The sequence below is a fragment of the Theropithecus gelada genome, chromosome 16, assembly GCF_003255815.1.
Source record: "Theropithecus gelada isolate Dixy chromosome 16, Tgel_1.0, whole genome shotgun sequence".
Taxonomy (NCBI): domain Eukaryota; kingdom Metazoa; phylum Chordata; class Mammalia; order Primates; family Cercopithecidae; genus Theropithecus; species Theropithecus gelada.
In genome coordinates this window covers 63,213,971-63,282,424 of record NC_037684.1, presented here as the reverse complement: position 1 = coordinate 63,282,424, position 68,454 = coordinate 63,213,971, and the positions used below count along the sequence as shown (strand labels likewise).

General features: G+C 48.8%; 3 protein-coding genes and 2 long non-coding RNA genes across 17 annotated transcripts; 2 read left to right on the top strand and 3 right to left on the bottom strand.

The window, feature by feature from the left end:
* Positions 1-2,863: 2,863 nt before the first annotated feature.
* BCL6B (B cell CLL/lymphoma 6B) lies at positions 2,864-9,466 on the bottom strand. 2 transcript variants are annotated; one of them, XM_025361393.1, is made up of 9 exons: positions 9,388-9,466; positions 8,636-8,826; positions 8,184-8,405; positions 7,740-8,087; positions 7,288-7,412; positions 5,863-6,027; positions 5,649-5,779; positions 5,397-5,534; positions 2,865-4,972 (listed from the first exon to the last, which is right to left on the bottom strand). In XM_025361393.1, the coding sequence occupies exons 2-9, from the start codon at positions 8,812-8,814 to the stop codon at positions 4,856-4,858; spliced, it is 1,425 nt and encodes a 474-aa protein (XP_025217178.1). In that variant the 5' UTR covers positions 8,815-8,826; positions 9,388-9,466; the 3' UTR covers positions 2,865-4,855. The 2 variants fall into 2 exon arrangements, with proteins under 2 accessions (XP_025217179.1, XP_025217178.1); XM_025361394.1 differs by lacking the exon at positions 9,388-9,466 and having other exon boundaries at positions 2,864-4,972; positions 8,636-9,009.
* A 5,515-nt stretch (positions 9,467-14,981) lies between these two features.
* Positions 14,982-20,081, bottom strand: C16H17orf49 (chromosome 16 C17orf49 homolog). Of its 11 annotated transcripts, XM_025361403.1 has the most exons (9): positions 19,737-20,081; positions 18,965-19,181; positions 18,758-18,834; positions 17,632-18,361; positions 17,354-17,448; positions 16,627-16,728; positions 15,815-16,005; positions 15,492-15,596; positions 14,982-15,249 (listed from the first exon to the last, which is right to left on the bottom strand). In XM_025361403.1, exons 4-9 carry the CDS (start codon positions 17,650-17,652, stop codon positions 15,185-15,187), a joined length of 579 nt encoding a protein of 192 aa, XP_025217188.1. In that variant the 5' UTR covers positions 17,653-18,361; positions 18,758-18,834; positions 18,965-19,181; positions 19,737-20,081; the 3' UTR covers positions 14,982-15,184. The 11 variants fall into 11 exon arrangements, with proteins under 11 accessions (XP_025217188.1, XP_025217187.1, XP_025217183.1 ...); XM_025361402.1 differs by lacking the exon at positions 18,965-19,181 and having other exon boundaries at positions 19,741-20,081; XM_025361398.1 differs by lacking the exon at positions 18,965-19,181 and having other exon boundaries at positions 17,354-18,361; positions 19,737-19,863.
* Positions 15,139-16,686, top strand: LOC112609061. Its single transcript, XR_003116159.1, has 2 exons — positions 15,139-15,437; positions 16,488-16,686. It is a non-coding gene; the product is annotated as an uncharacterized LOC112609061 (long non-coding RNA).
* A 92-nt stretch (positions 20,082-20,173) lies between the features above and the next one.
* Positions 20,174-46,737, top strand: LOC112609060. 2 transcript variants are annotated; one of them, XR_003116157.1, is made up of 4 exons: positions 20,174-20,302; positions 22,353-22,433; positions 22,603-22,696; positions 46,706-46,737. It is a non-coding gene; the product is annotated as an uncharacterized LOC112609060 (long non-coding RNA). The 2 variants fall into 2 exon arrangements; XR_003116158.1 differs by lacking the exon at positions 46,706-46,737 and adding an exon at positions 29,898-30,580.
* On the bottom strand, positions 21,757-37,500 carry ALOX12 (arachidonate 12-lipoxygenase, 12S type). The gene is made up of 14 exons (XM_025361392.1): positions 35,959-37,500; positions 35,164-35,365; positions 33,912-33,993; positions 33,677-33,799; positions 33,458-33,561; positions 33,048-33,208; positions 32,032-32,175; positions 30,707-30,916; positions 26,770-26,856; positions 26,092-26,261; positions 25,525-25,646; positions 22,645-22,745; positions 22,366-22,536; positions 21,757-22,249 (listed from the first exon to the last, which is right to left on the bottom strand). The coding sequence occupies exons 1-14, from the start codon at positions 36,091-36,093 to the stop codon at positions 22,070-22,072; spliced, it is 1,992 nt and encodes a 663-aa protein (XP_025217177.1). The 5' UTR covers positions 36,094-37,500; the 3' UTR covers positions 21,757-22,069.
* Positions 46,738-68,454: the final 21,717 nt, after the last annotated feature.

The window sequence follows — 68,454 nt, the reverse complement described above, 5'->3', positions numbered from 1 at the left end:
TTGCTAAAAAGATTAACATGGCTAAAAGGGAGCCAGGTGCTATTCCTCAAGAAAAGGGAAGAAAGTCCCTGAAGTCATTTCAGAGGTCTTTGAGGCTGCCCCTCCCATCACAGGCCCAGAGGCCTTGGAGGACAGAGGGTTTCAGGGGAAACCTGCGTGTTCTCCATGGGCTCACTGCCCAGGGCAACCTCAGGACTCTACACCCCACACCCCAGTGTAGCACTCTGTGGCCCCCCCAAGCCTGGTGGTAGCTTAGGTAGCCCCAGGTGTTGCTTTTTTGTGTGTGTTTATGTGTGTGTGTGTGTGTGTTGCTTGTGTTGAAGCTCCAGAAGGTGCAAATCATAGACCTTTACTGCATCCTTGTGGTGCTAATTCTGCAGTCTTGCAGAAAGTAAGAGCTGTGAAGGCTTGGCAGCCTCCACACGGATTTCAAAGGACGTTGTTGAAAGCCTAGGGGCCCGGGCAGAGACTTGTCATGGGGCAGAGCCACCGCAGAGAGCCCCCACCAGAGCAATGCCCAGCAGAAATGTGATGTTGAAGTTGCCTCAGAGAGTGCCTGCCAGGACAGTGCCTATTGGAATTGTGGAAGCGAGGCCACTGCAGAGTCCCCCCCTGGGGTAGTCCTTGGTGGAGCCATAGGAACAAGGCCAATGCAGAGAGTCCCCAGGAGGGCAATGCCTAGTACAGCCATGGAAGCAGGACCACCACCAGGCCCCCAGAACTTTGGAGTCACAGGCAGCAGGCAGTGCCCCACCCCGCTCCCAGGAAACTTCAGGCACCAGACTCCAACCCACCCACCAAAGCTATAGGGGCTGGGTTGTCTGAAGCCTTGGGGAGCCAACTCCCACCCTGTGTTCAGGAGGCTCCGCACGTAGTCAAAAAAGATTATCCTCTACCTTTGAGATGTAATGTTGGCCAGGCGCGGTGGCTCACACTTGTAATCCCAGCACTTTGGGAGGCCGAGGCGGGCAGATCACAAAGTCAGGAGTTCGAGACCAGCCTGGCCAACACAGTGAAACCTCATCACTACTAAAAATACAAAAATGAGTTGGGTGTGGTGGTGGGCACCTGTAATCCTAGCTACTTGGGAGGCTGAGGCAGAAGAATCGCTTGAACCCAGGAGGCAGAAGTTGCAGTGAGCCAAGATTGTACCACTGCACTCCACCCTGGGCGACAGAGCTAGACTCTGTCTCAAAAAAGAAAAAATAGAAAAGGTGTAATGTTGGCCCTGCTGGGTTTCAGACTGTCTTGGGGCCTGTTTCACCCGTTTCTTCTTGCCAATTTCTCCCTTTTGGAATGGGAATGTATACGCTGTGCTTGTTCCCACCATTATATCTTGGAAGTAGATAACTTGTTTCATAACTTGGAAATAGATAACTAGCTCACAGGTGAGTCTTTGATGCTGCAATGAGTGAAGACTTTGGGACTACGGGAATGGAATGAATGTATTTGTATGTGAGAAGCACATGAGAAAATTTTGGGGACCCAGGGACAGAATGCTATGGTTTGCATGTCTCCTCCAAAAATTCATATGGAAACTTTTAGTCCTCAACATGACAGTATTGAGAGCTGAGGCTTTAAAGAGATGATCAGGGGCCGGGCGCGGTGGCTCGCGCCTGTAATCCCAGCACTGTGGGAGGCCGAGGTGGGTGGATCACGAGGTCAGGAGATCGAGACCATCTTGGCTAACACGGTGAAACCCGTCCCTACTAAAAATACAAAAATTAGCTGGGTGTGGTGGCGGGTGCCTGTAATCCCAGCTACTCAGAAGGCTGAGGCAGGAGAATGGTGTGAACCCAGAAGGCGGAGCTTGCAGTGAGCCGAGATCACGCCACTGCACTCCAGCCTGGGAGACAGAGCGAGACTCCATCTCACAACAACAGCAACAACAAAAACAAACAACAACAACAACAACAACAAAGAGATGATTGGATCCTGAGGTCTCTGCCATTCTTGGATTATGGGTTATCATGAGAGGGGAACTGGTGGCTTTATAAGAAAAGGAAGAGAGGCCTGAGCTGGCCAAGTTTGCACACTTGCTACCCCTCAGCTGATACCCTGCGCTGCAGAGAGCCCCCTCCAACCAGAAGAGCATCACCAGATGTGGCCACTTGACCTTGGGCAAAATTTTCAGTGTCTGTAACTGTAAGAAATAAATTCCTTTTCTTTAGAAATTGCCCAGATTCAGGTATTCTATAATAAGCAACAGAAAACGGACTAAGACAACTACAAACTTTCAATGTGGGAGGCAGCTGCAGAGATCGTGGTAACTGACTTTTCCACAGACGAGGAATTTAAGACCCAGAGGGAGGTAACATCAAAATTAGTGATCTCCACACCCAGCACACATACAGGACAGGGGAAAGGGTGGGAGAGATGCATGCACTGGACCCTGGATAGATTCAAGATACCCTTGCTGGGGGAGGGTGGGCTGGCATGTTAGTTCCAACTCAGTCTTCTCAGTGCCACCTCCAGCCCCTGTGGTCCTTAGGGAACCAAAATCCTATCCATTTTCCTTGGTGATGGAGGCATGTCCCGAGCATTAAGATCCCTAGCACAGATGCAAGCCCCAGCCTCTTGATATTATTAGTGGCTTCCTGGTTTCTCCCTGCCGCCTCCACACCTCAGGCAGGAAGTGACTTCAGAGCAGCAGGATGCAGGTGGCTCCGGAGAAACTTCATGAAGTCACTGGTTCCTACACAATGAGCAGGAAGGCAAGGGCAGGGAAAGGGACAACGAGGACCATTTAAAAGGTCTGGTGGGAAGGGACAGCAGAATGGTACAGAATCCCAGATGTTGTCCAGGAGGAAGAGCTCTCTTCCTCGCTCCCCGAGACCCGAAGGCAAGAACCCAGGACACGGCAGGCAGCACAGAGAGGCTTCTTTATTCCAAGGATCTCATCTTGCAAGATCTAACATTTCTATCCCCAGGCATTCTCCACCTGCCCATCCAATCTGCTAAATATAAATCATGGTTCCTTCTTACAGACTCCTCCACCTTCCCTTCTTTCTCCTTTAATTCTGCAATGGGGTCATGGGGAGAAAGAGGGAAGAAGGACAAGAGTAGCTTTCTCACTAGTCCCCAGGTGACAGCCACAAAAACTGACTTATCCTTGAAGTTCTACCCCATAAATTCAAAAGTGCTTCTTACTTTCTACCCTTGTCCCATAATCAAATAGGCCCCAGGGCAACAAGGGGCAGAACTACAAATCAAGGCTTCAGGACATCTTCTAACATTTCAGAGCCTCCACCCAGCCAAGAGGCAACCCCATTCCTAACTTTCTACCTACCCGGCCTACACCAGAAACTGCACCCCTCAACCAACCTCTTAATCCTACTTGAAACTTGGTCAACTAGAACAGGCCGTTGGCCTATCAGCTAGCCAATCTTTTCTGTAATACCAGCAATAATCCCAACCAAACTACAGCAAACCCAGAATAGAACTCAGCCCCTTTTCTTTTCCTATGGAAGGTTCTAACGCATTCACTGGTTCCAGACAGGAATGCAGTGATGGGAAGACCAGGTCACAGACCCAGCTTTTATAAGGTAAGGTTACCAAGCACCATCACTTCCAGAGGCAGAGAAGGTTCTGGCATCTGGACACTTGCCAGAAGATATCCAAAACCTATTAAAGAAGGGCTCAACTCAATAGAGAGAACCCCAAGTAACATTCAAACCCAGATGCCTCTGTAGTAAAGGATGGCTTAACACTCTTTACCATCTAATCAAGCCAAAGAGTTTCATGATTCTTCCCTAGGTCATAACATTCACAGAGACTGGGCAGAGTCAGAAAAAGTCACATCATCTCTGATAAGGAATGTCTGATCTCTCCCCCATGGAGCGATGAACTCAGTGCTAAGAACAGGCCCCCGCGGGAGGACGATGGACTCAACTGGAGCCATTATAGATGAATACAGTAGAGCCAAATCCAAGTGACCAGATGAATGGGTCATTTTAGATTCTGGACCATGTTGCAGAAAAAGCTGCCAGCCTCCACTTGGAGTGATACAGAATCTAGATACAGAATCCCCTGCACCCACAGCTTCCAGGAGGCATTTATTATTACCTCCATTTTGGGCTCCATATAATGGTTCCTATCACCCTTGAAGAACAGAGAAATGTCTGCATCCATTGCTAGACTGCTAGAGAACCTACAACATCCAGAATACCAGAGAGGGTTTCTGACCCAATTCCACAATCCCGGATGTTCCCAGAGCTGCCCTAGAACAAATAAAGGTTCCAGACCTAGAATTACAGGGGCAGGACACAGAGAACCCCTTTTTCCATTTTAAACAAACTAACAAGCAAACAAGAACAAGTCTAAGGATAAAAGTTATGACAGAATTAATATAAAATACCCAAGCCAAAGGAGAGAGCCCAGGCTAGTAATCTCTGCCAGCAGAGCTGTGATCTCACCTTCTGTGTTTCTGGTCACTTTCAATCACACTTGTGGAAGAGGGGAGTGGGAAATGCAATTGAATGAAGGCCCTGGTGCCACCCAAAGGCCTCAATAAATTATATTTACAGATAAACTGAATGCAATGGGGGCCACAGGTGGAGGGCTATTCCCTTGGGGAGACCAGGACTCCAATCTCTCCCCTTTCCCAGCCCCTAGCTAGCTCTCTCCTCAGAAACAATCTGGCTTGTGGGGAAGAGGTTTTGACCAGCAAAACAGAGGCAGATCTAGCCGGGATCTGCCACCCCCTGCTCTCCCCAGCGAGAAATTAAGATGGTGGCAATTTCTGATACCGAAGTGGCCTTGCACACCCCTATGCCCAAGCCTGATAGGGAAGCAAGGCCTGGGCCTGCAGCTTTCCCACCCACAGGAAGCAAGTGGGGTCTGGGCCTGCGCTCAGCTAGGGCCCCCCCAGAATGTGGTAGTGCACTTTGGTGTTGGTAGCAGCTCCGTGTTTCTGGCGCAGATGCAGCCGCAGTTGACTCTTGTGCCGGAAATGCAGGCCACAGGGGTCGCACTGTGGAAGGACAGCTGGGTCAGGTCCTGCCTCATCCACAATCACCTTTTAGGTGTTGAGCCGGGGCAGAGGGGAGGGCCTGTCCAGCTCGCCCAAGAGGGAACTGTCCAGCGGAAGATCAGCTCTTTGACTCTCACATCCTCCCAAATCCTCAGGGTGGCTGACGGGATAGACCCTGCCTTATTTAGCAAAGGTTTTCCCGCTTGTAGCTCCTCTCTGAGAAAACAGCGCTCAGCCCAGAGGCATCACTTCTATACCTGCCCATCCCTACTCCCAGCCTCCATCCCTTATTTGCTTGGACTCTTCCGGCCACCACTCATTTCTAAGAGATCCAGGGACAGCCAGGCCTGCACCTCTCAGAGCCCACCCCTCGGCAAAGCAGAGGTAATTCTAAGGCACTGGGCAGGCCAGGTTGGGTACCCACGTGGTAAGGCTTCTCTCCGGTGTGGATGCGAACGTGGCTCTTGAGGGTCTGCAGGTGGCGGAAGCGGGTTCCGCAGGTAGGGCAAGGATAGGGCTTCTCCCCCGTGTGGATCAGCACGTGCGCCCGCAGATGTGCCACCTGGGAGGGAGGAGACTTCAAGTCCTGTCTCTGAGAGGGACAGATCCCTCCCTATTGGCCCACCCCACCTCTTGCGGGTTTGCCTTGGAAGCCACTTGGAGGCTGGCTCCGTACCTGTACAAAGCGTGAGCCGCACGTCTCACACTTATAGGGCTTCTCTCCTGAATGGATGCGGCTGTGTGTTTTCAGGTTTGCTGGCCGGTTAAAACGGGCTCCGCAGATTGAGCAGTGGTAAGGCTTTTCCCCTGGAGGCAGGGAAGATGGGGGGTCAGGGACTCTGCCCTAGGACAGCTGTGGGCTGGACGGCCAGGGCCCTCTCCTCCCCTACCTGTGTGCACTGTGCGGTGACTGGCCAGGTTGCCCTTGTAGCGGAATGAAGACCGGCACAGCTGACACTTATAGGGCTTGTCTTCATCCCCAGGAACCAAGGGGTCCAGCCCCGATGAGCACCCAGCCACAGCCTCACAGTTCTGGCAGCTGAAAAATTCACTTCCTGGGAAGGGGAGTGGGTAACGGCAACCATAGTTACTAATGAGGGCTACCTAGGTACTACTGAAACCTCAAACCACGCAGTAGCGGGCTTTCTTTTTCCCAATTTATTGTTAAGACTTCTGGGGCTGGTTCGCCTTGCTCAAGGCCAAGTAAGGAGATAGTAAGATGAGCCAGATCTGACTCCACATCCGTCTGACTTGAGTACTCAGCTAATCTCCTCTTCAATAGTAGTGGTGGTGGCCAGGCGCGGAGGCTCACGCCTGTCATCCCAGCACTTTGGGAGTCCGTGGCGGTCGGATCACAAGGTCAAGAGATGGAGACCATCCTGGCCAACATGGTGAAACCCGTCTCTACTAAAAATACAAAAATTAGCCGGGCATGGTGGCGCACGCCTGTAGTCCCAGCTGCTCGGGAAGCTGAGGCAGGAGAATCGCTTGAACCTGGGACATGGAGGTTGCAGTGAGCCAAGATCACGGCACTGCGCTCCAACCTGGCGATAGAGTGAGACTCCATCTCAAAAAAAAAAAAAAAAAAAAAAGCAGTGGTAGGTGGAGGCCCCTGCTAGTGGGAGGAGTTTTCAGTTTCTCCTCCTTTTTTTCTTTTGTTTTTGTTTTTTTTTGTTTTTTGAGATAGGGTCTCGCTGTGTTGCCTATGTTCGAGTACAGTGGTGTGATATCGGCTCACTGCAGTCTCCACCTCCCAGGTTCAAGCGATCCTTCCACTTTAGCCTCCTGAGTAGCTGGGACTACAGGTGCGCACCACCATGCCTGGCTAATTTTTATTTTTATTTTTTGTAGAGACCAGGTCTGACTATGTTGCCCAGGCTGGCCTTGAGCTCCTGGGTTCAAGTGATCCTCCTGCGTTGGCCTCCCAAACTGCTGGCATTACAGGCATGAGCCACCGTGCCTGGCTAAAATCTCCTCACCGGCACCACTCTGAATGACAGCCTGCCAGAGAGGCCCTGACAAGCTTTGGGCTGATCATTCAGCTCCGAAAGAGGATAGGCCAGAAATTCTCAAACTTTGCTGCTCATTGGAAGCACTTGGAGAGCTTTAGAAAAATACTGATGACTCGTTCCCAGGTCCAGATATTTCAGTCTATGGAGTGTGACCTGGGCGGTGAGAGTTTAAAAGCTTCCTAGGTGATTCTAATTTGTAATAAAGTTTGGGAACCATTGGAATAGGCCTTTCTAGGGGGCTTTTTTGGCACAAACTTGCCTGGAGCAGTCATGGGAGAAAAGCCAGGAAAGAGGGTCTCTTACCCGGTAGTGGTCGAGCCCGCTCAGAGGGTGATCCAGAGGTGTCTTGAGCCTGGGATGTGAGGAGGTGGGGGGTACTGGCCGGAGCCCCACATTTGAACTGCACAGTGGCAGCAGTTGGAGAGAGCCTAGGCAGATGGCAAGGCCCAGGGGAAAGGGTTAAAAGAGATTGTATGGATGGGGGATGGGGGTTCTCTCCTGGGAAATTCGGAGCCAAAGGCCTGCCCTCTGGAGGTGAGCCAATATTGTTGACCAATGAGCCACATCCATCGTACTGCCCAAGTGCCACCCTGCTGAATAAACCTGGTCTCTGGCCAGCTCCTTAACGTGAGCTAGTGTCTCTGAAAGGCACCCCCTATTTCCCTTCATCCTTCCTCCTGACCACGAAGGCCCAATGATTCTGTCTTCTAGCTGAGGCCAGCTCTGACAAATTCTTGAGGTTCTAGACTCTGTACCTGCTCTGGGGACCAGGAATGGGTCCTTCTTCACTGCTGCTGCTGCTGGAGGCCTCATCTCCACTGGGGAGCCTGGCTTGGGGGCAAGGTTGACCAGAACTCCTCTCCCCGACTAGGCTCCCTGCTTGGGAGGCCTGAGAGTTTAGCACGATGTACTTGTACTTTTTCCAGTTGCAGGCCTTGGGGTCGGGGCTGGCTGGACTGGGGGGGCCTTGACTGCAGCTTCGAGATTCAGTAGGTGGGTCTGGGTGTCCTTCGGAGCGCCTGGGACTGCCTGGTGGAGGGGCCGTTGGGGGTGTTGGGGGTTCTGCTTCCAGGGGCCGCAGGGAGATGCCCAGAGGTTCATAGCTGGGGAAAGTGTGATGAACGTTAGTGCCATTGCCTAATCTCTGCCTTTGCCCTTAACACCTCACCCACAGAGAACGCTGAGCCGGGGTCCCTCACCTGGCCTGGATGAAGCGGTGGCATGCCTGGACCACGTGCTCCATCTGCAAATAGGTGGCGGCCGCAAGGACTGCAGGTGCAGTGGCCGGAGAGAGGCGCAGGCGGGAAGTGTACATGAAGTCCAGTAGGGGGGCGAAGCCTCTCGCTTCGGGACCCCCGGGCAGAGAGAGCACGTCCACCCCGACTCCCGCACGGCCCCGGAAAATTGAGTAAAAGAAGCCACTGGAGAGAGAGCAGATAGGTCCCTTAGGGGCTGGGGAACCAAGGGAGACACTTGCCGCTTCAGGAAGCCCCGCCCCCTGAAAAGTCCCGCCTCCTCACTATCACCCCGCCCCCAATTCTCGGACGCTCCGCCTCCTGCTTCTGAAAGACTTGGCTTCGGATTCCCTTTCAAAGGCCCTGTGGTCCCACCCCTTTCCCATTTGGCCCCGCCCCGGCCCCACCCCTCGAACCTGCAGGCTATGAGAACTGCCTTGTGTGCCCTGAGGGGTTGCCCGCCAACCAGCAGCGTGACGTCAGTGAGGATCCCGCGCAGGCGCAGCTCGTTGAGGTTGCCCAGCACGTCGGAGGAGTGGCGAGTGAACTCGCGGACGTAGCCCAGCGCTCCCTCCGGGGCGGCGGGGGAACCCATAGCGACGCAGGCCTGTAGAGGCCGTGGAAAGTGCTCTGGATCCAGGCAGTTCTAAGACGCCTTCCCTCCTCTGTTTGCCTTTTCCTTCCGTGGTGCAGCTAGAGCCAGGGCCTCCAGCCCCTAGCCCCGGCACACGCAGCCTCCCTCCTAATTCTTCTTGTTCATTATACCCTCTACGACACCCTCGCTCCCTTGCCTCTTCCAGATCCCACAGCGCTTGGAGCCAGCTGAAGGTTCCACACCCGTGCGTCGTTGGCGAGCGTGGGGAATCCCGCGCCCATCGCCCTGGGTTCGACTCCCAGTGCCCCTCCAGCACCGCCACTCCCTTCTGCCTGCCTGAGTCTCAGGTGTCCGACCCTGCCTAGAGATCTGACGGCCTGCCGTCCACACACCTCCAAACCCCAGCCGAGGCTCTCTTCCCCGAACTACGGAATTCTGCGACTCCTATCTAGTCCCCAGATCCCTAGCTTAGCCCAGTTTCTGGGACTCAGGCTTGCTGATGGCAAGCTCCACACGAGCTCCAACCCTCTTGGGGGACCCAGGAGTCTGGCTCCCTCAGTCTCTTGTTCTTACCCCCGTCCTGCAGGGGCCCGTCTTCTCTTCTTAAGGGGGGCGGGGTCTCTCTCCCCTCTTGGCCTCGGCTCCTTTATCTGGCCGGGATGTCGGGGGCGGGGGTGGAGGTGGGGTGAACGCCTGGGTCTGTATCCTTCCTTCCTCCCTCGCTCTCCAGATGGCGAGCCCAGGGCGGGGTCTCCGTCTCGAGGGCGGGACCTCAGAAACAAGGGGTGGTCGTAACGTAGGGGGTCTTGGGTCACTGCAAGTGGACACGAGGACGGGGATATTGGAATTGGGGAGGAGATTAGGGATATCGAGGTTGGAAATATAGGACTCTGAGTCGTCGGAAGACCTGGGCCAGTGAAAATTGGTGTTTTGGCTTTTGGGAGGGTTTGCCAGGAGCCAACCTTTGCTGCGGGACAAAGTGCATACGGCACCCCCTCTCCCCTTCTTGTACTGTGTTAAGGGAGAAAAGGGGGAGCCCAACGAGACATCAGGTTTGGGCAGACGACAGTGGGCTCCCGTGGGGTCTCAGACGGGGGAGGGTGTGGTGTGAATGACAGGCTCCTGTACCCGGGCCTACAAAAAGGGGGGCTCTGGCCGGGCGGGGTAGGGAGAGGGCGGATATGATTTCTAGTCGGTTTCCTTCCATTGTCCTGCGACCGGACGGCTCCGCCAGCTGCTTCCCCTCGAGGAGGTGGGGAAAGCCCCGAGGTGGGGGTGGAGGGGCGAGAGACGCTCGGGAGACCCAGGCGTCCGGCCTCTCTCGCTCCCGACTCTCTTCTGAGTCCTTGTAGGGATCCAGAGAGACGGACTCCCGCCCAAAGCCCGCTCGCTTTCCCCCAATCCCAGCTCAGGAGGGCCTCGGGCACCCGCCCGTCGGCTACGCTTGAAGGCTGGCGGGACGCCGGGGTCCAGCGCGGCAAGTAGGCAAGGCTCTGCAATGTGCGGCTCCTTCCACGAGGGGGCGGCCGAGCACTGGCCTCGCCTCGCCCCTCGTCTCAACCCGGCCGGGGGTGCGCTCAGACCCGGGCGCAGGATCCATTTGGTCTGGGCGGCTGAAACCTTTAGCCTCCTCCCCTTTGCGCGGGTTTATTTTGCACCTCTGTCTCCTAGGAGGGGACTAGGGTTGGGCGGAGGGAGCTAGAGTTAGGGGACCGAGGGGACTTTCTCCTCAGGCTGGGGTTCCTACCTGAGGTGAGAAATCGTGGGCTTTAGGAGCCAGGGGAATGGGTGGGACAAGAAGGGGGACCTGAGCCTGGGAACTCCGGGTTTCTTTTCGAATTAAGCTAGACACTGCTACCCAGATGTCTTTGGAGGTGACTTTTAATTGCACATTAATATTAAAATTGGGTGGGGTAAACAAGAGAAGGGAAAACAAGGAGAAGGGAGAGAGGGCAGGAGGGGGCTTAACAACCCTAATTTGAAGTCCCTGATCTGAGAGATGGGCATGGATCACACCCTCATATTTTGTTTCGGGAGACATTGCGGGGAGGCGAGGCAAAGCTCATTTGGAGAAGGGGTGCTAGAGCTGAATCCAGCTGCAAGGCAGAAGCTCCCCGGATTTGGGCTGGGAAGAGTGTACAGTCGGCCAGGATTGACCGGCCATGGTCCATGGGGCTAGATATCAGGCGGGGGGCCCTCGCCTTCAGACCGGAGTGTGTCTTTATTTGAATGCATGAAAGAACAGCTGAGAAACCGGGAATTGGGAAATTCAGGACGATGAGGTGACGATGAGGTGGCTTTGACATGTGAGGGTTATTTAGGTCTCTGCCCAGCCTGGAGATGAGAATTAGACTAAGGGCTCCCTCTGGCATCAGGATGGAGTATTATTTGGTCAGTTGTGGGGTGCCTGTTTATTATGGGGTGTTGATTTGATTGTGAGCACCGGTGGCTGCATTCAGCCTTTGAGGCCTATATGGTAAGTTTCAGGTATGGGGCTGACTTTGAAGCTACATTAGTTCTGCGGGTTCTGACACCCACAATTTGGAGATTGTGCTCATCTGTGTCATTTTGGACTATCAGCAGAACCAAAGTACTCATGCCGATTTGGGGGTGCAGTCTATTTTGGGGTGCCATCTACGTTTCAAGGCTCAGATTAGATTTGGGGGATAAGAAGTTCAATTTGGAGTTTTAAAAATTAGTTTGAGGTGGAACATTATAGGAAGCTGGGAGCAAGTTCGAGGCTATCTGTGATTGGGGGTCTGGGGAGGGGGGAGCAAACTTTTGTATTTGAGTCTTGTGGAAACTCATGTTCCACAAAGTGGAAAGACGTAGGGTATTCCAGTGTATCTATGGATACCCAATAAGCTTTTTCCCTGGGGGAGAAACAAGGTGAGGGCCGCGAGGACAGGAGACTAAAGTTCTGGGGTGTCCTTATTTTGGGGGTGTTTTGTCACTGGATGCTTTTGGTGAAGCTAAGGGATAATCATAAGGTGAGACTGATTTGGGGGTTCACGTAATTGGGACCCTGGTTTGGGATGTCTTTTGCTTATAGTACCCTCTCACCCCAGATTCGAGAAGTTTCTTTAGTGAACCCCCAAATAAGCCCAGGATTTGAAGGGAGAAACTTGGAAAGGGTGTGGTATCTCCTTTTATTATTATGTGGCTTGAGGGAGAAGTGAGGGAGAAAAGGCGGTTTCAGGCTCTGAATCCCAATTTCTTAAGGGAGCACCCCTTAGTTTGGGGGAAGTTGGAGGAAAACGGGGTGTCCCTTCACAAAGTGGACACCCCTGACCAGGGCAGTGCTGTTGGAAGTGTGGCAAGGAGGGGTGCTGGTGGGGTACAAGGAGGTGATTCTTGTACCCTGATTTTCTAGGATGAGCCCCAAACAGAAAGCAGACAGAGGACTGAGAGTGTGGGTGAGATGGGGGGAGGGGTTCCCCACGGCAGCCGGGGCTACAGGGTAAGCCAGGCCAGCTCTTCGCGCCTGGGTCCCTTCTCTCTTCGGCTCTCCTCCCCTCTCTCCCTCCCACCGCCCCCCCCCCCCACCCCAAGAAAAAAAAAACTGCCTGTGCAACAGCAATGGCAGATTCCAATCCTCCAGGCTTTCCTAAACCACCACGGAGACCAGCCAGGGGGGAGGGGAAGGGAGGAACGGGCTTTCCTGCTTCCTTAAGACAGGGGCAATGAGCTTGACCTCCTGGCCCCTAGCCCTTTGAGGAGTGCTTCCCCCCGGTCTGGAAGCCAGGTGTCCTGGACCCTAGCCCCCGAGCGGTGGGGGGGGCCTGGAGAGACGGGGAGGAGGAAGGAGGGAGTGACTTCCAAAATTGGCATCGGGACAGAGCAGGGCTGGCGGGAGGCAGGCAAAAGACGGAATTTTCCTGAAAAAACGGGGGTATCTGAGGACCCCAAATTTGGGGAGCTAGTCCAGGACCGTTCTCCCAACATCCTAGATTTTTTTGGGATTTTTTGGGGACCCCGGGACCCCTCTAGATGGGGTGAGGAATGTAGTGTTGGGTGAATCTGACTGGGGCATTGCAGCTGCCTCTCCCGCCGAGTTGGAGACGGATGGGCTGGGACGGGTTTTGGGGGGGTGTCCCCAATTCTGACTGGGAGTGGAGGAACCCCTCCTGAGCTCTCTTGTGGGGGTGCCCCCTCCCCAGGGCACTCCCCAGTCCCTGAGCCAGCCGAGAGGAAGGAGGCCAGCGATGCGACTGGGGCGATTCCTTTCTCCTGCACCCCAAATGTGAGGGATGCACCCTAAATTTTGCTCTTTTCAAAATAGGGGACCAGGATCTCAGGGGAGAGTAGCTGAGGTAAGTGGGGAGGGAAGTGTCCTCTGTTTTCAGGAGAGACGTGGCGGTTGGGGGGGAGGTTTGGAGGTGCGTGCTGGGGTGGGGTTGGCTTTGTCAGTCTTGGAATTGGGGGGATGATTGGAGAGGCTTTCTCTTACACCCCTAAACTGCAGCCCCCCAGACGGAAACCAAAGGCTGAGACCAGAGAGCCCCCCAACATCCCCAGCCGTTAGCATAGTGTTTAATTTCTCTTTCACCCCCCACAAAGGCTCTGCCGAGGTGGGAGCTGGGGGCCACTGTTAGCTTGGGGGCTATGGAGGGTGGTGGAGGAGCAGGCGGCCTTGGCAAGATTTGATGGAGGACAGATAGGGGTGTCCGGGAGGGCTCTGGCATCTTCGGGGGCCTAAAAAGACTGCTTACATACACCACCTTAGATCTTTCAGATTGCTAAGAGTTTTGGGGGGTGTGTCGGAAGAGGGGGTGGTAAAAGATGCGATGGGATATGAGAAGATAACTTCTGGATTTTAGAGGGTCATATTTTGATTTGCAGAAGGGATTTTGGTCCTTGGATTTTGCTTTCTGAGGGGTATTTTTAAAAAATCAAGTCTTGGACAGGAGGAAAGGGCTGAGGGAAGGCCTGGAGTTGGGGGTGGGGAGAGCCATGTTTGTCTCAGCTTAAACGTGGCTCCCTGGGGTGGGCCCGCCTGCCCTGGCCTGGTGGATGGACTGATGGACGTGGCTGTGGGGGCCAGCTCGGGTCCTGGGGGGCCCTGGGGAGTGGGAACAGCACTGGGGGTTGAATACCTGGCCCCCCAGGTCCAGATGGCCCTCTTCCTGGGCTCTGCTGCTCCCCTTCCCCCTGGTCTCCATTTCCTGCCTTTGGCCTCCATCTTGTGACAGGCCCAGGGCCCAGGGCGACTTCCGGCCCCCCTCTCCCAGCCATGTTCCGGCCCCACCACCTCTGGACTGCCAACTCCCAACCCTGCTGGCCTTGGCCCTCTGTCTCTCCTTGCTTTTCTCTTGGGTTCTGACCCCGGGAGAGGAAGGACGGACACAGGAAACCTTGGGTCCCTGCCCTTGCTGAGACAGGAGGCAGTTTGTTGGTCCCCCCAGTCATTCCCTATTTCTTTTGCCTCTGACCCCACCCTAGGGATCCCCTGAGCTGAGTTCCTACAAAGGGAAGATGGTCCAGTCTTCCTATACTATGAGCTCATCCCTGTGGTCCATCACCTTCCAGTTGCCTGCTCAGTCCGTCCCTGGTTCCTCCCAAACGTTTTTGGGGGCCACGTTTGCCTTTTAAGGCTTCTCTATCCCCCCGCTCCTGGAGGCGGTGCTGGGGTCTTCCCGGCACTGCTGTGTGCTCTCTTCCTCTCAGCCCACCCCGGTCCTGCTCCCGCCCCAGCAGCACACTGTGGTTTGTACGGCACTGTGGCCACGTCCAAACCACACTGTGGTGTTAGAGCGAGGGTGGGGGAGGCACCGCCGAGGCTTGGCCCTGGGAGGCCATCCTGGAGAAGTGACACAAAAAAATATCTGGGGCCTTGTGACAAACTTCTTGCCAGGTGGGGAAGGAGAGGGTGGGGTATGTAAGCACCCCTCTAAAATCTCCAGGACAGTTTCAAGAATACTGACGGCCAGAGACCCTGGGAGCACGCTCTGCCTCAAGAGAACAAAGTGGAGTCTTTGTTACCCACACCCAGCTTCCCTGGCTCTAGCAGCACAGAAATATTGGCACAGGGAAGCAAGTCTGCCAATATTGGCTGTGCTGCTCCAGGCAGGGTGGTGAAAACTACCGAGGAGGGGCTGAGCCCCCACGGGCCGAGGAGAGAAGAGGGAACAGCCCTCTCCTGCTAATAATGTTAAACAGACAGCACGAAGCTGAGAGGGAAATCTTTATTGTTTTCTGTATAAAAATGTCCATCAGATGAAGGTCAAAGGGGTTGGGGGCAGATGCTTATGCGGGCACAGCGAGGTGGCAGCCCCAGCAGCCTTTCAGCCCTCTCTCGTGCAGGCCTTGCTCGGAGTCCCAGGAGATCCACAGGTCCAGCGTGAACAGTGAGAGGTCAGAGGTGGAAGGCTCAGCAGGAGAGGAGAGGAGGATCAGCAGAGGTCATGAGAAGGCCAGAATCCAGGGTCAGGCTGTCTGGAACAGGAAGTAAAATGGGCCGAGATGGAGCGAGCCCCCAGTGTGCTTCCGAGGCCACTCCCAACTCCCTGAAACACCCTGCTACGTACTGACCCAATGCTCTGCGCTGTGTATGAGAGCACCTTCTCTTCCGAAACCCCTATACGAGGGAGGGGCCCCTGCGGAGACCGTGCCCTGCCATCCAGGTGAGCCCTTTCTCCCCCACCCTGTCAGCTGTGTGGGAGGAGGAGGACTCCTACCCTGGTCGAAGTTGAGTTTCTTAGCTGGAGGAGTTTCTCCTAGCCCTTCAATATCCACCAGGTCACTGTTGGCGTCGGAGTCGTTCAGAGCACTGAGTGTCACATCTGGGAAGGGGGCATAAGCTAGGTTCTAGGTTCCCCTGAAGGCCTTTCCCCCAGCCCCGAGCTTCCCAAAGCTTCGTGCCTCCCCTCCCCTCTGCCCCTCTCTGGGAACCTCCACAGGGACAGGAAGAGAGATTGACGCTTCTTTGACCCAAGCCCAATTCTCTCACTGAACCTCAGATGGACCTTTAACCCCTAGGTAGCAAGTCCACAGCCCTCACCAGCCTTCTGTTTCTTTATGGGGGGACCCCCGGCCTCGGGGACACTGGAGCTGCTGGGAGGAGGGGCAGCTGGAGGAGGTGATAAGACACCAGATGCCACCTTCTTGGGCCCTTTCTTGGGTGACTCAGCTGGAAGGGGGATGCCAGAATCTTCATATACCTTGCGTTTCACAGTGGCCTTTATCTGAGCCCTGAAGAAAAGAGAGAAGAGGTTAGGAAAGGAGTCATCAGAGAGACTAACAGAAGAAGGGAGGGGAGGTGAAGGGGTTCTGGGAGTCCCTTGAAAAGAATCCAGGTCGGGGCCCCAACCCATTGGGAGGGTTCTCACTTTCCCAAAGTTTTACACTCACTCAGGGTGGGTGGAATGTGGAGAGTGGAGTCCCTGAGCTGAGTAGTGGGAAAGGCCCATCTCCTCATTCTCTTCCGGGAGAGACATTGGGTAAGGCTTGGTGATTTACAGGTGGATTGGGATTTACTGATCAACTAGTTCAGGATCACCATATCCCTGGAAACACTGCAGTGGAGTCCCCCAGAATTTATATAAATAACCAGGGGACTTCCATCATCAAATACAATAACTGAGCATCTCAGGCAACCTAAATTCACATTCTTGGAAGGACTACCACAGCATTTTAGGAACTTCTGACCAACTGTGACAATTCTGTTCTTTCAGTTCTCAAGGGCATTCTAAAAAACTAGTGACAAAGTAGGGAAGCAGCTGAGCTGGAAAGGAGTTCTGAGGACGATGGAACCTTGGGTAAGGAGGAAGAAGGCTGCCCACCCGCCCTTTTCTGGCAGCCACCCTCCCTCACACTGTCCGTTCCTTGATGACACAGCTGATGTGATTAAGATCGTCCCCAAATCGCTTCACAGCAGCCCTCAGCATCTCTATTTCCGTCTCCGTCCACTTCGCACTGTCAGAAGGGGAGAGGGGGGATAGCAAAAATGGGAGGGGGGTGTGGAGCCAGCCCACAGGCTATGTATGCATCCCACAGTCAACCAGCCGCCTCCTTCCGATTTCTGGGACCCCTTCCACGGATGCATAAAGAGGTCCTCCATAGGGGCGGGGGACGGGCGGGAAGCTCTTGAGGGCCCTGCGGGAACCTGGAGGACCCCAATCACAAGAAATCACAACCACCTCCACCTTAGACACCCCTTTACACCATGAACGTTAAACGGCTGCTGTACACAGCACACTGAAACCAACTCGCCAAGAAGGGCTTTTCAAACAGACCCACCAACAGCCTGCAGCCGTCTGGGGGAATTCCATGAACTGGGGTGGTTGGGAGTGGCGGTGGTTTGTGGTCGACCCGTTCGCAGCAGGGAAAACTGTGAAATAGGAGTCTGGGCCATAGGCCTGTCTGTATTTTTATCTGTCATTCATTCCCTCATCCAACGATCATTTATTAACACCTACTCTGTGCTGTGCCAGGCACAAAGGGAAACTAACGTCTGTCCCTGTGCTAGAGAGGGTCCGTGTCTGTGACCGAGTCCAAGCGCCCGCTCTCAGCGTCCACGTCCCAGTCCGGGCTCACGTACCCCGCAGGGGAAGAGTCGGCCACAGGATGCAGCTGCATCGTCAGCTCCCCGAGCTTCGTGAAGGCGGCGCCGGCCGCCGAGAAGATCTCTCCGACCTGGGGGCGGGGCAGCGTCACGGGGGGCCGGCGCCCGCCCTCCCCGTCCCGCCTGGAGCCCCTAGCCCCACCCCAGGCTCGGCTCCCGCCCGCCCCCCGCCCGGGGCGGAAGAGCCGCCAGCCAAGTGGGGGGCCCGCCCTCCCGTGGCCGCCAGGGAGCGCTGTCCGCGGGGGAGGTCGAACCTTTGTGGACGCTGACGTCATGGCCCCGCGCGCCTCCTCACGGAGACGCCGCCGCCGCCGCTACACGCGAGCCGGGACCACGGAGAGCAGGGAGACGGAGCGGCTCAGGCCCCCGCGCAGGAAGTCCCGCCCTTCCCGTAGCGGATAGGCTCAACCCTGTGGCTCCCCGCCCCATCAGATGCAGTCGCTTCGACAGCTTGGCGCGCCCAGGCCAAGGGGGAAGCCTTCGCCTCACTTCCGCACCACTTCGCTTCCGCTCAGGGGTCGGGACTCCCCAGGCAGAGGCCGACCTCCAGTCTCAGCCCCGTGCTCGCCCCCACTGAAACACAGACACAGGGCATAAGAGAGCAGATTCTCTTTATTGAGACACGGGACACAGCGAAGGGTGGAGAGACGGAACAGCCCCCCAGCCTCAGCCCTCTCCACGGAGGCCGGATGCCAGAGATGGGAGAAGAGGAGATTCAGTCTCTCGCCCGGGAAACCCAGTCCCGCAGAGGGTGCCGGCAAGGGTGGGACGCGACCCGGGTGACGCGGTGCAGGGAGTCTTTAAATAGAGGAGGGGCTGGAGCGGGGAAGCGCGCCCGGGCCCTAGCGCACCATGTATTCCTTGCGCTTATTGAGCCGAACTTGGCAGAAAGAGAAGCCTCCGAGGAGGAGGTAAAGGCCCGCGGCGATGAAACAGTTGTAGCTGACTTGCTCGTAAAGGTTGTATATGTTCTGGGGGCCATTCCTGGGGGTGGGAATGAAGCAAGGTGTCAAACATTAATAGCATCCAACGTTTGCTGAGCAGTATGTGCCCAGCACCTGTCTAGGCGCTGTTACGTGTATTACTTTATTCAATCTTCTTGACAATCCTATGGGGTGAGATCTGTCATAGCAGCCATTTTGCAGAGGTGGACTGAGAGGCACAGAAAAGTAAAATACCTAAAGAGGCCACACCTAAAGTGGTGGGTTTGGAATGGCCGCTGAGGTCGGACTCCCTAGCTCCTAACCACATTCTCAAGAAAGCAGCTCTCCTCTCCCTGTTCCCTAACCTAGGGGCCCCAAGCACCCGACCTCCCAGACGTAATCTGACCTCGCCACCTCCCACCTGATCCCAGCCCGCCTCCCCCACCCGAATACTTACTCAAAATCTTTCTCCGTGAAGGGAACGTCCTCAATCAACACAGCGGAATGGACATTGAAAAATATTCCGAGCATTATCTGGAAAAGGGGAATGGGTAGGTTGTTGAATTCAGGCACCTGACCTCAAGTTCACTTCGTAAACCCCTCCCATTTCTAATGTTGCTACCACACCCGTGCCTAAGATGAACCGAAACGAGGTGGTGGTTACTGGATTCGGACTCAGCCACCTGGAACAGGGCGTGAGGTGGTGACATTGAGACAAGTGGCCGAGGCAAGGGTAGGAATAGTGACCAAGCCTTCTCTCCCAGGAACCCAGATTATCGTCCTCCCTGGAGGCGTCATCATCACGGGACAGTGCGCAAGAGGGGAGGGAGAATCGGCACTTCTTCGTATCATTTCTTCTTGAAGTGGCGGTGGGTGGATTACTGGGAAAACAAGGCCCAGCTACCCATTTCTGGAACAAGCACTCTTTCCCCCCATGTCCTCCATTCAACTCAAGCATCTCTCAGGAACCCCGCTCTTGTTTATCCTACCTTGAGGGGTCTCCACATTTACCAGCCCCAGCTCCTCCCACTCCAGGGCCCTTTGCTCCAGTTCCCTTTTTTCTTTTTCTTTTGGGACGGAGTCTCGCTCTGTCGCCCAGGCTGGAGTGCAGTGGCGCGATCTCGGCTCACTGCACCCTCCGCCTCCCGGGTTCAAGCGATTCTCCTGCCTCAACCTCCTTTAGTGGCGGGGATTACAGGCGCGCGCCACCACGCGCGGCTAATTTTTGTATTTTTAGTAGAGACGGGGTTTCACCATGTTGGTCAGGCTGGTCTCGAACAGTTCCCATTTTTCAATTTCAGTCTGTCTCCTTCTTCGGGGCCTGTAGATCCCCGGCCCCTCCGGCCTGCCTGCGGCCCAGAGTTTCCTTGCCTCCCAACCCTCCTAGCCCGGAGCCCCTCAGGCCCTCTCCGATCCTTGCTGGGGAGTCCCCTCACCAACATGATCACTCCCCAGGCGCTGAGGACGATGCCGCAGGCGGCCAGCTTCGGCCCACAGCACAGGAGCGACGCCATGAAGAAGGGAGTCGGGAATAGCCGAAGTGCAAGCGGGCTAGGAAAGCGGTGGGAGAAAGCCCAGGATGCCCTCGGAGGGGTGCAGAGGGGGCGTGGCCTAGGCCTCAACCATCCCGCCCGGGGGCGGCAGGAGGACAAGGCTGGACTCTTCTCAGGACTTTCGCGGGAAACGGCGCCGTCCGAAACCGAAACAGCTCCTGGGGAAGCCCTTCTTGACCTCTGTAGCTAGGGCATGAGTATTGGAAGAGCGAGGGTCTCCGGTTTCTTGGTCCCCCTTCCCCCGCAGACGGGAATGGAAGGGGCTGGCATGTCACGTGACCAAGTCTGTGAGGTCACGTGACGAGGAACTGGCAGTAACCAGGCGTTGGGCAAAAAAGTCAAACTGGCGGAGCTCTTGGAAACTGGGGCGATGGTCTCTTAGGATCGGAGGATTGGAACCATCCGATTTTTACCTGAAATTCCTTAGTCTCTCCTGTGTTGGGGAAATGGTAAGTAAGACAGATTATCACCAACAGAGAGCGTTTCTATCTCTACTCACTCCTCCCTTTTAAAATGGAGATTCTGACAGTATAAAGGAGTTAGGACCCCCTTTTGGGGGTCAGGCATGGTTTTGTGGCTAGAACGCTTTAAAATTGCTTAAGGTTCTTGGCATTGGAACTGTTTCTCCTAAGTAATATTTTATCATCACACTTGAAATACTGTAACTCTCGATGCCAAATTCAGGAAAAATGGGCAGTTAGGAGAAGTCCAGGGAAAGCCGACTGAGCAGGTTGTAAAGGTAAGCAGTCCTGTTAAATGTACATAAAAATGTCACTTTGCTTCTCTACTTTAAACTAGGAAAACTGATAGGTCTTTTGAATAAGGTAGGATATAAGATTTAAAAATATAAATAGGTCATCCTCTCCAAAAAAGCCGTTTGTATGCTTAACTGATGAGTGACAGATCTTTAATAATTATTTAGAAATATGAGTGTCGGGGCAGGCGGATCACCTGAGGTCGGGAGTTCGAGACCAGCCTGGTCAACACGGCAAAACCCCGTCTCTACTAAAAATTACAAAAATTAGCCGGGCGTGGTGGCACGAGCTTGTGATCTCAGCTACTCGGGAGGCTGAGGCGGGATAATCGCTTCAACCTGGGAGGCGAAGGTTGCAGTGAGCCGAGATGGCGCCACTGCATTCCAGGCTGGGCGTCAGAGGGAGACTACGTCTCAGGAAAAAAAAAAAAAAAAAGAAATAGGAATGTTTGAAGAGCACAATTTTGCACTGAGCAAGTTGTACCCACTCTAGTGAGGACAATGACCTCAGAATAATTGAGAGGGATCATTTGACCTTGAGGCCCTAGGACCTAACAAATAAACACTATCATTGCCTAGAATAACTTTGTAGTTCTTGTCCATTTATTTTGTGCATATTGTTCTTAAAAGGCTTGTGAAAGATAACTTGGAATGTGACAAACACATAGATCCCAGAGTATTAAAGGGGCTGGGAAAGTAGCTTTGAGACATGAAGTATGTGCCTGTCATCTGGGACTGTTTGGAGAAAGCAGCTATTTTGGGGCAGTGGTTTTTATTCTGCCCCCAAAGCATCATTCTTATTCAGGGACTTTTGGGGCACATGGGTGAACAGGAGAAATATGGGTGGAAGGAAACTGCCAAAGAACCGAGTCAGGAATTTATACATCGGCCACCCGGCATGAAGGTTAGTTCCCGGGAATGGAGAGTTAGCTGGAAGTTGATTTTTCTAAGAAATCCCCCTGCTCCATGATCTTGGATGTTTTGGAAGTAGGGTCAGGGCCTCAGGCTAGTGCAGAGTTTAAGGGCCAAATCCAGTCTGTAGCCTGGCTGTGTGTGTCTCAAACAAAGCACATTTGTTTGTGGATTTTTTTGCATTTTAAATAGTTGAATAAAAACCAAAAGAGACTATTTTGTGATGTAACATTCATATCTGTGTCCATAAAGTTTTATTGGAACATAGTCACACTCATTTCCATGTTGTCTGTGGCTGCCTTCATGCTGTAGCAGGAGAGCTGAGTAGTTCAGACAGTGACTATGGGGCCTGCAAAGCGTATAAAAGGATCTAGTCTTTGCAGAGAAAGTTTACTGCTCCCCTGGGCTAGTGGGATACTAATGTAGGGAGTTTCACTGGGGGAGGAAATAGAGCCTTAGCAGCAGAGACTTTAGTAAAGCATGAAATTCAAGATAGAAATGTCAGTCCTAAAACTGATGTGAAATCTTGCAGGTGGAGTCACTCTAGGGCTCAGATGGTGACACTGTTCTCTATGCAGCTGGGCTTCAGGTATTCATAGGGCAAGTCAAGTTGCTCATTCCGGGCTGTAATCTCCTTTTCCAGGTTTTCCAAATCTGTTTGGAATTGGCTTAGCACAGCTTTGGGCTTGGGGCCTGAGAAATATTTTTCTTTGTGATGCCCCAGAGGCACCTGAGACAGAACAAAGGATCAGTCAGTTTCTAAAGATGAACGCACCTAGAGCCCAGTCCCCACTCTAATATTTCCTTTCCAACTGTCATTTCCCTCTCCCCAGAGTCCCCTCTCACCATGTCCGGCTGGCGGCGACCCAGATGCCATGAGATGGCCATTTGAAGACAGGCCTGCTGGACATCAGGTAGTGATCCCATCACTGTGGCCATTGTCACGTCTTCCTTGGTGGTGGGTGGAGGCATCCGCATTGTGCATGGGGCATTAGGGACCCAGGCATACCAGTCCAGCTGGAGGAAGAAACTGTAACCCTAGAACCCTGGTACTTAGGGTTTGAACTCCCATCTCTCCCTCAGGTCACCTTGCCTTCAGGGACCTGGGCTTTCAGCTGTCCATACCTGGCCCTGGTTGATGGCGGCATGCTGGGCAGTGCACGTGAAGACGCACATGGTGAGGAAATGGCAGAGTTGACTCTGGGACTGGAAGGAGACAGGGAAACCTGGGCAGGAAAGGAATAGGAGAGGAACAAAGGTTATTGTTTTGGGATGCCCGTATTTTAGAATTGATGAGTATTTGTTCATTTTATTTAGACATATTTGCATCAGACATGGGTTTGAGTCCTGGCTCAGTCACTTACACTTAGTTACCATAGGCCAGCTTAACCTCTTTGAACCTCAGTTTTTTCACCTGTAAAATATGGATGATACCTACATTATAAATGAGATGGTGTATCAAAATCACCTGGTCGATAATAAATGCTCAATAAGTAATAATTATTGTTATGGAAGCATTGGGGGCTGAAAAGTTCTGAGTGACCAAATATCCCTTGCCTCAAAAAGTGGTTAAGAATTGAGGGATGCATGGTCGGTGACTCATGCCTGTAATCCCAGCACTTTGGGAGGCCAAGGCAGGAGGATTGCTGGTGTCAGGTGACAGAGCAAGAGCCTGTCTCTATTTAAAAATTAAAAAATAAATAAATAATTTAGGAATGCTTACTCCTATACCCAGACAGAATTACAAGTGTCTGTGTTATAAGGTGGGGAATAAGTCATGGATGTCCAGTGTCACAGCTAGGGGGGCTCCCACAAAGGTTATCTCAGGCCACTCATCTTACAGTGGATATGGGGGCTCAGAGACCCGATAGTCTTTTTTTTTTTTTTTTTTTTTTTTGAGACGGACTCTTGCTCTGTTGCCCAGGCTGGAGTGCAGTGGCACAATCTCGGCTCAGTGTAACCACCGCCTCTCGGATTCAAGTGATTCTCCTGCCTCAGCCTCCCAAGTAGCTGGGATTACAGGCGCCCACCACCATGCCCGGCTAATTTTTGTATTTTTAGTAGAGATGGGGTTTCACTGTGTTGGCCAGGCTGGTCTCGAACTCCTGACCTCAGGTGATCTGCTCACCTCGGCCTCCCAAAGTGCTGGGAGAACCAATAATCTTATCAGTTAAGTGGAATAAATACAATTACTCTCATTTCATAGGTAAGAAAATCAAAGCCCATAGAGAATACACTGTCAGGACTGCATAGTCGGGAAAAGGCAGAGGCTGACCTTGAACTCAGATTCCTGACTGCTAATCCCACAGCATTTTTAATTTTAGCCTCTAAAATGCCTGTTGGGAAAACTAGACAGAGGTGAGCTATGAGAACTGAAAGAGAACAAGGGGGAGGGCAGTTAGTGGAGGTTAAATTAACGTGTGTCATGAACTGAGTATCTTTGGCTCTGAAAAGTTTTTATATTGAAATCTAATCCCATTGTGATGGTATTTGGAGGTGGAGCCCCACAAGATAATTAGGGCATGAGGATACAGCCCTCCTGAATGGGCAGAGGACAGAGTAGCTAGCTAGCTTGCTATCTTTCTGCTATGTGAGGATACAGGGAGAAATCGACTGTGGGCAGCCTGGAAGAGGGCTCTCGCCAGAACCTGATCTTGAACTTGCAGCCTCTGGAACTGTGAGGAATACATTTCTGTTGTTTGTAAGCCACCCAGTCTATGGTGTGTGGTTTTGTTTTTGTTTTTGTTTTTTTTTTAGACAGAGTTTTACTCTGTTGCCCAGGCTGGAGTGCAATGAAGTGATCTCGGCTCACTGCAACCTCCGCCTCTCAAGTTCAAGCAATTCTCCTGCCTCAGCCTCCTGAGTAGCTGGATTACAGGTGCGCACCACCACGCCTGGCTCATTTTTGTATTTTTGGTAGAGACAGGATTTCACTATGTTGGCCAGGCTGGTCTCGAACTCCTGACCTCGTGATCCACCGACCTCAGCCTCCCAAAGTGCTGGGATTACAGGTGTGAGCCACCGTGCCCGGCCAGTGTTTTGTTGTAGTAGCCCAAACTGCTAGGAGTCTAAGGGACTGTACTGAGAAGAACTAGAGAGAGTTTGTTCCTGGAAGGGTGGGGTGGTGCAGCTTCGCCAGGGAGAGGCTCCCTCCAGGGTAAGGATGTTTGCCACATTCCCAGGATTGGCCATAAGGGCTCCCCAGTAAACGTCTGTAGTTGTCCCACAGAGGCAGAGGATGGTATTCAAGGCCTAGATCTGAAGTGTGAAGGGGAGGGGCCAAAGGATGAGTGACAGCAGTCCAGGCTGGGGCCTGTGTGATTAAACCTAAGAGCTCAGCAAAGGCTTTTTCTTCCTCAGAGGTTCACATATGGTAGTGGCTAGATTCTGGCCAAGGGGTGGTTCGGGTGGGAGGGTTGGATTAGCCAAAGAAACCTGAGCCCCAAGGATCAGGGTGCTGAGTTTGGATTTGAGGCAAAGCATGTATAGGATTGAGCTTGCATCAAGAGCTGACCTTGCACTGTAGCAAGCGTGCCGTATTCCTGGACCCTCTGGGCGTGCTGGACAGTGGCAGGCAGGAAGAGAGGGATGGAAAGCCAGGGTGGGTCCTTATGGGCTTTGGAGGGAAAATCTTCCCATTTACGTCCTCAGTTAGGAAAATGGAACCATCAGGGGAGAATATGAGCCCAGCAGGGACTGTGCAGACCCCTCTCAGCTGTGGCTCTGGCCTGGTGGCCCCAGGATATGGCAGTTCAGGGGCATCTGTGATGGGGGTGGGGTGGGACTAGGGGTTGATGGCCAGGCAATCTGAGGAGGACAGTCCTTGGGTCTCTAGAATTGTCCTGAGTTTGAGGAGGTGGGAATGGGATACGTATGCTTTCCTGTGTGGAGGGAGGAAGGGAGGTGTGATGAGAGGCTGGGGTCCTGTCCCCAGAAGGGCAGGGCTGGGAAGGGGCCCTAGCAGAGTCTCCCAGGAGCTTCTTCTCTCTCTGGAATGGATCTTACCTCGGTCCTGGGCCTGGCACAGCCCCACCTCCGTGATCTCCCAACACCAGGCCTGCAGCTCAGGGTCCCCCCTCACTACGTCATCCCTTTGGTAGAAGAGGTGGACGATCCCCTCCACATACCTGCCCAGGGGGAAAAGGCACTTGAGAGCAGAAGGCCCTGGCCTCTGACCTCCATTCCTCTTTCTGTGGCATCTGCCCAATGCTTCCACAGTATCTGGGAAAAGACCTTGCCTTTGGGACATCCTCAGCCCTCTAAACACGCTAGCATCTCATGGGAGATTTGGGTCCTTAGTTCTAGGAATTCACATGGTTGCTGTCACACATCCTCAGAAATCCTGATTTTTCCAGACACTTCCCCCAGTCTCCCCCAACAGCTTCCCTCACCTCCTCTCTCTGCCCCATCCCAGTCTCCTCATTTTCAGAGCCACCCCCTGTGACCTCACTCTTCCTCATTTCTCCCCAGGATTGAGTTCTCTGCTTCTCCTGTCTGGACCTTCTTGCTTTTGCCCCATGCTGACCTCAGGCCAGAGCCCTCCTCCTCCCCCATTTGTCAGCTCATCCTTACCTGGCAATGATCTCCCAGAGCCGTAAAGCATCACGGGCGTAGAGAGCACCTGGGAGTCCCAGCAGGCCCCGGTCAGCCAGGTCGTCAGGAGGACAGAGGGAGCAGTAGGTCAGCTGAGCCGTCGCCCGACGAAGCAACTGCACATGGCCCCCTCCACCTGTGCTCACCGCCTGGGACAGGAGATCACAAGTCTTAGCAGGGGAAACAGGGCTGGAGAACCATCGCATCTTCCATAAAGCGGGGCAGATGTGAGATTTTCAGACATTAAGACATGGGTATACAGCACGTTGGGAGGCCGAGGCGGGTGGATCACGAGGTCAGGAGTTCGAGACCAGTCTGGCCAACACAGTGAAACCCCATCTCTACTAAAAATATAAAAATCAGCTGGGCATGGTGGTGGGCGCCTGTAATCCCAGCTACTTGAGGCTGAGGCAGGAGAATCGCTTGAACCCAGGAGGCGGAGGTGGCAGTGAGCTGAGATGACGCTGCTGCACTCCAGCCTGGGCGACAGAGCGACTGTGTCTCAGAAAAAAAAAAAAAAAAAAAAGACATGGGTATAAAAGGGACAGGTTCATAGGTTAAGAGTGAGGACATTCACACATAGTTGGTCTTGGATCCTGAAAGGGGTAGCTCATGGAGAGATGGATGAGGCAGTGCCATGCCCCGTACCCTCCTCACCTTATCAAAAATTCCTCCATCTGAGATGAGTTGGGTCCGGGCCCGGGTGTTGATTTCCATGGTGTAGCGGATATGGGGGATCAGGAGCTGGAGAGGAGGGGATTGGAGGGTGTGACTGGTGAAGGCCATGCTTGGGGTCCTTCCTGGTAGGGCGTGGCACCCAGCATGGCGCCTTCTCCTCTTGATGCTTTTCTTGACAGGCTGGTCTCCTGCTGCTCTGATCACTCACCCTCGTGCTCTCCAACTTCCCTGTGAGTTGGGCCCTGGAGCCAGACTGACCAGGATTTTAACCTACACTTTACTCCTCATTTTGAGACTTGGCCAAGTTAATAACCCTCGAATCTGCAATCTCTTCTTTTGTCAACAGGGGGCAGTAATAGACTCTCTTATCTCAGGGGCTGTGGTGCTGCTCACCTAAGGATGTTGGAGAGTGTCCAGTCCACGCAAGAGTCCTGGAATAGTAGCTGTCCGCTTCATTGTTTCCACCTTGAGTATAGGTGTCTTATGAATCAGCCCCTTCTGATTTTCTTTGCTACCTCCTCTGTCATTCACATTCTCTGAAACTAGCCTCCCTGCTTATTATCAGAGCTGTATCTCCATCTTTTAGTTGTTTCACGGTTGGGTTTCTTCAGGGGATGGGCGGGGAGAGTACTTTCGGTCAGAACTAGAAGAGCTGTATTCAGCTACCTGTTTAAGCAAATCTTTTTCCACCTCTACTTAGGCACTGTTGGACCCCTCCTGTCCTGCTTTTCCTTGGCTATTGAAAACGGGCCACCTGGTCCTTACATGCGTTTCTTTTTATCTTAGACTGTTTATCTTCCTTTCCACGTAGTTAATATGCAGGTTTTAAGCAGTTTTGCTGTTTGTCTGAATTGTTGATGCTGGATGCTGGCAGTGACCCAAGTGATACCTTGGGTGTTAAGATATCAGAGCAGCTCACATTAATCTGAAGCTTTTCAGAAGATTCATGAAAGATGCCGAATGTCACAGAAAGGCCAAAGTTCACATGAGGAGAGAGGATGCCTAAGGATGAACAATCCCTAATAATAATAATTGCAAGAACTAGCCGGGTGTGGCGGCATGTGCCTGCAATCCAGGTTACTTGGGAGGCTGAGGCAGGAGGATCGCTTGAGCCCAGGAATTTGAGACTAGCTTGGGCCACATAGCAAAACCCTGTATCTACAACAAATAAAAAAAATTAGCCAGGCATAGTGGTGCACACCTGTAGTCCCAGCTACTCTGAAGGCTGAGGTTAGAGGATCGCTTCAGCCCGGGAGTTTGAAGCTGCAGTGAGTTATGACTACGCCACTGCACTCCAGCCTGGGTGACAGAGTGAGAACTTGTCTCTGAAAAAAAAAAAAAATTGCAAGAACTAACGTTTTTTGTAGCATTTAGCTTGTGTCACACCATTTTTTTTTTTTTTTGAGACGGAGTCTCGCTCTGTCGCCCAGGCTGGGGTGCAGTGGCCGGATCTCAGCTCACTGCAAGCTCTGCCTCCCGGGTTCCCACCATTCTCCTGCCTCAGCCTCCCGAGTAGCTGGGACTACAGGCGCCCGCCACCTCGCCCGGCTAGTTTTTTTTTTTTTGTAATTTTTAGTAGAGACGGGGTTTCACCATGTTAGCCAGGATGGTCTCGATCTCCTGACCTCGTGATTCGCCTGTCTCGGCCTCCCAAAGTGCTGGGATTACAGGCTTGAGCCACCGCGCCCGGCCGTGTCACACCATTAAGTCATTTTAACCTCTAACAACCTCACGATGGAACTTATGAGGACATCTGGAAATTATTGAGGCCGGGGTTCAGGACTAAGACCCCAGCAATCCAAAGCCAGAGCCTGCATAGGCCACTGTTAAGAACAGCTGCAGGCAGGCCAGGCGCGGTGGCTCAAGCCTGTAATCCCAGCACTTTGGGAGGCCGAGGCGGGTGGATCACAAGGTCAGGAGATCGAGACCATCCTGGCTAACATGGTGAAACCCCGTCTCTACTAAAAATACAAAAAACTAGCCGGGCGTGGTGGCGGGCGCCTGTAGTCCCAGCTACTCGGAGGCTGAGGCGGGAGAATGGCGTAAACCCAGGAGGCGGAGCTTGCAGTGAGCTGAGATCCGGCCATTGCACTCCAGCCTGGGCAACAGAGTGAGACTCCGTCTCAAAAAAAAAAAAAAAAAAAAAAAAACAGCTGCAGGCTTGACCCTTGTGTGCACCTGCCAGCAAGTCAGCTGTCTGCCGGGGGATGGCATTACTGTGGTGAGTGGAGACACGGAGAGCACTGAACTAGGAAAGGGAATTGTAAGTGCAAATAGAGGCTTCTCCTGTTCGTGTGGAGCAGAGGATGGAGAAGCAGGAGACAGCGTGAGATGAAGGCAATCCAAGATTCCACTCATCAGACGGGTCTCCATCTTGTCTATGTTACTGAAGGGGTAACTCCAGAGGCAGCACAGCTGTGCTGGCCAGGCTGAAGGGGTCCGGGTGGAGGCCCCCAGCTGAAAACAATTCAGTTGTTTTTACCCAGGACTTACTTGCATATCTTGCCAATACATCAAACTCCGTGTACCTGAAACCGGACACCTCATTTTTGCCAACTCTGGTTTCTCCTAACTTTACTGTTTCGGACAATTACTCTGGTTTGTAAGCTTGTATCATTTTTGTGCTCCCTCTGCCACATTCCCTATATGTAAAGTATCATCAAGATTTTTTTTTTTTTTTCCGGGACGGAGTCTCAGTCTCGCTCTTTTGCCCAGGCTGGAGTGCAGTGGCGCGATCTCCGCTCACTGCAAGCTCCGCCACCTCCCGGGTTCACACCATTCTCCCGCCTCAGCCTCCCGAGAAGCTGGGACTACAGGCGCCTGCCAGCACGCCTCGCTAATTTTTTTGTATTTTTAGTAGAGACGGGGTTTCACCGCATTAGCCAGGATGGTCTCGATCTCCTGACCTCATGATCCGCCCGCCTTGGCCTCCCAAAGTGCTGGGATTACAGGCGTGAGCCACCGCGCCCAGCCTCATCAAGATTTTAAGAACATTTTCTTAAGCAAGCACAGGTCTTATTTTGCCTTCTCCCTAGAGATATATACTGAACTCACTGTTTTATAAAATTATAGTATTTCTTTCTTTCTTTTTTTTTTTTTTAATTTAGAGACTGGGACTTGCTGTGTTGCCCAGGCTGGTCTTGAACTCCTGGTCTTAAGCAATCATACTGCTTTGGCCACCCAAAGCACTGGGATTACAGGCATGAACCACCACACCCAGCTCTTAAAACCACAGTATTTCTAGGTCAGTATAACACACCCGCCCCATGGACTTACAGGTGTGGCAGAAGCTTGGACTTCTGGCTTTTCTCTCTCTTACACCCAGGCACGCTGCAGCTACTGTTTCCTCCCTTCACTACATTTTAGATTCTTTCCTTTTCATTCCTGTCATTACCATGCTAACGTACATCTCTATCTACCTTACTGTTGGGCAGGTATGAGTGGCTTGCTGGCTGCTCTTCCTTGTCTGTTGATCTGTTTCTACTTAGCTGACTCCTCAGTTGGGGAGAAACATTCTTCATCAATACTAGACTGTTATAGGCTGTCCCTTGTGATTTCAAACTCTAGTACCAGATACTGTTCTCTGGTTGGTTCTTATGGGCACCACTTGTTTTTCTGGCTGAATACTAAATCTAAGGTAGGAATACGGCTTTTGTTTTACTAACAGTGTTCAAGCTCTGCTGTGAGCACACTGCTAGACGGTCAGATCTCTGAGAATTTCAGAGGGTTCCTGTATAATGTTAAGTGACTAAACTTAATACACGTAATTAAAATCAACATCTCAAGATATCGATACAGTCTCCTCTTCACTCACATATTGCGACAAAGAGTTTTTGCTGCTGCAATATCATTTGATATTGGGCTGTTCTTCTCTCTGGGGTCTGAGGGATATGTGATTGAATAGATTAATAAGTACCTTGAAGATGGGGTGCAGTCCTGGGAGGCACCGCATGGTGGCGACAGCTATGACCTCAGCCACCAGATGCGTGTTCAGCAGGTGGTACTGGAGCTGGTGCAGTTGGAAATCTGAATTTCGGACCCAGGACTTTGCCAGGAGCCAGGCAAGTGGGGGGTCCGAGGGCAGGAACAGTGTTGGGGTTGGAGAGCTGGGGTTGGGAGGCTGAATCTGGGAGAAAGAGAAATGATTGAACTCCCATTCCGTATATGACATTCTAGTCAGCATTCTCGAGGAAACAGAGATGACTAAGTAAGATTATTGCCTTCTAGGAGGTTACAGTCTGGCAGGAGGACTGCGAACCCTCCCAGCCTGCCGCTCGCTAGCTGGAGTGCCCTGATGTCAGGTGGAGGGCAGGAGGGGCTGGAGGAAGGGGGTCCAGAAGGAGGCCCTGTTCTCTGGTTGGGCCAGATGGTGGTTGGCGCTCAGAGGGTGGTGGAATGTGAAAGAGAAGCAGGAGGTGTGAGATTATTGACAGTTCTTGTCACCTGACTGTTAGGAATAGTGAGAGAAGGCCAGGTGCGGTGGCTCACACCTGTAATCCCAGCACTTTGGGAGGCCGAGGCAGGCAGATTACTTGAGCCCAGAAGTTCAAGACCAGCCCGGGCAAGATGGCGAAACCCCATCTCTACAAAAGATACAAAAATTAGCCAGGCGTGGTGGCGCATGCCTGTGGTCCCAGCTACTGGAGGGACTGAGGTGGAGAATCGCTTGAACCCAGGAGGCGCACGTTGCAGTGAGCCAAGATCGCACCACTGTACACCAGCCTGGGTGATACAGTGAGATTATGTCTCAAAGAAAAAAAAAAATTGAGAGACAAGATATTGAAGAGATGATGAGGGTTCAGAGTCAGAGGCCACAGAGAGATTAAATAGTGATTCTCAAAGTGTAGTCCTGACCTGGTAGTGTCAGCATCACTTTGGAACTTACAAAAGCGCAAACTCTCAGTTCCCACCCCAGACATACTGAATCTGGTGGTGGGATCTAGAAATCTGCATTTCAACAAGCACTTCAGGTGATTCTGATGCACACTGAAGTTTGAGGACCATTGGATACAGGATGAGAACTCCAAGAGGCCATTTTGACTCTTGAACAAGTACTTCTAGTTGGATGAGGCAGGGGAGACGAGAGCAGGGGAGACGAGAGTACAGGCAAATAGTGACATGAAGGCAAGTCTCACTGAGTGAGGATGGGGTTTGGGAGCCAAGAGCCGGGGGCTGGGTCCCTGGGAGCAGAGGTTGAGGTGAACAGAGTGCAGTGTTGCCGGAGAGGCCCAGGGCCCTTACCTGGATGACCATGGGCAGCAGTTTCCCGTTAGGCTCCATCTTCAGCATGACGAGGGGGGCAGCCAGGTACTGCTTCTCTCCTCGGATCACGTTGGCTGGAATTCCATCCAGAAGGATGAAGTCAGCTTCAAACAGGGAACCATTCTGGGGACAGGAGGGATGTATCCATTTTGAGAGTTCAAAGTCTACCCCTGGGGCCAGGGCAAAGGGCAAGAGATTTAGTCTGGCTTCTTGCCGTTCTCCTGTGTCAGTACCGGAGTCCTGCTGGGAGAACTAGAGCCCCTGGTCCAGTTCCTGTCATCTTAAAGTGAAGAAACAGTCTGGTGAGGGTAGATGTCTTGTGCGTGGATGTGGTGGCAGATCTGGGTTTGGAACCAGGCCTGCTCAATCCAGTTGGCATCACAGGCATTGTAAACTGATCCCCTGTCAAATGGCCAGGCACCTTTCCGATCATTCCTGAATGGTGCGCGCTCTGGTTTTGGCCCCTATCAGCTCAGCAAATGCTCTTTCCTTCCCTATTCAAATCTCACCTCCTCTGCCAAATATTCCAGAGAGCTTCTCCTCGCTGCCCCTGCCACCACATACAGCACACACGTGCACACGCACACATTTTGCCTAGGCTTGTGCTCAGGACAGTCCATCGCTTCCAAACCCCGCTCTCTTTGTCTAGAAAGCCGCCCAGATTCTCTGCACCTGATGGCACTTCCTCACTTTTCTCCCTGCCCGTGAACACTGGAGTCCAAAACACTGCGGCCAGGGCATGTCACTGTTCCTGCTAACATCTCCAGCCCCTCGCTGTGTGCTGGGGATCCATTCTGTTTTCCCCTTCATGCTGGGAGCTCCTCATAGTTTTTTCCGCTACATATTTTATTTCTGTATTTTTCCAGCACAGGACTGCACCAAGGGGCAGCGCAGTACTGCAGTCTGCCTTCCTCTGACTCAGTTTGGTTTCTATCTGTCCGTTCTCACCACACTACTAAGGAGAGAACAGTGCCAGGCAGGGGAAGGAGAGGTACCTGAAGTTCTTTCTCCAGTTGAGACCGAAGCTCCTCCATCCCTGAGGGCAGCGCTAGCCTGGAGGGCAGAGAGGTCGAGCGTCTCAACAGCATGGGGTTGGCACCATTGACGAACTGGTAGCCGAACAGCTCATCATCCTGCCAGCACTGGTGAACCTTCTCTGTGGGGGGCGGTGGAAGGAGGATATATGTACCACAGCCTGCATATCCCTCCTCCAGAGTCAACCCCAGGGGTTCAGGTATATGACCCACCCTGAACCCAGCTTCTGAGTTTTCATTCTCAAGGCCTCTCTGAGTTGACCAGATATGATAAGGTCTCTTCTTGCAAAGAGTTACAGGGGACTGTGGAGTGTGATGAGTCATCCAGAGGGGCCATTAAAGGATTATGGAGACCTGGGGGAACCACTGACCAGCCAGGGCACTCTTCTGGCCCCAGAAGATCTGATCAAAGTCTTCTAGGCAGTTCCAGGAGCTCAGGAGGGTGTAAACACGTTTGAGGGCCATCTCCAGAGCCCTAGGACAGGTATTGAGGCTTAACTCATCAGCTGATCCCTCAGTTCCTCACCATCTACCATCATTCTTGGACCTCCCAGCCCTTATTTCACTCCTAGGTCCAGCCTTTTTCTCACCCTGCCTTCAGTGTCCATTCAAAGTCCAGCCTCTTCTCCTCATGGAATCTCATATTTGGAGGTAGATCATCCTTACGCTCTGCAGCGATGGTCAGGGGTAACCCTTCCTTCCAGGTGGCCCAGCTAGGAGTTGAGGACAAAGCCTCAGGAAGGATGTCATGGTCAGTGATGGGGGCAGGGGCAGGGAAGGGGTGGGATAGTGGTGGCAGGGGGAGTTTAAGGGGTGGGTGGTCACCAGTAGATCTGCTGTCTGTCTTTCAGTTCCTTCTCTCGATGCTTCTGGAACACATCCAAGGCATTGTCTCCTGGCAGGCGGGCTGGGGAGACATCAGGACAATTGGCCTCACGGCTCTGTCTGGTCCTCTGCCCACCTCTTGTCCTCATCTCCCTGTGGGTAGCCGTATTCCATGTTTTCAGCCATGCACTGTTGCATTTATCTTTGGCTTTGCCTCATTTGATTATCCCCCAGACACATTTTTCCCATCTTTGCCAACTTTGCACCCCTGCTTTCTCTTATTTCAGCCCTCATCCTTCGCCTATAGATAAAAACCTCCTGTTTGCCACCATTTCTTGCTCCTTCTCTCATCTTCCCCTACCTAGCCTTACTTCATCAATATCTATGGTTGGAAAAAAATCACCTTAATTAAGGTGATGAAATCTTAGTCACCTCTACACCTACGCCTACTGTCTACTACAAATTGCTTTGATTAATTTCACATCTTAAACCTCACCTGCCACACCTTCACCTGTCCTCAAAAGATTCTACATTTGCCTTTTTTTTTTTTTTTTAACCTCACCTTTCTGGATTTACCATCATAGTTTGTATCTATTGACTTATTCTGGCTCTTTTCTGCATTTACACTCACCTGTCTCAAAGTCATAGATTTGATGTTCCATCCCTACCACCCTCACTCGTCTCTGGATTCATCTCTCTTTTACTCGTTACCAGTGGTTAAAAATTCAGTATTTGCCATCCTCATTCCTCCCTGCCTCCTGCTGGCCAGTGCGCTGCTTGTCTTTCGCGGGTGTCTTCCGTGTTATTCCAACCAAACCAGCTCTCCAGCATCCTCTGTTTGCTTCCCTTAGCTGTCTGCTCTCACGGGTCACCCACCCCCTCCTGTTCCATGTGGTCCCCTCACCTGACTTCGGAGTCACCTCGACATCTCCTTCCTACGTTTACTTTGCATCTCTGTTTTCCTGGATCGCTGCAACTCCCACTTGCTGTCTTTGCCTTCTTGGAAGATGGGATCTCCAGATCACTTACTCCCTGCCTCCAGCCTCAAGTGCAGTCTCTCTTAGCCTGTGTACAACTTTGGGAATTCATAACTCCTTCCCGTTTCCTGTCCAGCACCCTGGGTTCCCTACACTTCGCTTGCGCTGGGCCCATACATCCTCTAAGTCCGCTCCGACCGTCATTAGCTCTGTCCTCCTAGCCCCGCAGCAGTTCCCGGGACCTTGCGCCTCCTTCCCCGACGCCGCCTTCTCACCGGTGCCCTCGGGCAGGCTCAGGATGTCCTCGCCCTGCACCCAGCGGTAGCACGGGAAGGCCGCCTCCGCGCAGGCTCCAGGGCCCTGCACCGTGATGCGGTCGCAGAACCATGCGTCGTCCACCAGCCAGTGGTGTTTGCGCAGCCTCACGAACTGCAGGAGCCCCAAGTCCTCTGCAACGTCACGATCAAACTCCTCCTCCTGTGCGGGCCAGACCCAGGCCAGACTTAGTAGGAGGGACCCGACCGACGCCGTTTCGAGGACGGAGCCGCTCTCCTGTGCAACCTCAGTTTCTCAGGGCCGCCAAAGACAGCATCGCCTCGTTCCCGCCCACGCAAGATCTGCTCTTTGGCTCTCAGACGTCCGGAGTCAGGTGGAGAACGAGGGCCCGCAGTGCCTGGAGCTGATGCTGGAGCAGCATCGCCCCCGTGGGTCCCATTAACTGAGCTCTCCCCGCGCCGGTGCTTGGAGGAGCTTCACGTCTGGCCCCTCGCCTTATACTTACTTTGGCTCTGGGTCAGTGGGAGAAGGAACTGGAGGCTGCCGGGACCAGGGGCGGGGAAGGGAGATGGGGTTGAGCCCAGCCCGGGATCCCAGCTCCGGACCCTGTCCCTGATCTTGCCCCACGCGTCCCAACTTCGTGGAAGTCCCAGTCCGCGAGGTCGCGCTGTCACCTCGCCCCCAGCCTCCCGCCCTCCCGCCGCAAGCCCAGCTCGGCCCGGCCCTGAGTCCCCGCTGCCCCCGCTGCCCCCGCTGCCCCCGCTCCCCTCGCTCCCCTCGCTCCCCACGCTGACCTCTCCCCGCGCCGGCCGCAGCTGCAGCTCCAGCTCCGCCTCCCCGCGCGCCCCGACCAGCCAAAGCTGCACGCGGTTGTGCGACCCGGAGAAGAGCCAGGCCCCGGTGGCCACGCGGATGCGGTAGCGGCCCATGGCGCCCCCCAGCAGCCTAGGCGAGGGGATCCCGGTACTGCGCGATTCCCGGGACCGCCCAGGGCTGCTGGCGCCTCAGGGCCAGTTCCGACCTTTAAATGACGGGTCTGCGGCCCCGCCCTCCTCGCAAGTTTTAGGCGCTCCCAAGTCCCCGCCCCAGACTAGCCCAAACCTGCGAGCAGAGCGGTAGAGCCGGCTGCGGGGACTGGCTGTGCCTCCTGGTCGGAGCGTAGCTGCGGGATGATAAAGGGGCCCGAGCCGGGGTGAGGCCAACGGGGTGGGTGCGGCTGGCTTTCCTGCACCTCCCGGGAAGCGGGATCGGGGTGGGCAGGAGCCCCTGGGTTGGAGCGAACATGGATGAGGACACTTCCCGAGGTCTCCAGGTCTTCTAGGGAGCTAGGAGGAAGTAGGGGATGAGTCCATCTTCCAAACGGAGGGGAAGGTCTTCGCTTTTCTGGGCTGGGACCCGGGGAAGGCAGTGGGCCGGCTTCTGGAAGGTCGGCCTGGGAGGCTGTGCTGGGGTCTGGGGATGTCCCGCAGCTAGACCCGGCGCTGCCCATGTGTCTTCTAGTACCTGAGCTCTGCCGGCCTTGAACGCTGTGCTTCCGTCAACGACCAGGGGTTCCCCAGGCTACCTAGAACCTGGAAATGTAGCAGCTCAACACCTGCTCCCCACCCCGTTTCAAATATCTGGGCTTTGGGGTGCCAATGTACACCAAATATCATGGGCCAGACCTTTGAGAGAGGCCTGAGGCAGGGCAGTGAAAATCTCATTTTGTCCAACCTCCATAGCGGGTACGGACAGTGTTAGGCGCCCAGGAACACCAGTCGGGTTGTTCCGGTGCGGATGGAATTGCTTAGGGACCTGGCCTACATGGGCAGTTCCCACGAGCTTTGTCCTTTCCCACGAGCTTTGTCCTTTCCAGGTGAGCGCAGCCCCTTCCGCTCCAGTAGGTTCCAGGTTAATCTTTTATCCCCAAGCTGTTTCCTGGTCCTTCATGGGTCTCAGGTCTCCTGGAAATCCAGGAACAGCAATTGGCCAACTGCTGTTTAGGGCCTTTGTAAACATTGAAGGATGATTCGGAGCTCAGGCTTTGTCTCCCGTCCAGGAATCAGTCAGATGAAGCCTGCTGCACAGGTCTCTGTCTAGATCTTGATCCAAGTGATGATATGCATTTGACTCTCCGTGGATGTATCTGGTGGCCTGGGCTAGGTAAATCTGTGTAAGGTAAATCTGCCTTCTTGAGCCAGTCCTCAAAAATGACTTGATGCCCTAGTTGTTGGTAGAGGTAAGTGAGTGGGAGTTTCAGCCCCGCCTTCCAGCCTCCAGACCTCCCAGAAGTGTCTGCCCCTTACTGGATTCGATTCCCTTTCTTGTCTTCTAGGTCCACTCTGGCCTACATTCTCTGTACTCAGGACTGCAGGTCTGCCATTTGCTGGTCCCCAGTTCTTCCAGTTTTCTGGGGTCACCCTATTCTGTAATATCCAAATAAAATGGCTCAAATTCCCATCCTGCCTAATAGTAGGATCTGGCCTTTCCACACACATTTTCGTGGGTTACTTTTGCCTAGAAAAGAGTTTGTCTCATACCTACTTCCAAAAGCACTGTTTCTCTGCTGTTTTGTGACTCCTTTTCTGCCCACTCCAGTGTACTCCACGGCCATGTGCAGAGAGAGGGAATGAATAATTGAGAGAACAGATTCAAGCTACTGCACATGCTAAATAAGTGAATATGGCTAAACAGTGAGAACAGTGCGTGGTGCATAGTCCCTCTATGTATTAGCTGCTATGATTTTATTATTTACAAGCGCATGTTAGCATTGCTCCTCTACCGTTCCTCTTCCCATGCTGTTTCTCCATGTCCCTCTCTAGGCCTAGCCTCTCACTAGAGCTCTTACCACTCTAGACCCTTCCCCCTCCCCCTTTTGTTTCCCTTTTAAGCACATGTGCTATGTTGGGAGAATATAATTAGAAGCACAATGTTCTCCCAACCCAGAAAAAACCTCTCCACGAAAGTAGTGAAGAAAGAAAACAGTTTTATTATTGAATAAACATTAAACCAGAATGTGATGCACACCACAGGCAGTTGCTAAGAGACTGCAGAGGCAGAAGGAAGTCTCACTCTTATCTAGCTAAGCAGTTACGGCCCATTACATACGTGTTCTCAAGAAAAACTGATGCTTAGGAGGACTTGATAGCACCATTTGTCACATATAGTGCAGTCTAGAGGCATCTGACAATTGTGATGACCATCTATGTTAGCTAATTGGCTTAATCAGAAGAAAAACTTCTCTCTCTCTCACTTTTTTTTTTTTTTTTTTTTTTTTTTTAAGATGGAGTCTCACTCTGTTGCCCAGGCTGGAATGCAGTGGCGTGATCTCAACTCAGTGCAACCTCCACCTCCCAGGTTCAAGCGATTCTCCGGCCTCAGCTTCCTGAGTAGCTGGGATTACAGGTGTGAGCCACCAAGCCTAGCTAGTTTTTGTATTTTTAGTAGAGATGGGGTTTTGCCATGTTGGCCAGGCTACTGACCTCAAACTCCTGACCTCAGGTGATCCACCCGCCTCGGCTTCCCAAAGTGCTGGGATTACAGGCATGAGCCACCGTGCCCGGCCAGCTTTTCAGATTTTTATGACAGCAGATAGTTTTGCAGCTTAAGCAAAGTGTCCCTCTAAGTTAGTCCTACCCTCCCACAGAAACTGGGAAATGAAGGCTCCATCTTTCTTGGTATTTACATTTCAAGGAGATGGCTCCCAGGTCTTTGTGAAAGACATTCCTGAGTAGCAGAGCTGGCAAAGGGCTGTGTGGCTTCTGAAAAGATTTATACACATTTTGAAGAGACAGAAAATAACTTACAAGTTTTCTTGCCGGGTGTGGTGGCTCACGCCTGTAATCCCAGCACTTTGGGAGGCTGACATGGGTGGATCACCTGAGGTCAGGAGTTTGAGACCAGTCTGGCCAACATGGGGAACCCCCGTCTCTACTAAAAATAAAAAATATTAGCCAGGTGTGGTGGCAGATGCCTGTAACCCCACCAACTTGGGAGGCTGAGGCAGGAAAATCGCTTGAACCTGGGAGGTGGAGGTTGCAGTGAGCCAAGATTGTGCCACTGTACTCCAGCCTGGGCGACAAGAGTGAGACTCCATCTCAAAAAAAAAAAAAAAAAAAATTTACAAGTTTTCTAAAGCAAATTTTCCAAGAAAAGAGAGGGTGAAGTCTCTTCCCTTATTTTCAACAGGGAGAACTAAGCCTTTAATTTTTTTTTTTTTTTTTTTTGAGATGGAGTCTTGCTCTGTTGCCCAGACTGGAGTGCAATGGCACAACCTTGGCCCACTGCAGTCTCTACCTCCCGGTTTCAAGCAATTCTCTTGTCTCAGTCTCCTGAGTAGCTGGGACTACAGGTGGGCACCACTACATCTGGCTAATTTTTGTATTTTTGGTAGAGACGGGGTTTCACCATGTTGGCCAGGCTGGTCTCCAACTCCTGACCTCAGGTGATTCCCCCACCTTGGCCTCCCAAAGTGCTGGGATTACAGGCGTAGCCACCGTGCCTGGCTGGTATTTAGTTATAATAGCTCAAACTGACTAGGAGGCTTTTTTTTTTTTTTTTTTTTTTGAGACAGGGTCTCACTCTGTCACCCAGACTGGAGGGCAATGGCGCCATCACGGCTCACTGCAACCTCGATCTCCCAGGCTCAGGTGATTATACTGCCTCAGCCTCCCCAGTAGCTGGGACTACAGGCCCGCGCCACCACGCCCGACTAATTTTTGTATTTTTTGTAGAGATGGGGTTTTGCCATGTTGCCCAAGCTGGTCTCAAACTCCTGGGCTCAAGTGATCCACCAGCCTTGGCCTCCCTCCTAAAGTGCTGGGACTACAGGGGTGAGCCACCGCACCTGGCCGTTTTATTTTTAAATTGTTATTTGTCCCTGACAACTGCCATTTTGCTTATTTATGATATAGGAAGGACCAGGGGCTTTATTTTGCCAGCGCCCTTTGCAGTAGGAAAGCCCGCGTGGGCACACGTGCATGCCAAATGTAAACTTTCTTCTTTCAAACTCCTGATTCCCTGCTGTCTATGCCAGTAGCCAACTCCCGCATTCCCATTACCTCTCTACAGAACAATTTAACTTATTATTATTATTATTTTTTGAGACAGAGTCTCACTCTGTTGCTCAGGCTGGAGTGCAGTGGCATGATCTTGGCTCACTGCAACCTCCGCCTCCTGGGTTCAAGCGATTCTCCTGCCTCAGCCTCCTGAGTAGCTAGGATTATAGGCGCCTGCCACCATACCCAGCTAAGTTTTGGTGTATATATATATATTTTTTTAAATAGAGAGAGGTTTTTGCCATGTTGACCAGGCTGGTCTCAAACTCCTGGCCTCAAGTGATCTGCACACTTCATCCTGCCAAAGTGCTGGGATTACAGGCGTGAGCCACCGCACTCAGCTAATTTACCTTCTTGATCAAAGCTTCTTCCATTAGGCTATGGCCCAGGGGATGTGGGTGATGGGGGTAGACCTTACATTTCAGAGCCAAAAAGGCTTGTTAAAGAGTTTTTCTACACAAGAATAGTTTCATCCTTTTCCTTTCTCCTCTGCCAGTGTGGCTCAAACTGCAGTCAGGTTTTTGTGTGTGTGTGTGTGTGACGTAGTTTTCGCTCTTGTTGCCCAGGCTGGAGCGCAGTGGCACAATCTCGGCTCACTGCAACCTCCACCTCCTGGGTTCAAGCGATTCTCCTGCCTCAGCCTCCCGAGTAGCTGGGATTACAAGTGCCCGCCACCATCATATCCAGCTAATTTTTGTAATTTTAGTAGAGACAGGGTTTCACCATGTTGGTCGGGCTGGTCTCAAACTCCTGACCTCAGGTGATACACCCGCCTCGGCCCTGTTTTTTTGAAATGATTACATGTGAAGGTCAAAATTACTCCTTGATCCATGGGCTGCAGAATGAATGATGTGTTAGCAGTCACGAAAACAGCAGTAATCTCCCTGTACATCTCCATCAGAGCTCTTGGGTGACAGGTGCATTCTAAATGAGTAATCATATTTTGAAAGGAATCTTTTTTGTGGACAGTAGGTATGAACAGTGGGTTTAAAATATTTAGTAAATCATGATGTAAGCAGATGTGTCATCCAGGCTTTGTTGTTCCATGTAAAGACACAGGCAGAGTAGATTTAGGCAAATTCTCAAGGGCCCTTGGATTTTCAGAATGATAAATGGGCACTGGCTTCAACTTAAAGTCACCAGCTGCATTAGCTTCTCGTGAGACTCACCTTGCCCTTTGAAGTTTTTTTTTGTGTTGTTTTTGAGACAGAGTCTCGCTCTGTCACCCAGGCCGGAGTGCAGTGGCACGATCTCGGCTCACTGCAACCTCCGCCTCCCGGGTTCAAGCGATTGTCCTGCCTCAGTCTCCCGAGCAGCTGGGACTACAGGCATGTGCCACCATGCACGGCTAATTTTTGTATATTTAGTAGAGATGGGGTTTCACCATGTTGGCCAGGCTGGTCTCGAACTCTTGACCTTGTGATCCACCCCCTCGGCCTCCCAAAGTGCTGGGGTTACAGGCGTGAGCCACCGCGTCCAGCCTCCCTTTGAAATTTTGAAGGCAGGTATTGACTTCTCCTCTCTAGCTATGAAAGTCCTAGATGGCATCTTCTTCCAGTATGAGACTTTAAACTTATAGGCATGAGCCACTGCACCCGGCCTCCCTTTGAAGTTTCGAAGGCAGGTATTGGCTTTTCCTCTCTAGCTATGAAAGTCCTAGATGATATCTTCTTCCAATATAAGACTTTAAACTGCGGTGAAAATCTGTTGTTTAGTGTAGCCACCTTCTTCAATTATCTTCTGGAGAACTTGCTGCAGCTTCTCCATCAGCACTTGCTGCTTCACCTTGCACTTTGATGTTATGGAGAAGGCTAATTTCCTTAAATCTCACGAGTCAACTCTGCTAGCTTCCTGCAGCTTCCTCACCTCTCTCACCCTTCACAGACTTGAAGACTTGAAGAAAGTTTGAGCCTTGTTCTGGATTAGGCTTGGTTTAAGGGAATGTTGTGGATTGTTTAATCTCTCCCAACCACTAAAGCTTTCTCTATATTAGTAATAATGCTATCTCACTTTCTTTTTTTTTTTTTTTTTGAGACGGAGTCTCGCTCTGTCGCCCAGGCTGGAGTGCAGTGGCCGGATCTCAGCTCACTGCAAGCTCCGCCTCCCGGGTTCACGCCATTCTCCTGCCTCAGCCTCCTGAGTAGCTGGGACTACAGGCGCCCGCCACCTTGCCTGGCTAGTTTTTTGTATTTTTTAGTAGAGACGGGGTTTCACTGTGTTAGCCAGGATGGTCTCGATCTCCTGACCTCGTGATCCGCCCGTCTCGGCCTCCCAAAGTGCTGGGATTACAGACTTGAGCCACCGCGTCCGGCCGCTATCTCACTTTCTTTCTTTTTTTTTTTTTTTTTTTTTTTTTTTGAGATGGAGTCTTGCTCTGTTGCCAGGCTGGAGTGCAGTGGCGCCATCTCGACTCTCTGCAACCACCACCTCCTGGGTTCAAGCAATTCACCTGTCTCAGCCTCCTGAGTAGCTGGGACTACAGGCGCGTGCCACGACGCCCAGCTAATTTTTGTATTTTTAGTAGATACCAGGTTTCACCATATTGGCCAGGATGGTCTCGATCTCTTGACATCGTGATCCACCCACCTCGGCCTCCCAAAGTGCTGAGATTACAGGCATGAGCCACTGCACCTGGCTGGTGAAGGCTTTTGTGATGAGTTGAAACATGGTGGAAAAGGTCAAAGGGGAAATGAGCACCTGTGAAGAGGAACCAAACCCAAGGGGCAGCCTGGCTTTATAACAACGCACTGTCATGGGATTGAATTCATTCCCCTACGAATCAATCCAGGCTCATGAGAGTGAGAACTCACTACTGTGAGAAGGGCACCAGGCCATTCATGAGGGATCCACCCCCATAGCCCAAACACCTCTCACTAGGCCCCACCTCCCAACACTGCTACACTGCGGATTGCATTTCCTTTTTTTTTTTTTTTTGATAGGGTCTCACTCTGTTGCCCAGGCTGGAGTGCAGTGGTGCAGTCTCAGGTCACTGCAGCCTCGACTTCCCCGGGCTCAAGCGATCCTCCCACCTCAGCCTCTCTAGTAGCTGAAACTACAGGTATGTGCCACCATGCCTGGCTAATTTTTTTTTTGTAGAGACAGGGTTTCACCATGTTGCCGAGGCTGGTCTCTAATGCCTTGGCTCAAGCAATCTGCCCACCTCAGCCTCCCAAAGTGCTGGGATTACAGGCGTTAGCCACCGCTCCCAGCTGGGGATTAAATTTCAACATGACATTTGATGGGGACAAACAAACCATATCCCAACCACAGCAGTGACTATAGTTAATAATAATGTATTGTATACTGGAAATTTGCTGAAGTATTTTCAGCACAATGAAAAAAAAGGTAACTATGTGAGGTGATGGATATATTAACTAGTTTGATTGTGGCAATCATTTCAAAATGTAGACATATAGTAAACATCACGTCATACACCCTAAAATAGCCAACTTTTGTTTGTCAGTCATACCTCAGTAAAGCTGGGAAAAAGGCTTCAGATGGTTATAAACAGTTCTGGTGAAAGACATCATTCAGTATTGCTATGTCCTAGGCAAGGGCTGGTAATGTGCTCTTACAGGGGAATGCTGGCTGAAAGAGTATGTGTGCGTGTGGGCCCACAGAGTGTGTTCGTGATATTACAGAGAATAGATTCAGTGGAGAGATGGAGGCAGAGTGCATTTTGGAGGGTAGCCTGCCTTTTGAGAAATAGGCTGTGAAGGGAACAGACAGAAGGCCAGAGCTGGAGATGGGTAATCAGTAGAGCTAGTGAGAGGGACAGGTTACGATGCTGGAGGCCTTGGGTGTAAGTGATGAGGGGAAGACCCTGAGGGAGGAGGCAAAATCTGGAGAATGGGTGGAGGAACTGGCCTTATATCTGCATTTTCCCATCCAAGTACTAACCAGGCCTGACCCTGCTTAGCATCTGAGATCCGATGAGACTGGATGCGTTCAGGGTGCTGTGGCCATAGATAGATCATGCATTCTTAGAGCGGGCAACCACATCTTGGATATTGCAATGATTTATGGTCCTTGAAAGGGTCAGAGTACACAAACATGTATTAAGGGGTTAAAATTTCACAAGGTAGTGGGAGGGGGGAGCAATTAGGAAAAAATGTTTTAGGGCCAGGCACGGTGGCTCACACCTGTAATTCCCAGCACTTTGGGAGGCTGAGGCGGGCCGATCACCTGAGGTTGGGAGTTCGAGACCAGCCTGGCCAACATGGAGAAACCCCATCTCTACTAAAAATACAAAATTAGTCGGGCGTGGTGGTGCATGCCTGAAATCCCAGCTACTTGGGAGGCTGAGGCAGGAGAATCACTTGAACCTGGGGGGCGAAGGTTGCAGTGAGCTGAGATTGTGCCATTGCATTCCAGCCCAGGTAACAAGAGCGAAACCCTGTCTCAAAATAAATAAATAAATGAATAAATAAAAAATTAAAAAAGTCTTAAAGGCTCCGTAAGGGGGCAATGATGGAAAAAAGTAGAGGAACATGGCCTGAAGCAAGAGAGACAATTCTTCCTTTGTGATAGAAAACAAATCAAAACAAATGGAATTGGCAGCAAATGAACTTGAAAATGACGTGTGGGGAAATATCCCATCTGGTGAGTTGCATTTTCTCTGTGAAGTGGTTGACAAGGATCTGGCTTCTGAGGGTCAAGGGAGTTGTAGGGGCATTTCAGAGATAGAAGGAGAGTGGAGAAAGTCTGAATAGACTCTGAGGGCATCAGCGAGAGAGCTGAATGAGGGGCGGGGAGAGGAGTGCCTGGCATGGCTGAGACACTAGGCGAAAGTTGTTGATCATGAATTTACCTGTTTGTTCAAGGGTGTGATTTCTTTCTTTCTTTTTTTCTTTTCTTTTCTTTTCTTTTTTTCTTTTTTTTTTTTTTTTGAGAGAGTTTTGAGCCCAGGCTGGAATGCAGTGGTGCAATCTCGGCTCACTGCAACCTCCACCTCCCGGGTTCAAGCGATTCTTCTGCCTCAGTCTCCCGAGTAGCTGGGATTACAGGCGTGCGCCACCATGCCCAGCTAATTTTGTATTTTTAGTAGAGATGGGGTTTCCCCATGTTGGTTAGGCTGGTCTCAAACTCCTGACCTCGGGTGATCTGCCCACCTCAGCCTCCCAAAGTGCTGGGATTACAGGCATGAACCACCGTGCCCAGTCAAGGGTATGATTCCTCTAGTAGTACTCACTGCTCAATTGCTGACACTGGAAAAATAAAACATTGGACTTATCAGAACATCAAGGGGTGGAACAGGTACCCTGAGGCTTTGCCTGACAGAGGCCGACAGGAGCCCCTTCCTTGTTCTTATCTCCCCAGACATCAGTGGTGGAGCAGGGATGAACACAAGCACCATTCTTATTTGTTATCAATTTGTATTTTAAGCAAACATGATGTCAAAACAGCCATCCTACACATACTGTGCGCTGAATGGCATCTCTGAACGCCTTGCATTCACTTATGCTGGAACTGGCTCTACTCGACATTTCTGTTTTTTTTTTTTTTTTTTTGAGACAGGGTCTCACTGTGTCACCCAGACTGGAGTGCAGTAGTGCGATCTCGGCTCACCGCAACCTCCGCCTCCCAGGTCAAGCGATTGTTCTGCCTCAGCCGTCTGAGTAGTTGGGATTACAGGCGTTCACCACCACGCCCAGCTAATTTTTGTATTTTTAGTAGAGTTGGGATTTCACCATGTTGGCCAGGCTGGTCTCGAACTCCAGACCTCAAGTGATCCACCTGCCTCAGCCTCTCAAAGTGCCGGGATTACAGGTGTGAGCCACTGCGCCCAGCCTCTAACATTCCTGTAAAGAGGTTGGAAGGCCCATCCTGGCCCCCCACTTCAAGCCCCCACTGCTAGACTATTCCTCAGGGACCCAGCACCCAACCCTCGGACTTTCCTTTCAGGACCCAGCGGGAAGCCCAGCCAGGGTATTTTGAATTTCTCATTCTATCTGGAAAAAGCTCAGCTAAACGAACGGTTGAGCTTTAGGGTCCAACAGTGGGCACGGGGGACAGCAAAACTTCACCTTTTCTCTGGGATCCCCAGCAACACCCCGTCACTATTCCATGCTCTGTTTACTTTTCTCTTTGCTCTAAGGTTTACCTTGTAATCCTCCATTGTTCAAATCGCTCTCACTGATTTATAGAGAATGTTCATGTCTTGCCTGCTTTGTTCCACCCTGAGCTGAACCCAATTTGGCAGCTATCATCAACACAGAGCTGGTCCATGTCACAGACTTTTCCTGAAGGTTTAGAAGGGCAGGGACCAGGGTGAAGCCAGCGAGGCACTCTCCTTGAGTGCCATATTTAAGGGGGCACCAAAAACTCAGTGCTTAAAATAAATAACAATTTAATGCAATATTTAAAACACCCAAATGAATGGAAGAAATCCATAATGAACAAACTATTAGAATTTTAAATAAGGACAGGATCAGCTGTAAAGCTTGATATTAGCCATCTATCTTCCTAACATTCTTTTCCTTCTTTCTTTCTTTTTTTTTTTCAGAGACAGCATCTCACCACGTAGCCCAGGCTGGCCTTGAAATCCTAGCCTCAAGCCATCTTCCTGCCTCAGCCTCCCAAGTAGCTGGGATCACAGGGGTGTGACATCACACCTGGCTATATTCTTAACATTGTTTTGTAACCGTTCCAGCCCCCAGAAATTTCTCTCCGGCTGACTTGATCCACAGCGCCTCCATCGCCATCCCTGAGTGCCTTGTTGTGGAAAATCTTACTTTATCTCGGTTCTGTTTAGTATAATCAGGTGAAGTCTGTATTCTTCTATTATGTAAAACAACTTATCTCTCATTGTTTCTCAGTGCTCCTTTCCGAGCTCTCAGTGCTCCTTTCCTTATCTCTCAGTGCTCCTTTCCGAGCACTGCTCTGTCAGCCCTCTTTCCAAAACCAAAATGTCTCTTCAAGGTATTTTGTAAATAATAATGGGCCATCTACTTCTTAACATAAATAAATGCTTTTCCAAGGTCAAGTTCTCCGGTTTCACTGTCTTCTCCACCAGTGTCTGTAAACTGAAAAATGCAGATGGACTCTCTTAAGATTCATACATTGCCTTCCTATCCTCAAGAACAATTGGCTGCAATCAGGGCTGTGTGTGTGTGTGTGTGTGTGTGTGTGTGTGTGTGTGTGAATGGTTTTGATGGAAGCAAGAAAAGTAATGTGTTCAATTGAATCCTAGAAAACCCTAAGTGGTAGATATTATTTATCTGTTTAACAAATGAAGGGATAAACTTCATTTATTCCTTCTTTAGTTTCTTCATTAATGGCCTTGAAATCCTAGGCTCAACTGATCCTCCCACCTTAGCCTCACGAGTTGCTGGGACTACAGGCTGTCACCACCATACCAGGCTAATTATTATTATTATTTTTATTTTTTGTAGAGACAAAGTCACCCTGTGTTTCTCAGGCTGGTCTTGAACTCCTGGCCTCAAGTGATCCTCCTACCTTGCCTCCCACAGTGTTGGGATTATAGGTGTGAGCCGGTGTGCCTGGGCATATGTCTTGGTTACTGTGCACCTAGCATACATACACATGCACGTGACATTAGTCTTTGCTCCAGTCATTTGCTGAGAAGGAGTGCTTAAGAGGTACGTTTTTTGACATTTGCATATTTGAAACTGTCTATTCAACTTAAACTTGACTGGTAATTTGCCTAAGACTAGAATCCTGGATGGGAAATAAACTTCCCTCAAAGTTTTGAATGTATGTTTGTTAGTGAAAGTACAGGCTAAGCTCTGTAACAAACCTCCCCCAAATACAGTGACTTAAACATCTGATTAATAGTTTCTATATTGGCCAGGCATGGTGGCTCATGCATGTAATCCCAGCACTCTGGGAGGCCGGGGCGGGTGGATCACGAGGTCAGGAGTTCAAGATCCGCCTGGCCAACATGGTGAAACCCCATCTCTACAAAAAATACAAAAATTAGCCAGGCACGGTGGTGGGCCCCTGTCATCCCAGCTACTCGGGGATGCTGAGGCAGGAGAATCGTTTGAATCCAGGAGGCGGAGGTTGCAGTGAGCTGAGATGGTGCCACTGCGCTCCAGCCTGGGCGACAGAAAGAGACTCAGTTAAAACAAAACAAAACAAAAACTTGTTATATTGTCATTGTCTCTTCTAATCTCCGTCTCTCTCTCTCTCTTTTTTTTTTTTTTTTTTTTTTACCACTTTCTTGGAGATTTCCACCTCTTCTATTGAATTAAAACATTTTTTTGCTCTTGAACCTTTTCTGTCTTGTTCTTTGTTGCTTTCAGAAAACATCCTGCTCTTGTTTCAATGATGCTAATCTTCTCTAGTATTTCTGAACACAGTAAATATAGTTTAAAAAATCTGTTTCTTCGTTATTCCTGTTCTCTCTGAGTTCCTCTTTTTAAATATCTGTTGATCCTTGACTTTTTTTTGTTTTTTGTTTTTGAGACTGGCTCTGTCGCCAGGCTGGAGTACAATGGCACGATCTCGGCTCACCACACTCTGCCCCCTAAGTTCAAGCAATTCTCCTGCCCCAGCCCCCTAGTAGCTGGGATTACAGGCATGCGCCACCATGCCCAGCTAATTTTGTATTTTTAGTAGAGACAGGGTTTCACCATGTTGGCCAGGCTGGTCTCGAAGTCTTGAACTTCTGATGTCAAATAATCCACCTGCCTCAGCCTCCCAAAGTGCTGGGATTACAGGCGTGAGCCACTGTGCCCGGCCCCTGGTCCTTGACTTTATTTAAGAGCGAGGCACCAAAAAAGATAATCAGGACTGTTTGTGGGTTTTTTCAATGTAATGAGCAGAGATCTGGTCAATTGATAATGGATACGGTTCCTCCCACGGTCAGTATTTGTAGGTCTTTTCTGTTGGGATGCTTAGTTTCTTCAGAGACCAACCTTCTAATTTCCTGTTTGGGGTGTAGATGCCCAACCGTCAGCATCGTTGGCAGTATTTGAAGAGGACTGGGGAGTCACCATTCAGTGTGTTGCTTTTGTTACATTTTCTTTTGTTCCATAGGGCACATCTGCCTGATGTCCCAAGTCCAGCATTCCTCTGCTGTCGGATGATAAACTTCCAGTCTTCTGCAGGAGGGGAGGGGAACTGCCCCACTGAATGGTTGATAAAGGAATATGAGGCTCATTTGCTTTTTATATATACTTTCTTTTTTTTTTTTTTTGGGACGAAGTCTCGCTCTTGTCTCCCAGTCTGGAGTGCAATGGCATGATCTCTGCTCACTGCAACCTCTGACTCCTGGGTTCAAGCAATTCTCCTGCCTCCGCCTCCCGAGTAGCTGGGATTACAGGTGCGTACCACCACGCCCAGCTAATTTTTATATTTTAAGTAGAGATGGGGTTTCACCATGTTGGCCAGGCTGGTCTCAAACTCCTGACCTCAGGCGATCCACCCGCCTCGGCCTCCCAAAGTGCTGGGATTACAGGCGTGAGCCCACTGCACCTGGCCTTTATATAGACTTTCCATCAATTCTACTGTGTTCAGCCTCATGTGTACCCCTACCTTCAGTAACCTTCAGGAGTTACTGGTATAGTAGCCCCCCTTATCTAGTGGCGAGATCTTTCAACTTCCAAGATCCCCAGTGGATACCTGAAACCGTAGACATACCAAACCTATAGATACAGTCAGCCCTCTTTATCCATGGGGGCAGAACCCATAGATCCAACCCACCATGTATCGAAAATATGAGAAAAAATTTGAATCTGCACTGACCACAATTCAAAATTTTTGAATTTTTCTTGTCATTATTTCCTAAGCAATATAGTATTACAACTATTTATATAGCGTTTACATTCTATTAGGTATTATAAGTAATCTAGAGATGGTTTAAAGTGTATGGGATGATGTGTGTAAGTTAAATGCAAATACTGCACCATTTTATATAGCATTTGAGGATTGAGCATCCAAGGATTTTGGTATGAGAGAGGGGGGACTTTCCTTAGACTATGGGAGGTCCTGGAACAATCTCCCCATGGACACTGAGGGATACTATGCTATGTTTTTTCCTATATGGTACATACATCTCTATGATAAGGTTTAATATATCAATTAGGCCTAGTAAGAGATTAAGAACATTAGGAATAAACAAATATAAACACAAATTAAAATAAAGAAAAAACTATTTAAAAAGTTAGCTGGGCGTGGTGGTGGGCGCCTGTAATCCCAGCTACCTGGGAGGCTGAGGCTGGAGAATCGCCTGAACCTGGGAGGTGGAGGTTGCAGTGAGCTGAGATCGTGCCATTGCATTCCAGCCTGGGTGACAGAGCAAGACTCCATCTCAAAATAAATAAATAGAAAAATAAAAAAGAAAAATGTGAAAAAAGAGAGGAACAACAATAACTAATACAAAATAGAACAATTATAACAGTCTACTATAAAAAAAGTTAGGTGAATGTGGCCTTTCTCAAAATATCTGACTGTGCTATACTCACCTATTTTTGGGCTGTGGCTGACTGCAGGAAACAGAAACCAGGGAAAGCAAAACCACAGATAAGGGGGAACGACTGTACTCCCCTTCCTGAGTCTTTCTCAGGGTTTGTGCTTATTGCTGCTTCTGCATACTGCAGGCATTTGACTTTTAACTTTCCCTGGTCTGCGAATTGATGACCCCTTGTTTATCTGCTTTCAGCTACCAAAATGTAGATGCCATTTCTTTTTTCTTTTTTTGAGACGGAGTTTCGCTCTTGTTGCCCAGGCTGGAGTGCAATGGTGTGATCTCGGCTCACTGCAACCTCTGCCTCCTGGGTTCAAGCCATTCTCCTGCCTCAGCCTCCCGAGTAGCTGGGATTACAGGCATGCGCCACCACACCTGGCTAATGTTGTATTTTCAATAGAGACAGGATTTCTCCATGTTGGTCAGGCTGAGCTCAGGTGATCAGCCTCCCAAAGTGCTGAGATTACAGGTGTGAGCCACCACGCCCAGTCAGATGCCATCTCTTATATACTCATGTATCCTTTACAATTCTTTTTGTATTGGTAGGTTTATGCCTTCCTTTTTAACCCATCAACTGGCATTTTCATGGGAAGGGAGGGGAGTGAAGAAGGGAGCATTGGTTCAGTCCTTCACAATTAATTGCAATACATTATTTCTTTAAATAGTGCCTTCCCCCCATTTTTCTAGTCTCTCCTTTTTGAACTGTTAGAAGCTGATTAGAACTTCTGGACCTATTCTCCATGTTTTTCAATGTTTCTTCCTCACATTACAAAGCCTTATTTCTATGTGTTGCACTTTCAGAGAACTGCTTAGCTGAGTCCTCCAATTTACAAGTTGGCTCTTCAGCTCCGTCCATCCTGCCATTGAGTTTTAATTTCAAATGTTCTGATTTTTTACTTTGAAGATCACAAATTGCTTCATTCAGTAACTTCCAGTTCTTGTTTCATGATTGTACCACCCACATTTATCTCTTGGAAGATATTCATTATACTTATTTTAAAGTCATATCCTGATACCTTATTAATTTTATTGGGTGTAAGTTCCTCCAATTTTTTGAGTTTGTTTCTCTCTTATGGTGTTAGGAACTTCTCAACTGTTTGGTGAGTCTTTTTTGAAGCACAGCTGTTTACAGTTGATGTTATTTACTAGACTGCTGTTTTGGCTTTCACAGCTCAGTTGGGGAGAGGGTGCTGCCACTGCTGTCAGGGTTGCACCTTGTGTTTATTTTCTTTTTTTAAAAAAATTAAATCATTTGAGTTCTGGGGTACATGTGCAGGATGTGCAGGTTTGTTACATGGATAAATGTGTGCCATGTCAGAATGGTGATTATTTAAAAGTTAAGAACAAATGCTGATGAGGTTGCGGAGAAATAGGAGTGCTTTTACACTGTTGGTGGGAATGCAAATTAATTAAACCATTGTGGAAGACAGTGTGGTGATTCCTCAAAGTTTTACAATGGGAAATGCCACTGGACCCAGCAATCCCATTACTGGGTATATTCCCAAATATAAAGGATTTATATTCCCAAAGGAATATAAATCACTCTGCTAAAGATACATACACACTTATGTTCATTGCAGCACTATTCACAATAGCAAAGACATGGGGTCAACCCAAATGCCCATCAATGACAGACTGGATAAAGAAAATGTGGTACCTATACACCATACAGCCATAAACAGGAACAAGATCATGTCCTTTGCAGGGACACGGATGAAGCTAGAAACCGTTTTCCTCAGCAAACTAACGCAGGAAGAGAAAACCAACCACCACATGTTCTCACTTATAAGTGGGAGCTCAACAATAGGAACACATGGACACAGGGAGGGGAGCAACACACACTGGGGCCTGTCAGGAGAGGGCAGAGGGTAGGGGGAGAGCAAATGCATTGCTTGGCATAATACATAATACCTAGGCGATGGAATGATAGGTATTTATTTTCTTTCTCTCTTTTTTTTTTTTGAGATGGAGTCTCCCTCTGTTGCCCAGGCTGGAGTGCAGTGGCACGATCTCGGCTCACTGCAAGCTCCGTCTCCTGAGTTCACGCCATTCTCCTGCCTCAGCCTCCCGAGTAGCCGGGACTACAGGCACCCACCACCACGCCCGGCTAATTTTTTGTATTTTTTAGTAGAGACGGGGTTTCACCGTGTTAGCCAGAATGGTCTCGATCTCCTGACTTCGTGATCCGCCCTCCTCGGCCTCCCAAGGTGCTGGGATTACAGGCATGAGCCACCGCGCCCGACTGATAGGTATTTATTTTCACTGAAAGCTGGGAGTGGGTGGGTTGGGCTGCTCATGAGGTGTATGGGAGGCGTGTGTGCTGGGTGTGATGGCTCCACACTCCCTGTGGAGTGCTTCCTGTGGCTACCACGCCTCAGGGCATGCTCTTTGCTTCCTCCTGAAGGAGAAGTCTCCTGTGTATTCCTGCAGGTACTCTAGGCTACAGTTCCCCCTTTCCATCTAGTCTAGTATTGATGCAGGGCAGGTTCTTGACTTTGCTCAGGAAAGAATTCAAGAGCAAGCTAGTGCTGGAAGAAAGCAGCTTTACTGAGGAGGTGGCCGTGTCACAGCTCTGTGACTGCTCCCGGGGAGCAGGGCTACGCCGGAGCCTGTCCGAGAGGACAGCCCAGGGTGGTGTGAAGCCATATTTATGCCCACTTTTGGTGACGTTCTAATGAAGGGGCAGGTTATTCAGGAATAGCTAGGAAACGGGCAGGAGCTTCTGGGTGTTGCTGTGGCAATGGTACATCGTCATGGTGCTGATAGGAGCGTCTTACGGTGATGGGCAGTGAGGTTCTTTCAGCGCCTCTTCTGGTTTTGGTCAGTTTTGTTTCTTTTTCTTTTTTTTTTTTTTTTTGAGATGGAGTCTGGCTCTGTCGCTCAAACTGGAGTGCAGTGGTGCAATCTTGGCTCACTGCAACCTCCACCTCAGATTCAAGCGATTTTCCTGCCTCAGCCTCCTGAGTAGCTGGGATTACAGGTGCGCACCACCACACCTGGCTCATTTTTGTATTTTTAGTAGAGAAGGGGTTTCACCATATTGGCCAGGCTGGTCTCAAACTCCTGACCTCAGGTGATCCGCCCACCTCGGCCTCCCAAAGTGCTGGGATTACAGGCGTGAACCACTGTGCCCAGCCTTCAGTCAGTTTTCAATCTGGTCTGGAGATGAGTCCCACCTGCCTCCTACCTCAGTATGATTTCTGCCTTTAGCATGTTCTCTCTCCCCAGTCCAGCAAGCATTTCTGGTTTTTGAGCATAATTATTAATTTATTTATAATATGCTTCCATTCTTTCTGTGGTTAGAATTTGGTATAGAAGGGTAGACTGCAGTATCTATGAGTTCATCATCATCTTATAACCAGTATTGGATATTTTGTTCTTCTTCTCTTTTTTTTTTTTTTTTTTTTTGAGACAGGGTCTCACTCTGTCACCTAGGCTGGAGTGTGGTGATGTGATCATAGCTCAATGCAACCTCGATCTCCTGGCCCCAAGTGATCTTTCTGGCTTAGCCTCCCAAGTAGCTGAAACCATAGGCAGGCATCACCACATTCAGCTAATTTTCTTACTCTTGTAGAGACAGGGTCAACCTATGTTACCCAGGCTGCTCTGCGACTCCGGACTCAAGGGATCCTTCCGCCTCAGCCTCCCAAAGTGCTGGGATTACAGGCATGAGCCACCACACCTGGCCAGATATTTTATTTTATATCAAATCCCCTTGTGTTGGTGACGGAAAAGATTTATTTTAAAACAGTTTTGTCATTCTCAAATTATGAATCAAAGAAGCAAAAAGTAGTTTAACTCATATATCCTGTTTCACCAGTTTGTTACAAAATTAGGTTACACTCCTTTTAATATTTACACAATTCTGTACCTCCACCCTGACTACTAGAGTATGTGCTTTTCCCTTCCCCAGGATCTTTCTTCCATGATGTTCGCTAACAGTTCTACAGTATTCACTTTGGGCCAGACATTTTCCTAAGTGCTGTTTACATATAATAACTCATAACAACCCCAGACTCCTTAGAGAGGCTTGTTAAGTTTTATGGGTTATTATCTTTGGAAGAACAAAGCCTGAAAACCTGCTCAGTCAGCCAGAGATTCCTGTTCTCTTTGGCTGTTGTTGCTTTTACTCACCTGTGATATTTCTGGTGAATCTCAGGGTGTCCTACTATTTTTCTGCTAGTCTACTGCTAGGAGAGTAGGTCCTCATTGAACGCTGGTCGATGAGAGTATCACATCTTCTTGGACAGTGATTGGTTCAGAGACGGACATATGATCCACGATGGGCTAATCAGAGCTAAAGAGGCCTTTTCTGGGGCTTTGATGGAAATAGAATGAAATCTTTGTGTTTCCACGGTGGCTGCCAAGCTGGTAGACTACAGGCCTGTTGACTCCAGTGACCCTCTTGGAGAAAGCCCATCAGAGAATAAAGCCAACATACAGGAAAGCAAATCGAGGTCATGGAGAGGGAGCAAGAGAGTGAGCCTGAGTCCTGATGATATTCTTTGAACCCCTTGATCCAACCATGCCTGAGGTCAGACTAACCCTGACCTTTTATATTATAGGAACCAATAAATTCCTTTTATTTTTATTGTTTCTTTTCTGTTTCCCTCCAACTTATGTGAGACAAGAATGCCTATTTTATTTTATTTTTGCATTTTTAATTTTTTTGAGACGGAGTTTCACTCTTGTTGCCCAGGCTGGAGTGCAGTGGTGCAATCTTGGCTCACTGCAACCTCTGCCTCCCCAGTTCAGGTGATTCCCCTGCCTCAGCCTTCTGAGTAGCTGGGATTATAGGCAAGCACCACCATGCCCAGCTAATTTTGTATGTTTAGTAGAGACAGGGTTTCGCCATGTTGGCCAGGCTGGTCTCAAACTCCTGACCTCAGCTGATCCGCCCACCTCGGCCTCCCAAACTGCTGGGATTACAGGTGTGAGCCACTGCTGGCCTAAGAATGCCTATTTTAAAAAGCCACTTTGAATTCACTTTCTGTTACATGTGGACAAAAGAGCCCTGAGTAATGCCAGAGGTGAAGCAGAGGTACGGTCTCTAGGCTGGAGCACTGGGCAGCTGTAGACTGGGGCTACAAAACTAACAATGTAGCAGCCTGTAAGTGGCATTCTTCCTGGCAGTCCAGGATTTATGCAAGCGAGTTTGCACGTGGAGTGAATTTCTTGCTATTCTCATACCTGCCTCCTTTTTTTTTTTTTGAGACAGAGTTACGCGTTTGTTGCCCAGACTGGAATGCAATGGTGGGATCTCGGCTCACTGCAACCTCCACCTCCCAGGTTCAAGTGATTCTCCTGCCTCAGCCTCTTGAGTAGCTGGGATTACAGGCATGCGCCACCACACCTGGCTAATTTTTTTTTTTGTGTGTGTGTGTGTTTAGTAGAGACAGGGTTTCTCCATGTTGGTCAGGCTGGTCTCGAACTCCCGACCTCAGGTGATCCACTCCCCTTGGCCTCCCAAAGTGCTGGGATTACAGGCGTGAGCCACCGTGCCCAACCACCTGGGTCCTTTTTGTGGGGATATTTTCTCGAAATTGCTGGGACCTTCACCCCTCAGGCATGGGAAGTTGGCACCTCGTAGGTTTTTTTTCATGTTTCTATGGGTGGGTCAGCCACGATAAATGTCGACGCATTTGGGTATGAGAAGATTGCCTGGTAACTGGCCTTATGGTTTTATGTTGACTCACTATTTAATATTTCTTTTTAAATTCTTCATGTAGTTGGAAGTAGTCATCCCCTTTTTTTTCAGGAGAATTTATTATTACTATTATTTTACTATTATATTGGTTCCTGCCCATTAAACTTAGGAGGGATAGAAGACAGCTGTATTAGCGTTAGTCTGCTTTGCGTTGCTATAAGGGAATACCTGAGGCGGGGTAATTTATAAACAAAAGAGGTTTATTTGGCTCACAGTTCTGCAGGCTGTATAAGAAGCATAGTGCCAGCCTCTGCTTTTGGTGAGGGCCTCAGGAAGCTTCCAGTCATGTTGGAAGGCAAAGGGAGAGCAGGCATGTCATATGGCAAGAGAGTAAGCAAGAGAGAGTGAGGGAGAAGGTATCACACGCTTCAAAACAACTAGATCTTGTATGAACTAATTACTGCTCATTACTTCAAGGATGGCACCCAGCCATTCACTAGGGATCTGCCCCTATGACTCAAACACCTCCCACTAGGCCCACCTCCAACACTGGGGGTCACATTTCCATATGAGATTTGGAGGGGCCAGATATTCAAATTATATCGACAGTTCTGTCCACCAGTTCCTAGAGGAGGTCCTTTAAAGTCAGCCACCTTGATTTGGCATCTCCTATTCAACTTGTATTTTTACACAGATAATCTTCCAAATTTCTCTATCATTATGTAGAGATCACCTTACCACTGGCCAGTTAGTTTGTGTTAATTTTTTTTTTTTTTTTTTGAAACGGAGTCTCACTCTGTTGCCCAGGCTGGAGTACAATGGCGTGATCTCGGCTCACTGCAACCTCTGCCTTCCAGGTTCAAGTGATTCTTCTGTCTGAGCCTCCCGAGTAGCTGGGATTACAGGTGCCCACCACCACGGCTGGCTAATTTTTGTATTTTTGGTAGAGACAGTGTTTCACCATGTTGGCCAGGCTGGCCTTGAACTCCTGACCTCAGGTGATCCACCCACCTTGGCCTCCCAAAGTGCTGGGGTTACAGGCGTGAGCCACCATGCTCGGCACTAGTTTGTGTTAATTTTATAGTAATATTTATTATCTCTTCAGTGGTTTCTGGTATCTGGAGGTGTTTTTGCAAGCAGCAGCAATACTCTTTTTGGGAGTGTGTCTTGGGTGGGATTTTTAAAGTCTCCCTTTCATAAATCTACTTTACAGCATTAATCTGTGAGGACGTGCGGTCTCCACCTAACCTCAAAAAGTGACATGTAAAATTGGTGACATCAAGATTCCACTGATATGTGATTCAGAAATGTCACACTACCCGCTCATGCCACAGTGTGACCAACATTAAAAAATATTCTGTGATTGATTTTATAAAACAATAGCTTTACAAAATAAACTTTAAATTTTAGAATGGTTTTAGATTTACAGGAAAATTCCAAGATAGTACAGAGAATTTATCACCAACGTTTTGAAATTTGTTTAAAAATTTTTAGGTTTGGGATTCTCTTCGGGGTTATTTGTGGTGACCCTGTACTTTTGTATAATGGCTAAGTAAAATATTTCAAGTAGTAGCTGGATCTCAGTCTCCTGTAATCTGAGTAGAGTATATCAAGAAAGTCTTCTATTGAAGCAGCATTTCCCCCTCATTATATCTGTACAACTGTGATTGCTTTCTGGTTTATGGTGGGATACACTTCTGCACAGCCAGTGAAGTGACCGATCAATGAAAACAGGCCTTTAAGGTTCCACCTATCAGATTTTGAGGATAATATGAGGATGCACAATATATGACTTTGTTTTATACAAATATCAATGTTAGTAAGGCTTTTGATATGTGTAGGATATGTCTTACAATTGGATTGGACTCTCTCAATCATCTTAAACCCAAATGGCCAAATATGCCATATTTTATAACAAAAATATACAGTTAAATATTTTACTGTATCTTAAGTTATTTTGTTCTTTTTTTTTCATAAAATGATATAATTTGATTATCTTTCTAATGTTTTGTGAAGGAATTTTAAATCAAGTGTATCTGAGGTATAGCTCATGTACAATACAATGTGTTCATTTCAAATGTACGTTTCCAAGTTTCAGCAAAAGGATACACCTGTGTATCCATCACTACATAAAAATAGGGAACATTTTCATTACCTTCAATGTTCTTTTGTGCCCATACCAGTCAGTCTCCCTGGCCCCAGGAAAACAGCTGGTCTGCTTTCTGTCACTATAGATTTGTCTTTTCTAAAGCTGTATATAAATAGAATTGTTTATAATATACTCTTCTGTATCTGGTTTTATCCACTCAGCATCATGTCTTTGTAATTTATTCACTTTATTGTGGCTATCGGTAATTCATTACCTAAAAAAATTTCTTGGCCGGGCATGGTGGCTCGCGCCTGTAATCCCAGCACTTTGGGAGGCCAAGGCAGGCGGATCACATAGTCAGGAGTTTGAGACCAGCCTGATCAACATGATGAAATCCCGTCCCTACTAAAAATACAAAAATTTTTGTACACCTGTAATCCCAGCTACTCAGGAGGCTGAGGCAGGAGAATCACTTGAAGCCAGGAGGCAGAGGTTGCAGTGAGCCGAGATCACGCCACTGCACTCTAGCCTGGCGACAGAATGAGACTCAGTCTCAAAAAAAAAAAAAAAAAAAATTCTTAACAAACCACATGTCAAAGCAATACTTTAATAGGTATAAATAAAGACTATTATGATAGGAAATTATAATGTGAACGTTATAATTATACTATACTATACTTTGATCTTAAATCACATGGACAAACTCCAGCTTCAAAATCTTTCTAAAATTAATCATATACAAAATATCTCATTTCTGAAGGGGTGTATGTAGCTCATTCATTTTTAAAGCCTTTTTTATTTTGAAATCATTCTAGATTCACAGGAAATTGCAAAGATAGGACTAAGAGGTCCCATGTACATCTTTTGTTGTTTTTTTTGTAGAGATGGGGTCCCACTATGTTGCCCAGGCTGGTTTTGAACTCCTGGCCTCAAGTGATCCTCCTGCCTTAGCCTCCTCAGTAACTGAGATTACAGAAGTGAGCCACTGTGCCTGGCCAGTTTTTAACAAAAAAGTTTAAAAAGAAAAAAATTACTAAGAAGATCAAAACCACACAATTATATGCAAATTAAACAACTAGCTCCTGAATGACTTTTAGGCACACAACAAAATCAAGGCAGAAATCACAAAATTGTTTGGAATTAATGAAAGCAGAGACACAACATACCAAAATCTCTGGGATACAGCAAAAGCAGCATTAAGGCCGGGCACAGTGGCTCATGCCTGTAATCCTAGCACTTTGGGAGGCCAAGGTGGGTAGATCATTTGAGGTCCAGAGTTTGAGACCAGCTTGGCCAACATGGTGAGACCCCATCGCTACTAAAAATACAAAAATTAGCCAGGCATGGTGGTGCGCATCTGTAATTCCAGGTACTTGGGAGGCTGAGGTAGGAGAATTGCTTGAACCCGGGAGACGGAGGTTGCAGTGAGCTGAGATCGTGCCACTGCACTCCATCCTGGGCGGCAGAGTGAAACTCCGTCTGAAAGAAATAAAGAAAAAGAAAGGAAGAAAGGAAGGAAGGAAGGAGAGAGAAAGAGAAAGAGAAAGAGACAAAGAAAGGAAGGAAGAAAGAACCAAAGCAGTGTTAAGAGGAAGGTTTATAGCACTAAACACGTCAAGAAGTTAGGAAGATCTGAAATGAACACTCTATCATTATACCTAAAGGAACTAGAAAAACGAGAACAAACTAATGCCAAAGCCAGCAGAAGAAATCACCAAAATCAGAGCAGAACTGAATGAAATGGAAATGCATAAAATCCATACAAAAGATCAGTGAAACCAAAAGTTGGTTCTTTGAAAGGGTAAACAAGATTAATAAACTGCTGGCTAGATTAACAAAGAAAAAAAGAGAAGATTCAAATAAGCACAACAGAAATTACAAAGATGACATTACAACTGACCCCACAGAAATACAAAAGATCTCCAGAAACTATTATGAACACCTCTACACACACAAACTAGAAAATCTGGAAGAAATGGATAAATTCTTGGAAACACACAACCTTCCGAGATCAAACCAGGGAGAAATTAAAACCCTGAACAGACCAATAATGAGTTCTGAAATGGAATCAGTAATAAAAGAAACCTACCAACCAAAAAAGCCCCAGACCAGTTGGATTCACAGCCAAATTCTATCAGATGTACAAAGAAGAGCTCGTACCAATTCTACTGAAAATATTCCCCAAAATCATGGAGAAGGGACTCCTCTCTAACTTATTCTACAAAGCCAGCATTATCCTGATCCCCAAATCTGGCAGAGACAGAAAAAAAGAAAACTTTAGATCAATATTCCTGATGAGCACAGACACAAAAATCCTCAACAAAATACCAGCAAACTGAATCTAACAGCGCATCTAAAAGTTAATTCACCATGATCAGGTTGGCTTTATTCCTGGGATGCAAGGTTGGTTCAATATGCACAAGTCAATAAATGTGATTCACCACATAGACAAAATTAAAAACAAAAATCATATGGTCATCTCAATAGATGCAGAAAAAGCTTTCGAAAAAATCTAACACTCCTGCCTGATAAAAACCTTCAGCAAACTAGGCATTGAAGGAATATACCTCAAAATAGTATGAGCCATCAATGACAAACCCACAACCAACATCATACTGAATGGGCAAAAGCTGGAAGAAATTTCTCTTGAGAATTGGAGCAAGACAAGAATGCCCACTCTCACAACTCCTATTCAACATAATGTATTAGAAGTCCTGGCCACAGCAGTCAGGCAAGAGAAAGAAATAAAAGGCATCCAAATAGGAAAAGAAGAAGTCAAACTATATCTCTCCACTGACAATATTATTTTATACTGAGAAAGCCCTAAAGAATCTGCCAAAAGGCTACTAGATCTGATAAATGATTTTAGCAAGGTCTCAGGATACCAAATCAATGTACAAAAATCAGTGGCATTTCTATACACCAATAACATCTAGAATCTAGATGAAAGTCAAGAGCACAATCCCGTTTCCAGTAGCAACAAAGAAAATGAAATACATAGAAATACAGCTAACCAAGATAGGGAAAGATTTCTACAGGAGGGCTGCAAAACACTCCTGAAATAAATTATAGATGACACAAATAAATGGAAAAACATGCTCATGGTTTGGAAGAATCGGTATCATTAAAATGGCTGTAGTGCCCAAAGCAACATACAGATTCAGTGCTATTCCTATCAAACTACCAATGTCATTCTTCACGGAATTAGAAAAAAAATTCTAAAATTCATATGGAACAACAACAACAAAAAAGCTCAAATAGCCAAAGCAATCCTAAGCAAAAAGAACAAAGCCAGAGGCATCACACCAGCTTACTTCAAACTATACTATAAGGCTACAGTAACCAAAACAACATGGTAGTGGTTAGTGGTACAAAAACAGAGACATAGACCAATGGAACAGAATAGAGAACTCAGAAATAAGGCTGCACATACAACTGTCTGATCTTCGACACGGCAAAAAAACCCCACAAGCAATGGGGAAAGGACTTCCTATTCAATAAATGGTGCTGGGATAACTGGCTATCCATATACAGAATATTGAAACTGGACTCTTACCTATCACCATAAACAAAAATTAACTCAAGATGAATTAAAGACTTAAATGTAAGACCTTAAACTGTAAAAACCCTAGAAGAAAACCTATGAAATAATCTCGACATTGGCCTTGGCAAATAATTTATGGCTACATCCTCAAAAATAATTGCAAGAAAAATAAAAATTGACCAGTGGGACCTAATTAAAAAGCTTTTGCACAGCAAGAGAAGCCATCAACAGATTCGACAGAAAACCTACAGAATGGGAGAAAATATTTGCAAACTATGCATCCAAAAAAGGCCTAATGTCAGAATTTATAAGGAACTTAAATAAATCAACAAGCGAAAACCAAATAACCCCATTAAAAAGTGGGCAAAGGTCATGAACAGACATTTCTCAAAAGACAACATAAAAGCAGCCAACAAACATATGAAAAAAATGCTCACAATCACTAATCATTAGGGAAATGCAAATCAAAACCACAATGAGATACCATCTCACAGCAGTCAGAAGGGGCTTTGTTAAAAAGTAAAAAAAATAACAGATATTGGTGGGGCTGCAGTGAAAACGGAATGCTCATACACTGTTGGTGGGAATGTGAATCAGTTCAGCCCCTGTGGAGAGCAGTTTGGAGATTTCTCAAAAAACTAACAGTTAAGCAACCATTTCACCCAGCCATTCTATTACTGGTTATACACCCAAAGGATAATAAATCATTCCAGCAATAAAACATGCATCCATACATTCATTGCAGCACCACTCATAACAGCAAAGACATGGAATCAACCTAGGTACCCATCAATGGTGGACTGGATAAGGAAAACATGGTACATCTATACCATGGAATACTATGCAGCCATCAAAAGAATGAAATCATGTCCTTTGCTGCAACATAGATACAGGTGGAGAACATTATCCAAAGCAAACTCATGCATAAACAGAAAGCCAAATACTACATATTCTCACTTATAAGTGGGAGCTAAACATTAGGTGCACATGGACATAAAACCAGGAACAATAGACACTGGGGAATACAAGAGTGGGGAGGGAGGGCTCGGGGCAGGGGTTAAAAAACTACCTATTTGGTACTATGCTCGTTACCTGGGTGACAGGTTCAGTTATACTCCAAACCTCAGCATCATGTAATCTACCTTTGTAAGAAACCTGCATATATAGGTGGGGTGTGGTGGCTTACGCCTGTAATCCTAACACTTTGGGAGGCTGAGGCAGGTGGATCACCTGAGGTCAGGAGTTTGAGACCAGCCTGGCCAGCATGGTGAAACCCTGTCTCTACTAAAAATGCAAAAATGAGCTGGGCATGGTGGAGGGTGCCTGTAATCCCAGCTACTCGGGAATCTGAGGTAGGAGAATTGCTTGACCCTGGGAGGCGGAGGTTGCCGTGAGCAGAGATGGTGCCACTATGCTCCACCCTGGGCGATACAGTGAGACTCCGTCTCAAAAAAAAAAAAAAAAAAAAAAAATTAATAAAATAAAAGTAAAAAAATAAATAGAAAAAAGCTTATGGAATTAGGATATAAAGGAAAAATTCGTGCAAGTGTAAAATATGTTTGTGTTTTAAGCTAAGCATTACTATAAATGAGTCAAAAAGTTAAAAAGAATTAAAGAGTTTATAAAGTAAAAAAGTTATAGTAAGCTAAAGTTAATTTATTATTGAAGAAAGAAGTTTTCTGTTTTTTGTTTTTTTGTTTTTTTTTTAGGCAGAGTCTCACTCTGTCGCCCAGGCTGGAGAGCAGTGGCACCATCTCGGCTCACCGCAACCTCCACTTCCCGGGTTCAAGTGATTCTCCTGCCTCAGCCTCTGAGTAGCTGGGACTACAGGCGCGCACCACCATGCCTGGCTAAATTTTGTATTTTTAGTAGAGACGGGGTTTCAGCATGTTGATCAGGCTGGTCTCGAACTCCTGACCTCATGATCTGCCCGCCTCGGGCTCCCAAAGTGCTGGGATTACAGGCATGAGCCACCGTGCCTGGCCGAAAGAAGTTTTTAAAGATAAATTTAGTGTAGGGGAGATGTACAATGTTTATAAAGTGTGTAGGAGTGTCCGGCAATGCCCCAGGCCTTCACGTTCCCTCACCACTCACTCACTGACCCACCCACAGCAACTTCCAGTTCTGCAAGTTCCACTCATGGTCAGTGCCCTGTACAGGTGTGCCATTTTGAATCTTTAATACCATACTTTTACTGTACCTTTTCTGTGTTGAGATACACAAATACTTACAATTGTGTTGCAATTGCCTACAATATTTAGTATAGTAACATGCTGTGCAGTTTTTTTGAGCAATGGACTATACCATATAGTCTAGGTGTGTAGTGGGTTATACCATGTAGGTTTAAGTGCACTCTATGATGTATGCACAACACTGAAATTGGCTAGTGATGCATTTCTCAGAGTGATGTACGTCTCAGAATGTATCCCCATGGTTAAGTGATGTGCGATTGTATTTCAAAAAGGCTATTCTTCTTCCTTCTGGCCTCCGTGATTGCTGATGAGAAATCTGCTGTCACTCAAATTGTTTCTTCCTGAAGGTATAACGTTGTCTGCCTCTCCCATTGTTTTCAATTTTTTTTTCTTTGTCTTGGGATAGTTTTTAGATATTTGATGATGATGTGTCTTTGGCATAGATTTCTTTGAGTTTACTCTGTTTGGGGTTTGCTAAGGTAGATTTAGATCTTTTGCCAAATTTGGGGAAATTTCATTTATTATATTTTTGAATAGTTTCTCAGCTCCACCCCCTGTCTCCTTTCCTTTTGTGACTAAAGTGATGTGATTTCTGGATCCTCTGTTGTAGCCCCTCAGGTCCCTGAGATTCTTTTTTTTCTTTTTTCTTTTCCTATTTTCTTTCTGTTGTTCAGATTGGGCAATTTCTATTCTGTCTTGCATTTCACTGAGTTTTCCTCTGTTTCCCCCATTCTGCTATTAAGCCCATATACTGAGCTTTTTACCTTGGTTGTTCTATTTTTCAGTTCTAAAATTTCCATTTGGTTCTTTTTAAATTTTTTATATCCCGGCTGATAGTTTTCATTTTCTATGTGTTTCAAGTGTGTTTATAATTGGTCATTGAAACGTCTTTTTAGTTTTTGAGACAAAGTCTCAGTCTGTCACCCAGGCTGGAGTGCAATAGCGTAATCTCAGCTCACTGAGACCTCCGCCTCCCAAGTTGAAGCGATTCTGCTGCCTCAGCCTCCTGTGTAGCTGGGATTACAAGCGTGCACCATCATGCTCGGGTAATTTTTTTGTACTTTTAGTAGAGACGGGGTTTCACCAAGTTGGCCAGGCTGGTCTTGAATTCCTGACCTCAAGTGATCCACCCCCCTCAGCCTCCCAAAGTGCTGGGATTATAGGCTTAAACCACTGTACCCAGCCCAGCGGGGGAATTTTAAATGTGCCTTGTCCCAGCCAGGTGAGGGTAGAAATCCAGGCTGCCACTCAGCATTTGCTAATGGGATGGTAACAGGGTTGTGGTTCTTTCCATGATGTTTGGCCAGGATGGTGTGATTTTTGTCTAAAAGTTTTCTGTCTTGCCAAATTACTCCTTTCTGGTCTTTTGGCCAGAGAGACCAGGCTTTCTTGGGGATTTTTTTTTTTTTTTTTTGGTTTGTGCCCATTGGTCTTTCCAGTGGTTTCTCCAGCATCCAGTTCCAGATATATGAGGAGGAAAAGAAAACCCAGGGGACTCACTGCCATGCCATTCCCAAGGTCCCAAGGCTTCCACCTGCTCTGTCTTCTCTCCACCTTTAAGAGCTTTTTAGTGTTTGTTTTGTCTATAATATCCATGGTTTTAGCTATACTTAGTGAGAAGTATAGGAAGAAGTGCCTCTATTTGATCTTATTTAATCTATTTAATCTTAAGTTCATTCCTTTTTGTAGCTGAGCAATATTTCATTGTATAGAAATGTCACAATTTGATCATCCATTTCATCAACCTGTTGACGAACATTTGGATTGTTTCCAGCTTTTGGCTTTAGGAAACAGTGCTGCTTTTAACGTAATTTTTTTTTTTTGTTTTTTTTTTGAGACAGAGTCTCGCTCTGTCGCCCAGGCTGGAGTGCAGTGACTTGATCTCGGCTCCGCCTCCCAGGTTCATGCCATTCTTCTGCCTCAGCCTCCCAGTAGCTGGGACTACAGGCGCCCGCCACCACGCCCGGCTAATTTTTTGAATTTTTAGTAGAGACGGGGTTTCACCGTGTTAGCCAGGATGGTCTTGATCTCCTGACCTCGTGATCTGTCCACCTCGGTCTCCCAGAGTGCTGGAATTACAGGCATGAGCCACCGCGCCTGGCTGCTTTGAACGTAATTTAATGCTGTTATGAACATATGTTGTTGGGTCTTTGTGTGGACTGTTTTCACTTCTCCTGGGTAAACACTTAGGAGTGGAATTGCTGAGTCATGTGGTAATTGTGTGTGTAACTTTATGAGAAATTGTCAGACTCTTTTTCACAGCTGTTGTACCATTTTACTTTCCTACCAGCGATGTTCCACTTGCTCTACAAACCTCCCCAATGTTTGGTTTTAATAGTCTTTTAAGTTTTAGTCATTCTAGTTTTAATTTGCGTTTCTCTGGTGACTGATGAAGTTGGGCATCTTTTCATGTACCTATTTGCTGTTCATATAGCTTATTCAGTGAAGTGTCTGTTAACAAATTTGTCCTCATTTTTTTTTTTATTGGGCTGTCTTCTTGTTATGAAGTTGTAGAAGTTCTTTATATATTCTGAATACCATCTTTTATTAGATACATGTTTTACAATTTTTTTTTTCTCTCAGTCAGTGCCTTGAGTTTTTGCTGTCTTTTAAAAAAGAAAGCTTTGTTGGACTTGAAATTTCCATTGTCTTAACTGTGTCTTTTGAAGATAATAAGTTTTAAATTTTGATGAAGTTTTTTTTTTTCTTTGGTAGCTTGTATTTTTGTGTCTTATTTAAGAAAACTTGGCTTGAGCCAAAGTCACAACATTTCTCTCCTACGTTTTTTGTCTAAAAGTTTTATAGCTTTGGGAGGCTGAGGCGGACGGATCATGAGGTCAGGAATTTGAGACCAGCCTGGCCAACATGGTGAAACCCCGTCTCTACTAAAAATACAAAAATTAGCTGGGCATGGTGGCGGGCGCCTGTAATCCCAGCTACTCGGGAGGCTGAGGCAGGAGAATCATTTGAACCCAGGAGAAGGAGAATGCAGTGAGCTGAGATCGCGCCATTGCACTCGAGCCTGGGAGAGAGGGTGAGACTCTGTCTCAAAATAAATAAATAAATAAATAAAGTTTTATAGCTTCCATTCATATACTGAGGTTTGTTATTTATTTTGAATTATTTTTACATGGTGTGAGATGTTGAGCGCCATTGTTTTGCATATGGATATCCGATTATTCCAGCACCTTTTGTGAAGATTATCCTCTATTATCTTTATACCTTTGTTGAAAATCAATTGATTATATACATGTAGGTCTATTTCTGGACTCTGTCCCATTGATCTATATGTCTATCCTGATGCCAATACTCTTGCTAATAATATATATTACTGTTTCATATATTAATATCTATTACTGAGCTAGCTTTATAGTTAGCTAAGTCTTGAAAGTCAGATAGTATAAGTCTTCCAACTTTGTTCTTATTTTTCTAGATTGTTTTGGATATTCTAGATCTTTTGCTTTTCTATTTAAACTTGAGATTCTGCTTGTCCCCTTCTATAAAATAGCTGTCTGAGGTTTTGATTTTTATTGATGCTGAGATCAGTCTAGGAAGAATTGATATCTTTTTTTTTTTTTTTGAGATGGAGTCTTTCTCCGTTGCCCAGGCTAGGGTGTAATGGTGTAATCTCAGCTCACTGCAACCTCCACCTCCAGGTTTCAAGCAATTCTCCCACCTCAGCCTCTTGAGTAGCTGAGATTACAGGCACGCACCATCATGCCTGGCTTATTTTTGTATTTTTGTAGAGACGGGGTTTCACCATGTTGGCCAGGCTGGTCTTGAACTCCTGACCTCAGGTGATCTGCCCGCCTCGGCCTCCCAAAGTGCTGGGATTATAGGCGTGAGCCACCGTGCCTGGCCAAACGCATTCTTTAGACAAATACATTTGGCAAACCTTAAAATGACGTTCGGCAGAGGTTGCAGCCAAGCACCCAGCACTTTGTGTGGAGAGGCTGTTCTGCGTAGAATAGTGGTTAAGAGCGCAGACCACAGATCCAGACGACCCGTGTTTGCAATTCTGTCTCCGTTATTACTAGATGTGTCACCTTGGGAAAGCTATTTCATCTTTGTGCCTCAGTTGCTTCATTTGTAAATTGTGAAAAGAAGTACCTACACTGAATGATATTTGCAAAAATTAAAGGTCAATACGAGTGAAATGATTGGAAGAGTAACTAGTGAGCACTGGTTTAGTATATGATAATAAGTATTATTATTATGACCCACTGTCTGCTGGGAAAAGAAGCCTTGCAGCAACAACAAAAATAAAGTGTGTAAGAATCCTGACTGGCATGGCCTGGGTCTGGTGTGAGTGCTGGGTCACGCCTGTAATCCCAGCACTTTGGGAGGCTG

Bases quoted from the DNA above. Each gene is read 5' to 3' on its own strand.
- C16H17orf49 (XM_025361397.1), bottom strand. From the start codon at position 17,652: ATGACGTCAGCGTCCACAAAGGTTCGACCTCCCCCGCGGACAGCGCTC. The intron at 16,006-16,626 runs GTGAGGGAGGGT...TCTTTTCTTCAG, and splicing joins GTCATCAAGGAACGGACAGT to GGCTCAGATAAAGGCCACTG. The intron at 15,597-15,814 runs GTGAGGGCTGTG...CCCCCTTCCCAG, and splicing joins CATAAAGAAACAGAAGGCTG to ATGTGACACTCAGTGCTCTG.
- BCL6B (XM_025361393.1), bottom strand. From the start codon at position 8,814: ATGGGTTCCCCCGCCGCCCCGGAGGGAGCGCTGGGCTACGTCCGCGAG. The intron at 8,088-8,183 runs GTGAGGGACCCC...CACTTTCCCCAG, and splicing joins CACCGCTTCATCCAGGCCAG to CTATGAACCTCTGGGCATCT. The intron at 7,413-7,739 runs GTACAGAGTCTA...CCATCTGCCTAG, and splicing joins ATTCCTGGTCCCCAGAGCAG to GCTCTCTCCAACTGCTGCCA.
- ALOX12 (XM_025361392.1), bottom strand. From the start codon at position 36,093: ATGGGCCGCTACCGCATCCGCGTGGCCACCGGGGCCTGGCTCTTCTCC. The intron at 33,994-35,163 runs GTGAGAAGGCGG...ATGTCTCCCCAG, and splicing joins GAGCCTGCCCGAGGGCACCG to CCCGCCTGCCAGGAGACAAT. The intron at 22,250-22,365 runs GTGAGAGGGGAC...GTTCTGTCTCAG, and splicing joins GTCGCCGCCAGCCGGACATG to GTGCCTCTGGGGCATCACAA.